Source organism: Chanodichthys erythropterus, chromosome 13 (genome assembly GCF_024489055.1).
Source record: "Chanodichthys erythropterus isolate Z2021 chromosome 13, ASM2448905v1, whole genome shotgun sequence".
Lineage (NCBI taxonomy): Eukaryota > Metazoa > Chordata > Actinopteri > Cypriniformes > Xenocyprididae > Chanodichthys > Chanodichthys erythropterus.
Window position 1 is genome coordinate 10,984,559 of NC_090233.1, and position 67,843 is coordinate 11,052,401.

Sequence of the window (67,843 nt, forward strand, 5' to 3'; positions counted from 1 at the left end):
AGCAGTTCATTGGTCTTTGAGAAATGTTTACATCCGAAGAAACCACGGTGAGCAGATAGTGGCGAGGGATGGACAGCTTGCAGAACATGGTGTCTTTTCTACCAGTCAACAATCAGGAAACAATTAACTTTTGGAATATTTATCAGATCTACTGGCATATATTTTCATAAATTTAAGCTGGAAATTCTAGATATTCAGTTATGAACTGAAACAATCACACACATCAAGTTCTAGATTTCCAACATACCTTGTTAATTGCAGCCCCTTTCTTTTGAGCATAAGAGCCCCAGAGAAGAAAAACAAGACCCTCCATGTTAGTGCTGAGCCAGTGTACCACAGCATCTGTGAAAATCTCCCAGCCCTTGTCTTTGTGAGAGTTGGCCTGGTGTGCACGCACAGTCAGCACAGCATTCAGCAACAGAACTCCTACAACAGACATTTATTAAGGGTTGTCATGAAACATTACATGCACAGGTTAGCTTGTATGACTATGCAATATAACAACAGTAGACAGAATAGACAGAATTAGCCTAAATTAAAGGGGTCCTATGATGCTTTTTTATTTTTCAAATTTCTTTTGTGTAAAGTTGCTGTTTGAAGGGTTACTTCACCCAAAATTTAAAATTAGTCTCACGTCTAGACTCACGTATGACCATTACCAGAAGCCAGTGATTATAGTTTATGAAGTTATCAATATGGATATTTTTCTAAAAAAAAATAAATAAAATAAAATGCATCGCTTCTATTTAGAAGGCCTTTATTAACCCCCTGAAGTCAATTATGGATTACTTTTATGGTGGATGGATGCACTTTTTTGGGCTTCAAAATCTAGGGTACCATTTACTCCCATTATAAAGCTTGGAAGAGCCAGGATATTTTTTAATATAACTCAGATTGTGTTTGGCTGAAAGAAGAAAGTCATATACACCCAAGTTGGGTTGAGGGTGAGTAAATCATGGGATAATGTTCATTTTTGAGTGAACTAACCCTTAAAAATAAAATAAAAATGCTCTACAAAGTTACAAAGCACAAAGTCCCTTCAGTGGGAGTTCTTCTGTTTCTTATCTCCCTGAAATGCCTCCATTGTAGTGGAGGCGGAAACGAACATGTCTCAATGATCCTCATTTAAATAATTCCTGCCCAAGGCATATGAAAATATAAAGAGGCGGGTCCTGGTTGATTTGCTTTAGCAGTATGTTGAAACTTGAGGCTATGGTAAGGGGCGTAACATTTCCCAAACACGTTTGAAGCAGATGACCAATCACAACACAGGTCCAGCAGACCAATCAGAGCACACTGTGGTTTTCAGAAGGAGGGGCTTCATAGAGACAAGAACTAAACAGGGCAGCGTTTCGCAAAAGCATCGTAAGGGATGTTGATCATAGACACAATGGGTGCCAATGGTTCTATGAACTACTTAAGCTTACGATGCTTTTGAGAAATGCAGCCCTGTTACTGACAGACTTGGAAGAGAGGTGCTGCAACAATGTAAAATGTGTAAAAAGTTTTTTTTTTTAATAACTTTCAAGCATGAAAACCGGTTCTAGTAGAGCCAAATCAAGACTTTGTAAAAGGGCACACTAGGTCAGATGGGAGGAAAGTATTTTTGAGGGACTGGCCAAAATTTTCTTATGATTTGTGCCTGATAAATTGTAGCACCCAATAATAATTATAACAGGTAAAGGTGCCATTTTGCTTCCTCACTTTAAAATTTAAAATAATGGATAGATCAGACATTTGTCCTGACTTACAAAATGACCACATAGAGACTAACTAACTGCTGGATAATAGATAAATTCATGTGAATTGCAAAACAACTGGTAACATGAATTACTGATTCAGAAGATTGAGTTCAAGTAGAAAGTAGTATGTTTTAGTGAAAAGTGACGTGTAGCCAAGTATGGTGTCCCATACTTGGTATTTGTACTCTGCATTTCATCCATCCAAGTGCACACACACAGCAGTGAGTATTAAACACGCACACACACACACAGCAGAGGGCAGCCATTTTGTGCCGCAGCGCCCGGGGGTGATTGCAGGTTAGGCCTTGCTTTCACTCTAATGAGAGTGGAAGAGAGCACTGTTCATACACACCATCCACCTGCATTTCCTGCCAGTACTGAGACTCAAACCCACAACCTTGGGGTTACAAATCCATTAGGCCACAACTGCCCCCTTTTACTTCGTATTATGTTAATATACAATAGTGCCAGACCTACAATTTGATTTGTTCATATCTTGCACTGGTTCAATGCTCCTTTCCTCCATTTCTTTTATATATTCTTTTGAATTTTTTAACTTATATTTTCAGAGTGAGAGAAGACAGGAAGGAAGGGGAGAAGAGAGAGGACAACAGGATCAGGAAAGGACCTTGAGCCAGTGGGGCCAGTTGCATGAACATAGCTTCTATTTTCATGTCTTAACTCTTTCCCTGCCGGCGTTTGCTAAAAAAAGTTTCCAGCCAGCACCAGCATCTTGATCACATTCACAGAACTTTCATGGTCCCCAGAATATCTTGTTGTATGAATATGTAAATAGTCAATATATCAAAAGAGAGAACAGAGCAAAACTTGTTCTGTGGGTAAACAACAAAAATAAAAAAATTGCAAACAGGTGAGAAAATCGTGTTTTTATCAAATACTTTGTCAGACCCAATTCAAAATGAGTAGATTGAGTCCATTCATATGCCTCTTTGTGGTTTCGACAATATTTCTCACTAACGCTAGGCAGTTTTGATTTATATGTTGTTGAATGTTCGATGATTACGTTAGCTTACGTGTGCGCAAGAATTTAGAAGCTTCTAGCCACTCCTTTTGGTTTACCCAGATCTTCTTGTTTGCTTGTTTTTGGATCCGGAGATACTATACTATTTCAGAAGTTATAACAGCGAAACACAGATATAAGTCATCAATGGTGGGAAATCTTAAAGAAAAAATTAATGACTAACTTGTAAGACAAGTCCAAGCAGTTTATGCAACCAGCCACAGAACTCGAACTGCGTCACCAGAAGCGTTAATGCATCATATTTTACAACATCACCTACAACAATATGGCTGACAGTCTGTTGGATTTTATGACTTTCCACAATTTTCCTTTCACCATGTAATCTTTGTTTTTCTTACTGATTATTGTGCAATGAAATGTGGTTATTGCAGACAAAAAGTGTAATTTCTAAACCAAAATCTGCACTGACAGCACTGGTCATAAGAGTCTTTCTTGACATATCTTGCAGTGCCATCATTACAGTGTATGCCATAAAAAGGAGAAAGCAGGGGAAGCACACCTTGATTTGCCCATCCAGTAAGATCTCCATGACCGGGTTGCTCAAAGCCGTCGATGTCTGAAGCCAGTTCTTTGAATATGTTCACCAAGCTGCGAACAGCAAAAGTGTCATAAAATCAATGCATCCAAAAACAAAGAATCATCTAGCCCTTATAATAATGTGTAACATTCTTGTGCTTATATGTTCAATGACATTCAAAATAATGGGTTTAAATTAAACATATAAGCTTCCAGAATATAATTTGTCAAACAGTGTCTTGTAAAATTGTCTTCTACAGTTAAGAACCTGAGTGTTATGTCTGATAGGAATGTGTCTTTTGACTACCTTTCTTAGGGGACGTTTACACAACACCATTTTCAACTAAAAACGGAAAACTTTTTGGCCGTTCATTTACACGACAACAGCTTTTTGGGGGTCTGAAATTGCAATCTTTTGAAAACGGATTTCAAAGTGCATTTTTGAAAACGATACCGTAATCATCTCCATGTAAACTACAAAATCACAAAATTGTGAAAACGGTGACGTCACGTGCACATATATTACGCGTTTAGTCTATAGGCACGTAGTGTATAGAAATAGAATACAGTCTTTTTAGTCTTTTTCACTGATTCGTGTGAATGGGGATCATTTTGATAATGGTTAAACTTTTCCATTTTTAGTACATCATTGTCGTATAAACATACCCTTTAACTTTAAGGTTCTTATCGAGGTCACCAGGCCTGCCTTGAACCAGCCGGATTTTCCAAACCTAAACCTGCATAACATTCGCGAGAGTTAATTTACAAAAATAGCTGTCACGGTCCCGCAGAGTCAGTGACTGTACATATTCAGACAGTCATCCATGTTTAATAAATCCCTCCTAAAATGTGCTAGCTTACGCTTGTCAACATTGCCTCCAGCTAAGCCCCGCCCACCAGGAAACGTTGCAATGTTTACAAACTTTTAAGGGGTCTTTAACGTAGGGCTGGGCGATATATCGAATGCTTTTGTCGCGCGCATTCCGTCAGTAAAGCCGGTTCCCTGATTGCCACTAAATCGTCATCACCTGCTTTCAAATGAAGCGGCATTTAATAGACAGAGCCGTAGTTCACTGATAAGCCACGCAATATCGTGTTCAATATCGATATGAATCGCCGTCGATAATGAACGCGATATTGCGTGGCTTATCAGTGAACTACGGCTCTGTCTATTAAAGGAACACTCCACTTTTTTTGAAAATAGGCTAATTTTCCAACTCCCCTAGAGTTAAACAGTTGAGTTTTACCATTTTCAAATCCATTCAGCTGATCTCCGGTTCTGGCGGTACCACTTTTAGCATAGCTTAGCATAGTTCATTCAATCTGATTAGACCGTTAGCATTGCGCTTAATGACAAAAGAGTTTTGATATTTTTCCTATTTACCACTTTACTCTTCTGTAGTTACATCGTTTACTAAGACCGACGGAAAATAAAAAGTTGTGATTTTTCTAGGCTGATATGGCTAGGAACTATACTCTCATTCTGGCATAATAATCAAGGAACTTTGCTGCCGTATCATGGCTGCAGCAGTGCAATGATATTACGCAGCGTCTCTCACATACGTCTCCATGGTTGCAAGGCACGTTCCCTGTGCAAGCAGGGGCTCACAGGCGCTGCGTAATATCATCGCACTGCTGCAGCCATGGAACGGCAGCAAAGTTCCTTGATTATTACGCCTGAATGAGAGTATAGTTCCTAGCCATATCAGCCTAGAAAAATCACAACTTTTTATTTTCCGTCGGTCTTAGTACATGATTTAACTACAGAAGAGTGAAGTTTTAAATAGGAAAAATATCAAAACTCTTTGGTCATTTTTAAGCGCGATGCTAACGGTCTAATCAGATTCAATGAACTATGCTAAGCTATGCTACAAGTGGTACCGCCAGAACCGGAGATCGGCAGAATGGATTCGAAAACGGTAAAACTCAACTGTTTAACTCTAGGGGAGTTGGAAAATTAGCCTATTTTCAAAAAAAAGTGGAGTGTTCCTTTAAATGCCGCTCCATTTGAAAGCAGGTGATGGCGATTTAACGGCAATCAGGGACCGGCTTTACTGACGAAATGCGCGTGACAAAAGCATTCGATACATCGCCCAGCCCTACTATAACGTGATATTTTATTCAGTTGTAGGGGTTGTTTTGTTTAATGAGAGCTTAGATAATCAGGCCAATATACAAAAGTTATACAAAAGTTTCATAAAACATTTCTACAAATTTATATCATTTATTTATATCATGTAAAACCAATTAGACACTGATTCATGGTTCACAGAAATTGCCCCCTAGCTGCGAACCACTGAAATTTCAAAATTGCTCCGAATCACTGGTTTAAAATAAATGGTTCAAAACAAATCAATTACCAATTGATACACATCACAACATCCGTAATCTGTAAAGCTGTTTTGAAATGATGTGAATTGTGAAAAGCGCTACAAAAATAAACCCTGACTTGACAACTGCAAGACAATACCTTGGTGGAGGTGGCACAGGTCTCTGAACGCTGAAGCAAAGCCCATGAGCCTGGTTTGGCCCATGATACGGGTCCTGGCCAAGTATCACAACCTTTACCTAGCATCAAAAGAAAAAAAAAGAAAAAATTATAAAAAGGTTCCAGACAGTTTTTTTTTTTATTATCATTTTTTTTTTTTTAAGTGCTGCATGATGCCATTTCAAGCAACCCAAACAGACCCTTTTCTCAGACTATAGACGCCTTTCCACCGTCCGGTCGAACGGTTCTAAGAACAGTAAGGAAATGTTCCAGTTATATTTCCACTTCAGCTTAATTCAGCACAGCACAATCACAAACCGCTCTTGGCCCAATATTCTCAGCACGGTTGGCTATGGTTGGCGTGTGCGTGAAGTGACGTCGCCACTCAGGATTGGTCACTTGTCTTTTGTCTGGCTAACCAGTTTCTCTGTAGTTAATAAAATTAAAAGCAATATCTGATCATCCTTTATAATGCAGCTGCTATTTACATCTCATCTCTTCTCTGATGACATGTTTACTGGTGGCGTGAGGGTTGGACAACCCGTCACTCACATGAGATCCACCAATAGCAAACCACCACTATCCAATCAATTCCCCATGGACAAAAAGTTTTCTTACTCGAGAAGCCGTTTCACTCAGATATACGTCACAATAGGGTAGAAAATACTAATCGCAACGTCCATTTCATACAGACTTTAAAGATGTTTTCCAAATGTCTATTTAACATCTGACTGGAAAGGTTTTAGTAAAGCATTGCTGATGCGCAAACTCAAAAATACATGTTCCAGTTAAAAATGTGCATATCAAAACGAGATCTTTGCGAAGTATACGTGTCATCTCATATACACCGATCAGCCATATCATTATGAGCACTGACAGGTGAAGTGAATAACACTGATTATCTCTTCATCACGGCACCTGTTAGTGGGTGGGACATATTAGGCAGCAAGTGAACATTTTGTCCTCAAAGTTGATGTGTTAGAAGCAGGAAAAATGGGCAAGGATAAGGATTTGAGGGAGTTTGACAAGGGCCAAATTGTGATGGCTAGACAACTGGATCAGAGCATCTCCAAAACTGCAGCTCTTGTGGGGTGTTCCCAGTCTGCAGTGGTCAGGATCTATCAAAAGTGCTACAAGGAAGGAACAGTGGTGAACCGGCGACAGGGTCATGAGCGGCCAAGGTGGGGAGCGAAGGCTGGCCCGTGTGGTCCGATCCAACAGACGAGCTACTGTAGCTCAAATTGCTCAAGAAGTTAATGCTGGTTCTGATAGAAAGGAGTCAGAATACACAGTTCATCACAGTTTGATGTTTATGGAGCTGCATAGCCTCAGATCAGTCAGGGTGCCCATGCTGACCCCTGTCCACCGCCGAAAGAGCCAACAGTGGACACGTGGACACAACTGGACCTAGGAGCAATGGAAGAAGGTGGCCTGGTCTGAAAACCGGGATGCACTATGGGAAGAAGGCAAGCCGGCAGAGGCAGCGTGATGCTTTGGAAAATGTTCTGCTGGGAAACCTTGAGTCCTGCCATCCATGTGGATGTTACTTTGACACGTACCACCTACCTAAGCATTGTTGCAGACCATGTACAACCTTTCATGGAAACTGTATTCCCTGGTGGCTATGTCCTCTTTCAGTAGGATAATGCTCCTGCCACAAAGCAAAAATGGTTCAGGAATGGTTTGAGGAGCACAATAACAAGTTTAAGGTGTTGACTTGGCCTCCAAATTCCCCAGATCTCAATCCAATCGAGCATATGTGGGATGTGCTAAACAAACAAATCCGAATCATGGAGGCTCCACCTCACAACTTACAGGACTTAAAGGATCTGCTGCTAACATCTTGGTGTCAGATACCACAGCACACCTTCAGGGGTCTAGAGGAGATGGGTCAGGGCTGTTTTGGCAGCAAAAAGGGGACCAACACAATATTAGCAAGGTGGTCATAATGTTATGCCTGATCGGTGTATGTGCTATCAGGGCATAACTGTGAAGCTAATAGACATTGAAAAACAATTTTGCCTTCATGGGGTCTTTAAAGCAAAATAAAGAAGATAAGATCTCTTTGCAAACGATATGCTTTTGAACATAGTTCAACCTGCCTTACATATGAACATGACATTCAACTCACATCTTTTATGTCACATGTTCGTGTCCAGGTGAAAACTTCATGTGAAGGTGGATAGATGGTGTGTTTTTTCCTCTCCTCAGCAACAAAAGACATCAACTGCGAAAGAGAAACAATGTTGTATTACTCTTCTTTTATCAAGAGTTAAAATGAAAATAATTTTTCATGTGTTAGTCAGTCACTTACTGACTTAAAGTAGTTCTTTCCGAACTCAGCGTTGAGCGCTTTCTTCCAGCTCTCTCCGATCCCGTCCGGAGCAGGATGGTGCGCAGCGAGCCGTTCCAGAGCCGCCTTTTTGTTTCTGGAGATCCGTTCAAGCTGCTCCGGACTCAGTGATGGAGAGAATGTATCGCTCTCCAACTTTTGCTTTTTCCCCTGAGGCGATATTTTAACGTATTTGGTTGAATTCCATGTTCGTTTGGCCAAAAGGGTCGGAATTTGTACATTTAAAAAACTAAGACAAGCTATATTTGAAAACATTGTCTATTTAGTATAGTATGTCATTGCATGTCTATTCCAGTTTTGATGCCAATAGAGAGCCTGAAATGGACTCAAATATATAGTAACCCATTAACGCTGCACGATATGAGCTGCAGTCACGACCAGAATTCGTGAAATTGATTTATAATCAACTAAAATATGCTAAACTGACATGTAAGTTACTTTGTTTACACTATCATTTTAGCTGTATGTTGTTTGAAGTGATCGGCGTTAGCTTTCGTTTATCAAGTGACGTAAAACCACTTCCGTAATTGTGCAAACTACATTTCGCGGGAAGGGGGAAAAAGTAAAATAATATGTCAGTTAGAGCTAAATCTTATTTTCTCGCGAATGACAATATGTTCAACATATAAATAAAGCAACACCACTTTCATTCATATTTCAGGCGAAATGTGTCGATATTATGACTTACACCAGAATAATAATAAAGTGTGTTTTACTCACATCATCTCCTGAAAGAATCTCGTCCAGATTTCTTTTTTTGGACGCTGGCGAAAAGAACGACTTGATACTCTTCTGTCCGATCATTTTCACAAATAAAACGGGTATTAATACGAAATAAACTTTAAAAGAGCAATCCTCGAGGTATGGGGCGCGTGAAGAGTTATAACTCCCGCCAGACGTCTGTGACGTATACACTGACGTGATGACGCAACATATTCCTCGTGTTTTGGGTGACAAAAAAAGATAAAAAAAAAAAAAGTTGTTACATTTAAAACTTCACATTAATGTTAGCCTTGTAATAGCACACTTTCTAAGTATTCAAAACTATCGAGGGAAAAAAAGCTCTTTCTGTTATTCACATCTTTTTTTTTTTTTTTTGAATGTGTTTGTCCCATAGACTGTAAGTTAGGGTTTGTCCAAACATTTTGTAAACATCAAATGTACCTATCTCTCCGGGAAAAAAAAAGAATATATATGTATAAACATGTTTTTTAAAATTACAACACAAACGCTTGGATTCAGTCTATTTGGATACAAAAAAAAAAAAAAAAATATATATATATATATATATATATATATATATATATATATATATATATATATATATATATATATATATATATATATATATATATATACATATATAAATTTTTTTTTTTTTTATACATACAACGGATACATGAAATGAGATGACATGAGATTTTGAAACAAAATACAAAAAAAGGATGTATAGACAAGTAAGCAAAAAATTATCTAAGACAATAAATAATTATATACACTGCCCTCCAAACGTTTGGAAACACCCCTAGCAAAGTGTGGTTTTGGACAATGTCGGCATAAATCCTTATCATTTTTTGGTTTAAATACATTACAGTAACTTGACATTATCATTGAAGACCAGCAATAATAATTTTCATTTTGATTACATAATAATGGCAATATATGTCAAAGTCAGACATGCCCCTTTGCCAGTGATGCTGGTTACTGGTTTAAACTTGGCCCAGGTTTGTAAAAGATTTTTGGGTCAGCACACCTTAATAGCTTCAACAATTGATTGCCGATTAAGTTTAGAATACAATGAACCAATCAGAACCCAGTTTAGATCAGATAGCTGATAATGCTGGATATTTTGATGAATCGAAACTTTAATTTTTTTTTCTATGTATAAACTGTTTATATAATAAAATATGTTTGTGTAGTTTGTGTTGTCCCTTATCAGTGCAAAATGATCACAAATGAAAAAGGATTCCTGCCAATATTGTCCAAAACCCCACTTTTCTAGAGCGTTTTTTTGGAGGGCAGTGAAAAAATTAAAAAAATAAATAAATAAATAAATAAATAATAATAAAAAAAACTTTCACTTTTAGGAAATACACAGGAGTTATTATAATGAAATCATATTTTTTTAGCAGTAGTGCTGTTTTAGCAGCTTTCTTGTTGAGCGATGAACAAAGAGAGTCATAAAATAGTTTTAGATCAGTAGAAAAGCGTAATGTTGGACTTACAGTCAGTAACTTTACATTTACGCAGATGAAATAGGCCACAGATAGTTAGCAATTTTAACACATTGTTCATCTCCTTTGACCCGGTTTCCCACATCAAAAAAAGAACATTAATTATTTCAAAAATAAAAAGTTTGCTATGAGCAGAGAAAATAAGCCAGGCTACTTCTTTCCAAAAATCATTTGCATAATCACATTCAGAAAATAATGTGGTATTGTTTCAAGATGTGCATTGTGAAGAAATGTCCAACTTAAATTTAGAAAGAAAAGAGTTACATTGATAGTAATTATGAAGAATTAAAGTTCTTTTATCTTGTTAGGTAACAAAAACTTATTAATACCAGGCCATACTTTAATAGAATGATAAGAATAATTTATTTTCCATTTAAAAAATGCTTTGGGGTAACAGCTGAACTTCTTAATAAGGATTCTTCTCATCCAAAAACCTCCAATTGACAATTTTGCAACTCATAACTACAATATGCCCTAACTAGAAAACTATTTTACCATAATAGCCTAGCCTAAATGTTTTTATTGTTGCTGCTGTCCTATAGATCACTTGATATAGTTTAATAGCTTGTTTATGGCTATAATGTTTTTTGTAGCCTACATGTAACTCTGTTTTGTTTATACCTTGTTAGCTATTGCTTTTTATTAAACAATATGGTACTACTACTATTGTTTTTAATAATAATCATGACTATAAATTCTTTACTGAAAAGGGATGTGGCAGAGGGGAAAAGATGCCAAATAGAAAAGGGCAGACAGACAAATAGCATTACACAGTGAAAAGAACCAAGACAGTAAAAAGATGCCAATATGACCACAGCGACCCCGTGTGGTCACTGGTGAAACAAACAAAGGCAAATCACTTACACTAGTGTTTTCGCGCCCAATGCTCTTCACAACTCCAAACAAGGTTTGTTTTCTCAACTGTGATCAGGATTGTAATAATTTTGTAGACGACTGAACACATGACTAACACAGAATTTTGTCATGTATTGCAATTGTGCCTAAAAGCTATAATGAGCATTCTTGTTCATACTCACTCCCAATTTTTTTTGCTATGCAGCACATAAATATTTTACTTTTATAGAAGGAAAGATTTCACCAACAACATTTCTCAAGCATATATTAAACAAAAAGTTAAAATGATATAATATGGATAGCATAGCCTATACAATTTCAAAAATGAAACGTTTGGCAGTTCTGATTATTGTGAAATGTTATTGGAGCATTAGTTAATTCGTTGAAAAATAGTTCTGAAAATTACGCTAATCCTAAAAAAAAAGGTCTAGAATGATTTGTTTGCAGATGTTAGATATTATCTGATGCGTGATTTATACATCCAATGATTTCCAGGCTGTTTTTCATTTTGAAGGGACTTCTTTGTCAAGAAAAAAATGATCAAATAGCAAGATGTTGTTTTCCTCACTGTTCTGCATTATCTGTCGACTTAACGGTGAATGATTGCTATGTGGCAGGCTGAATAAACAAATAAAAGTGGAAAAAAATAGTGAAGAGAGGGATGATCCCATCAAAAGCTAGTGTAAAGGTTAATATGAAGTGCCTATATACAACAAGAAAACACACTGAAATTAACTTTTTATGAAAAAAATTCTGCCAGATTTACGATGATGACCATTAAAACGTCATCACAGTCCGTGAAAAGGGTCTATTATCCATTGATACATTTCAAATTATTAGTGTTTTATACACATTTTCCCGACCCCAATTCGACTAGTGTTTATTTCTGATTCCGTCCATCGGCGCTAACAACAAGAATCATTGTGTATCATTGTGTATTGGTATTTCTATTAATTAAAACCTTCCAGAAAGCATGCCATGTATAATAGCCTACATTTATAGCTACAAAACCAGGAAAATACACATTTCCCCTCTGGTGTTTCTGGTTAAACGTCAGATTTGCAGTGTTTGTGTTTCATCTCTTTCAGCAGTTGATGTAGCCACTTGTCGCTATCAATAGGCCTTTAGTATCAAAGCGCCAGGAATGGCCTGTATGTGTATTCAAAGCACAATGTATTGGGCTAAATGGGTCAGTTAAACAAAAAAAGTCTGTCATTTTCACAATATAATAAATAGATATCATCTTTACCCAAAAGGTTGCACATAGTGTACATTGGGTTACATAAAAAAAACTTGTCTTTCGAATATTTCGACTATTGACCTGAAAGTGATGGAGCCTCATGCCAACAAAGTTCAAAAACGCACAGATTACTGAAGTAATCTCGGGTTTAGATTACTGTTCATTCGTCGTTCACCGCTCTTAATCCGTAATATCATCCTTAGATAATAATATGTCCCTGGATATTAGAAAAACGCATCCAGGGAATAGGTATAAAAATAATAATATAGGCTATATATAAAGGAACACTTATGTTTACCTGCAATTGAATTTTACCTATCAAAGTGGTTCCAGGCTGTACACAAATTGCTGTGATAAGTCCTTTGCACTTAATAACATGTTTGATGAAAGAAACCGAAAACGCTTGTATTTATTCCTTTTATTGTGAGATTTTCCATCTTCAGGAATTTCAGGTGGTCTCTTTAGTGGTTGTTTTTTATTTGATAGTATTATTTTATTTATTATTATTTAATAATATTTCGTTTTATATACGTTCATTGTATTGTATATAGGCCTATTCATTTTGTGTAGTGAAAAAAATGCATTGAACCAACATTTTCTGTGGAAAATGGACATCTTTGACCTGAGGCTTTCTCTTGAGAGACATGACACAGGCACAGGTGAAGTGTGTGGATATTTGCCTGATAAAGGACCTGTGATAGACAGCTGCAGGACGCCCATCAGACAGAATCGGAATCTCTGCTTTCCTGTCCACACGGCCGCTACAGGAGATGGGTATACGAAGTTGTCAGACATGCTCGAGGGATTACCCCGCCGGGTGGAGGGGGATCAAAGTTGAAAGCATTTTTATTCTTCTCTGATTCGGGCTGTCGCTGTGCCTGTGCGACACCTTGAAGGGCGACAGGAGCGTGTGGGTGTGAAAAGGAGCGAGTATAAAGTAGGAGGGTTTGAACGCGCTCTGAACCATTTCATCGTTGGACGCGGGCAGGACTGGAACCTCAGACCACTCAACTTTTCTTGTGCACACTGGACTATGGCATTGTTTTTTGACCAGTCCTTCGATTTAGTTCAAAAAATAACCGTGGACACGGAAAGAGATTTTATTTTCAACACAAACATGGTCCAGTTCACAGGTGAGCACGTCACTTTGGTTTAAACACGTTAAGTTGGTTGGAGTGTTATAGATTATGGAATAACCATTCTTATACTTTCTCATTCTAAAAAGAACGTTCTTTATAAGAACGTTCCAACTAAATAAATACACTAACACTCTTAAAAATAAAGGTTATTTATTGCCAAATAATGCTGGGTTAAAAACAATCCAAGTTGGGTTGAAAGTGGACAAACCCAGTTGTTGGGTTAAATGTTTGCCCAACATGCTGGTAGTTTTATTTAACTTAACTATTGTTTCAAATTTACAATAATGCTTGCTTAAAATGAACCCAAAATATGTTGGAAATTAACATTTATTAATAAATTGAATAAATAATAATTAAACATGTATTAAATTGCTTATTATAAATGCTCATCCTTTGATTATTATTGGTGCCTCTAGTAATTATGTGTCTGATTTTTAATTTCCAATCTATTTGGGGTTCATTTTAAGCCTGAAATATAGTAATTTTTAAACAATTTTTGAGTTAAACTACCCAAACATTTAACCCAACCACTGGGTTTGTCCATTTTTAACCCATCTTGGGTTGTTTTTAACCCAGCATTTTTAGAGTGTTCCATGAAGAATCTTTAACATCCATGGAACATTTCCATTAGATTATTAAAACGTTATTCACACGAATGGTTCTTTTAAGATAGGTTATTCTATGGCCTGATTTCTGACAACACTTTACTAAACAAGTGAATTTGATTTTTAGACGTTACCACCAAGCATACGCTGTCTTCTCCTGAACTCGAAAGAACTTTCCACGCTGAGGGGCAGAGGAAAAGGAAGAGGACGATTTTCAGCCGCGCGCAACTGTCAGAACTGGAGCGCGCTTTCATGATTACGCCGTATCCAGACATCACGCTGCGCGAGAGACTGGCTGCGCTCACGCTGCTCCCAGAAAGCAAAATTCAGGTAATAAAACTGTAGTCTAAATATTGTGTATTTTGATTTCAATCTGTCTTTATTTGACATTTTAATCTTTATTTGCAGGTGTGGTTCCAAAACAGACGGGCTCGCAGTATGAAAAGCAAGAAGCTGACCACACCAGTAAGGAGGAGTCCAGGCAGGGAACTGAGCTCTGGCTGTATACCTGTGGCGTCCTTTCCATCAACCAATCTTGATTTGAACCCAGAACAAATTTCTGGCGTCCAAGAACAAGCAACAGAGGCCAACAGAGGCCCGCGTCACCATCAGCAAAGCCTTAGACGAGCTCTGAGTCCCTGGTCCCAAAATCTTCCTCCACCACCCTCTATTTCCCCAGACCTGCCTGGAGTTCTGCAGTGGGGTAACAGACACCCTGAAACACCTGGAGCGTCATCTTTCTCCAACTGTCCATCAGACAGGTTGCCTCAATATCCGTTCCAAAACCAGTCGAACAGTCTCTGGCAGATTAACTGCTTTACAGCTCACCCTGAAGATTTCTCTGGACATCAGCTGAAATCTTACTGTACTGCCAATCAGGGCTTATATTCTTCCATGTCTGTGGACCATGCGATTCCCACACATCAAACCAGTTTGGATGGAGCACTACAAAGACAGGCTTTGACACACTATCCTCAGACCTCACTGGGAGATATTTCTGACCTCATATATAAAGCAGCTGTAGTCACCAATCTGGACGACTGCTAAACTGTATATTTCTATTCGTATTCGTATTATTTAATATTCTCTCTGGTGAACTGATGTCAGTTTTATGTCTCAAATGGTACTTATTTTTACAGTAGCTAATATGTGCGAATGGAACATATTTCCTCTGCAAATGTGAAGAGCTAGTTTAGGATTGTCCAGTCAGTTTGAATTAATACAAAATATTTTGATTTTGAACTCATTTAAATAATGTTTTTAATATGTTTTTTTGTTTGGTGCCCTCTGTATTCTCTTTATCAAGATGTTCACATTGTGTGTATTAATATTTATGTAAATAAATCACTTGTCTATTTATTTACGTTCACCTTTAACAAATTAATAGGTATCTTTGCCATAAAACAGTTCTTTATGTGTTGTGACAATACTAATTCTTCACAGGTAAGCATCTCCTTTGTTTGCAAAACTTGTAACAAATATTAGGATATTGTTGCATTATAATCTAACATGTATTAATACACAAATCAATTTCGACTAATCTTTTGTTCATGACATCTAAGGCATTGTGGGTTTTTATATAATCTTAAAAATAAGACAACCACATCCACCTCGACAGAACAAAAACAAAACCTGGGAATAAACAATAAACATAAAAAAGAAGGATAACATTTAAAAAAAAAAAAAAAAATTAAAAACCTCAGGGCTCATGTTTTATCAGCTTATGGGTCTTAGATTACATTTGGATTTGAAGATCCAAACAGTATATTACTATCGAAGTAATTATGGAGAAAATATCATGGACCTCCCAGGTTTCAGTTGACCTACTGGACACTGATCTCTATGTATCATAATCATCTCCACACAAAATAATCTTCAAATAAAATATAATAAATTCTCCTAATCCTAGTGTCAAATCTACAGTCATACTCTGTTTTGTGTGTCAGCTTGTGTGTGTGTTCCTGATGCAGCTACATCCTTTAATCCAAAGGAAGATATTGAAGGGATATGTGCTTATTGTTAGAAGAAAAACAGGAAATATAATAATAATCATAGACAGGTTGATCGGTACACAATGTTAGATGATCCTGAATAATTCTTTTTCATTTTCCTTGTCAGCCTCCAGATCATTTTTTTTTCAATACAGCACAAGATGGCAGTAGAGCCAACGTTTAAGCTGTAATGCAAGTAATAATAATAATAATAACTATTATTATTGCTTGCTAATTATTATTGAGTGTCAACCGTAGCTATATATATATATATATATATATATATATATATATATATATATATATATATATATATATATATATATATATATATATATAAAAATAAAGTCATAATTTTACACACCTGGTCTGGTGTCATTTGAAATCTTTATAATTTTATTGCTTCCTCTAGTGGAAGTCAGGTTATTTAACATGCCATTTGATACCACAAGTCACACTCCTTTTGGCCTCTAACTACGTAGATAAGTGCCTTTGTTTTTTATTTTATATTTTCATTTTTATTTAAAGGTTTAGTTCACTTTAAAATGAAAATTAGCCCAAACTTTACTCACCCTCAAGCCATCCTAGGTGTATATGACTTTCTTCTTTTTGATGAACACAATCGGAGTTATATTAATAAATTTCCTGACGCATTCCAGCTTTTTAATGGCAGTGAACAGCACCAACGAGTATGAGCTGAAGAAAGTGTATCCATCCATTATAAACATACTCCACACGGCTTCGGGGGGTTAATAAAGGCCTTCTGAAGTGAAGCAATGTGTTTGTGTAAGAAAAATATCCATATTTAACAAATTATAAAGTAAAATATCTAGCTTCCGCCAGACTGCCTTCTGTATTCAACTTACGAAAAAAGTATTCAACTTACACTTTTTTCGTAAGTATACAGAAGGTGGTCTGGCAGAAACTGGATATTCAATTCTCAATTAAAGGTACACATTTGTCACTTTTTTTTTTTTCAAAATTAACAAAATGTAAATAATGAAGCCTTCTTCCAAAACGTACCCTGATTCTCTATGTTAAGCCAATTATAAGTGTTTATTTTTGACCTGATGAGATGGTTTTCGTGAGAAATGGTGTCACTCACCAGTGCATGTCTTGTCATATCCATAAATAGAGAAAAGTTGCTTCGGCTACTTTGAAGTGTATGGAGTGGGAGTGGCAGAGGTTAGTTGTCACAAAAAGCGAGAAAGGTTTGCACAGAGCTGCTAAATCTTGAACCTCTGGGAATCACCTGTTAAAAAAAACAAAAAACAAACAAACAAACAAAAAAACAGAGGAGAGTCTGCTGGTAAAAAAAAGAGAATCTGACAGAGCTCGTAATAAAACAAGAATCAACATTGGCTTGGCTTTTCAGAGATGGCAAGAAAACCTCAGGGATTTGAAATGTAAAAGCAATGCGGAGAGGGTGTTTTTATATTACTCAACAGGTGAGTAAAGTAGTTATTGAACTGATAATTTGTCATATGTAGCTTTCTAACAGAGTTCATTGTAAAGCATCATCTATTGTGAAGGGTTATGGTTGTTGTAGCGGTGTGCTGGAATTTATTTTCAAGCGAATACCATGTCAATTAATTGCCTGGCAAGGCCAGACTGATATACCTTCTACAAGATATATCAGTCTGGTCAGTCCGCCCTCCGTCGCGATTCGAGTCAACTCCAAACCGTACCGTGCAATCAGATTTGTTTATTTCAGTGACGCAAACAGCGTCAATCTAGTGCGGCGAAAGTCCCTTCAATATCAACAAAGATTGCACACGGGAGACCCGAGAGTTTCTTCTATTCAGCCGTGAATTCAGTTTTAAATGACTAAAAAACACATTAATTATTTACTTTTCGCTGTTGACTGTCTTGTCACTTTGCTAACATCATATCTGTCATACCTTCTCTGATTGGTTTACTCCGCTTCCTGTTTGCTCGGATTTGCTCCGCCCTAGAAATCGAATTGATTCAATGGCCGATTAGACTCATCCGCTGGTGGTGAGGCTGGATTTTCCAGGCAAGTCGATTAATGGGTCAGTAACCTCTTCAGCTAGTCAGGTTGAGATCCTTTTCATCTAAACTGGTTATAGCCTAGTAGGCCTAGTGAATGTTTGTGAGCAGTAGGATAATCCCTTTCTCTCTATCCCTTTTTTTTTTTTTTTTAATGAGAATGAAAATTTTATGTTATGAGAAAGAACCATATTCATCCGCATTCCGCACAGTCACGCAGAAGCCGAAGCACAGCCAAAACAATATTCTTTCGCAAAATGCATGCAGTTTAGTTGTTTAACCACAAGGGGTTTATAAAATTAATAAAAGTTCTGATTCTGCAAGACCGCACGAGCCACATCCCCTTATCTACATGCCTTGTTGTCACAGCCACAATAACACGAGTAAATCCAGCGCCCTTCGGAGCAGCATCGCTGACCTGCCTTCAATGGTGACAGCCAGGTAACGATCGTGTTTGCCCTAAACTTCGACACTTTTACTGCTGTGAAATGAAACCACTATTAAAACGTCGCATAAAGCTAGTCTTCTTGACTTGGCAAGAAGACACCTACAACCTCTTTTTTTTCTCAGTAAACTGAACAGCCAATCTAAGTTCTCTCTCGCACCCAACGGCGCGACGCCGATTCTACATGCTGAATCGCAAGCTAGTCTAGTGTTGGCGTAAAAGTGCGTCGAGCAAGGTCTTAAATGCCACAAAAATGAATAAAAAGCCCTCAAAATTCAAGATACGAATTGTCTGTATGATCTGAGTTGATATGTGTTTAGTTAAGCTATATCTCGAAAAGAGTGCTATTTTTTTCCTGAAAGTATAACAGTTCAATAAACAGTAAGTTATACACGAATTGACGATTTTTAGAAATAACATTGTCAATTTCACCAACTAGTTCCAAACAAAGCAGAATATCTTGAATGTGTTTCATTCTTGAACATTCAGCTTTTTTGAATGAATCGGCTCAATGTAAACGATTCATTAATCTCATTTTTTGTTACTGTTACAGTTTGTACATATGTTTAAAAATTCACGTGGACTAAAAAAATTAAACACAACAAAGAAAGGCCATCCAAACATTCATCAAAGGTGTTCAGTAGCACATTCCAGAAATGTGTAAGTGTTCCAATTGTACTGCAATCTATATAGAAATTAAGTATACAATTAAGTATATAATAGAAATTAATACTACTGTACTTGAGCTAAAATTATATTTTGATGGTAAGCTGGACCTGACTTCCGACTGAGCCGGGTCTCTATGGATGCCTTAAAGGATTAGTTCACTTTCAAATTAAAATTTCCTGATAATTTACTCACCCCCATGTCATCCAAGATGTCCATGTCCTTCTTTTTTCAGTCGAAAAGAAATTAAGGTTTTTGATGAAAACATTCCAGGATTTTTCTCCATATAGTGGACTTCAATTGCCTCCAAACGGTTGAAGGTCAAAATGTCAGTTTCAGTGCAGCTTCAAAGTGTTCTACACAATCCCAGACAAGGAATAAGGTCTTATCTAGAGAAACTATCACTCATTTTCTAAAAAAATAAATAAATAACATGTTATACATTTTAACCATAAATGCTCATCTTGAACTAGCTCTCTTCTTTTCTATCAGAATCCCGGCAGTGTAGACACTGCTAAGTGTATTACTGCCCTCCTCAGGTCAAAGTTTGAACTAAATTGTCATATACAATATGCTAGTGCAAGTATATAACAATTAGTTCAAACTTTGACCTGATTTCGTCTGGGATTGCGTAGAATGCTTTGAAGCTGCAATGAAAATGTAATTTTGACCTTCAACTGTTTGGAGGCCATTGAAGTTCACTATATGGAGAACAATCCTGGAATGTTTTCATCAAAAATCTTAATTTCTTTTCAACTAAAGAAAGAAAGACATGAACATCTTGGATGGCATGGTGGTGAGTAAATTATCAGGAAATTTTAATTTGAAAGTGAACTAATCCTTTAATAAAGCCCAAAGTATATTTCACTTTTTACGTGTAAGCAAGGGTCAGTGAACAGTGCTTGAGGCGAATTTCGTTATCAAAAGAGTACACACGTACTGTACACACAGGTCAGACATGTGCTTTTTTTTTTTTTTTTTTTAAGTAATTAGTTTATCCACAAGGTGGCAATGGTGCCCTGGGGTCTGGGGAGTGTCAATTCACAAGGTAGTCAAAGAAAAACTGCATAAACAGAAAAGACCGGAACGCATGCAAGCTACAGCGACAATGGAGGCCTACATAGACGACACATTGTGCGAAGAGGATAGAAAGTACCCTCATTTGTACAACTAGCATTAAAGAATACAACAATGTTTATATGGCAAGTTGTAACTCGTGGCGAGAGATTACTCAAAATTTAGCATGCATTGAACGCCTGTGTTTGCGTACGAGTCAAATGAAGTATACTTTGCAAGGCTGTGTGTTCGACTGTGCGCGTACATTAACATACATGTTAATGAAAATGAAGTATACCCAGGGCTTAAGAATGTTGCCACATGGCAGTGTGTGATGGGAAGGGCAGATTCCTTAACGTTTTTGTGGGATATCCAGGTTCTGTCCATGATACCAGAGTCCTGAAGAACAACAGGATCTACAGAGAGGCTCTGTATCCTCCACAAGGATACTTCGTTGTGGGGGATGGTGGCTACCCCTGCATCAGTCATTATTTTCATCCATATACCAAGAGCCAGTCCAAGGGAGGGTACAGGTCCATATCAGCTGTTCATCACGGTGGTGGAGGGCTGATGATTTGGGCTTGTTTTGCAGCCACAGGACCTGGGCACCTTGCAGTCACTAAGTCGACCATGAACTCCTCTGTATTCCAAAGTATTCTAGAGTCAAATGAAGCCAACTGTCTGACAGCTAATACGTGGCTGAAATTGGGCCACGCAACAGGACAGTGATCCCAAGCACACCAGCAAACAGAATGGCTGAAAAAGAAAAGGTGTTGCAGTAGCCTAGTCAAAGACCAGACCACATCCTGACTGAAATGATGTGGCAGGACCTTCAGAGAGCTGTGCATAAACACATGCCACAAAGTGGGCCAAAATTCTTCCACAACATTGTAAGAGATGCATACAGGAAACAGAAAAAAGTTATTGCTACTAAAGGTGGTTCTACAAGCTATGTAGAAGTGTATCATAGTGTGTACTTAGTTTGGTTTTATTTTGTTAAATAAATAAGGACACCATGCAATATGTCATATGCTCTTGCTCATCTTTGGTTGTATTCACCTAATTTAAGACCTGCTAGATGAGTTTTTATTGTGACCTGATATGTAAAACCATAGAATTCAGAAGGGTGTACTTTCTTTTTCACATGACCGTATATGCAGCGTACACATAGACAAATATTGAAAATGGATATAGAAACATAAATTAAAAGTAGATAGTAGAAACAGTTTATTAGAAAAGTGCCAATAGGAAATTCCATCATTTAAGCATTAGGGAAAACTTGTATAATAAGATACATAAGTTACTTGTAACATTTGCCATTCAATTAAGTATTGCTAGTTGGCTAAAAATCTTTTTTGACCTATTATGAATGCAAAGAACATATTGGAATACAACTAATTTATATTTATTTTATTCCATCTTATGTAAACAAGAAACACAGAGTCCTCAGAACTAACTTTATAACATGCACAGACTTGGTATCACAACACACATTCAGCATTACCCCTTCTCTGACACCACAATTACCTACAACCAAAAAAAAAAAAAACGTGAGTTCCATCTAGTGGCAAATTAATGTAAGGACATCACATATTCCCCTTAAAGTGAAATGCATTATTTCTGTAGTCAATAACAGTGTATGAAATAGAAATAGCATCACATTTGTTATAAAACATTTTCACATGTAGGCCTATGTGAATAGTAGCCTACACTAAACTGAATAGTAAATAAATGCGAGAAAACACTCTCAATATGAACATATTGTTAAATGTAGCCTAATAACAAGATTTTGGTCATTCTGGATGAAATCGAATGCTTAGTTAATATTATGCATTACCAAAATTAATATATCATGTCTGAAACATCCCTCTCTCCTTGCCTGAAATTTGTGACACGTTTATGTTCTTTGGACTGACATGACAACATTTGATAGAAATGAAAATAAATGAAATAAGCCCAATTAAAAACGAATAAGTGAAATTCTAACTTTTAAAATGACAACACTTTTTCAACAAACATTTATCCGAAGCTTATGAGTAGCTACAACAGCGATGCAATTAATGACGCGAAGCGAGAGAAATACAAAGCAGACGATGTTTGAAACTTTGGGATAAGTTATAATGAAAACATATAATAAGATTTTTTGAAGAGTCGGGGTGCAGTTAAGTGGTCTCGGAATAGATGAGTTTTCAGCTTCTTCAATATTATCAGAATTCGGCTGTCCGGATAGAGCTGGGACGAAGGAGCAGAACGGAAACATTCAGGAAAGTGATTTTGTGCCTCTCTGTGATTGTACCACGAGGCGCCGCTCACACACCGATCGCTGGCTTCTGGAGGAGATGTAGACTCATAAAAGAGGTAGGAGGATGCGGAGCCTGTGGTTGTTTAACGAGGGGCGTAATTTTGTCACCAGTGACAGTTCTGGCACCTTTTCCTTACTGCGAGTCAGTGGTGTAATTATCTATTGTCCCATATTCCAAGTTCAAGGCTTCATAAAAATACTGCACAAAATAAATTGTTCAAAAATGTAACAAATTTTTTGTTCAAAAAAGTTCATGTCATTTTGTCCACTTTAAAGCTATAGTTCGCCCAAAAATGAAAATTCTGTCATTAATTACTCACCCTCATGTCGTTCCACACCCGTAAGACCTTCGTTCATCTTGGAACACAAATTAAGATATTTTTGATGAAATCCGAGAGGACTTTATTCAACAATATCTTATGTTCCATGTCATTCTCATATGCTGTTTACATTCAGGCTTCCAGGTTTTACTTCAGAACGCTGACTCATTATTGGCCAACTATCACACGCATGCGTAGTGCTGCTCACGTGAACAGCCTCTGCCAATACTGAGCCTGCATTCTGATGTGGAACCTGGAAGCGCTGAAAGTAAACAGCATAAGAGAATGACAGAAGAGAAGATATTGTTGAATAAAGTCATTATTTTTGTTTTGTTTTTGCGGACAAAAAGTATTCTTGTCGCTTCATAAAATTAAGGTTGAACCACTGCAGTCACATTGACTGTATTAATGATGTCTTTAGTACCTTTCTGGACTTTGAAAGTGGTGGTTAAATTGCTGCCTATGGACGAGTCATATCGGATTTCATCAAAAATATCTTAGTTTGTGTTCCAAGATGAACGAAGGTCTTATGGGTGTGGAACGACATGAGTGGGAGTAATTGATCAAAGAAATTTCATTTTTGGGTGAAACCTTATGGCAGCCGAGAAATGAAGCCTAGAAATGAGCTGGCTCAACTTAATGTACATTATCCAAAATGGAAGTTTTAAGGCCAAAAAAAAAAGTACAGTAAAAACTACTCAAAATTTTGCATTTCGTTAGAGCAAATAAGCTACCTCAAGGCCCAGTCTGATTTTGCCATCTTCAGATCATGACCTGTGCCGAGTTATTGACAAGGATATGGGGCATTTCAAGGATCTGTCTTCGTCTCATCAGTCTTGTATATTTGAACTCACAGAGGATGAACTGCAACTGCTTCCAAACATTTACTCTTTAATCTTAAAGTTCAATCAATACAGTAACATAGGCCTAACTAATTATTTACATTACATTTGAACTGTAGCCTATAGCAGGGGAGAAATGATCCGGTCGTTTTTTCTTATGTTTTTTTTTTTTTTTTTTTTTTTTTTAATTTTTCTTCTTCTGCATCAAATGGATTTTTTTTTTCATACTATAGAGAACTAGCCTAGATATTATGTAGGCCTAATTTGCATAGGCCTAAGTAGGCTACGTGATTTCAATTAACTTCACGGTTAAACATCACGGCCTATTTCGGAAAATCTTGGTATTCTTAAAATCGGGGAAATTAAAACGGTAAGTGGTTTTTCTCTGAAAAAAATTGGTAGCTCATAATTGGTTAATAGCTTAAATGATTGGGCTAGGTGTTGAGATAAAAAGTAAATCTAACCAAAAGAATCACTTTTGCATGCAGTACATCGCCTTATTAATCAAGAAAAACATGAAATAACTGGATTTTACAAGGTGCCTGTTTAATATTTTGGAAGGCTATTAAATAATGACGCTTAGTCTGTTTTGTTCCCATCAAGACATGACATTTGCAAACAAATTTCACCACTTTACAGGCTAGCTCAAGTGCACAAACACTATCTTCAGAACTTCGAATCTTTCTTTCAAAAAAGAAAATCGAATCGAGAATTAGTTTATTTCAGTGACGTCTGGACCACAGCCTGATGGTTGCAAGGATGGGACATGTGTAGACAAACATCAAAACATTAACACTATAATGATATTATTGCTATTCTTTCAAAAACAAAGAGACGCGTTGAAATGTTTTTGAATCTACAGTCACTGAGATTGGCTTGCGCTCCATTCTCTTTTTTCGCAAGAAAAAGGCGTGTGCTGCACGTATATGCTATAGCCTATTATTCATATGTCTTCTCAGAAAACTACACATTGATCACATTACGAAGACCTATACACATCATACACATTAAAAACCTATTTATTGTTCTTAAACCAAGTTCCGTAAAATAATATCCTACATTTAATAGACCGAACCAAGAGTTCCACATATTTGCTGTTCTTGCATATAGCCATAATATTATGCACAAATGCTCAGCTAATAAACACCTGCTGGCAGAACAGGTTATTTGAATGTAAAGATATGCTTTTTTTAATGATAATGTATTGAGTAAATGATGTAAATGATTGATTGTTTGATCACGTCTTTTAGCCCTCAAATGCTTTCTTGATTTGATAAAGTGTTTCAGTGTCGGCCAAGTAAATGAATGGAGTTCGAAAAATAGGCGCCTAGAACGCAAAATATTTAATGTGTTACAAAATTATTTTCGTTTCGTTTTTTCGTACGTTCTGCTCGCCCTACTGAGGGGTAGTTTTGGGTTAGTGTAGCCTATAGGGATGGAGAATCATATTCATACAAATCGTACATTTTCATACGAATCACATCGTAGCCTACACTCTAAAAAACGCTGGGTTAAAAACAACCCAAGTTGGGTTGAAAATGGACAAACCCAGCGATTAGGTTGTTTTAACTTTGTTGGGTTAAATGTTTGCCCAACCTGCTGGGTAGTTTTATTGAACTCAACTTTTGTTTAAAAATTACTGTATTGCTCACTTAAAATGAACCCCAAATATGTTGGAGATTATTTATTAATGTTTAATAAATTAACATTTGTTAATAAGTTTAATAAAGAATTATTAAATTATTAAATTGCTTATTAATAAATGTTCACATTTTGATTATTATTGTTGCTTCTAGTAATTATGTGTCTGATTTTTAATTTCCTGCCATATAGTAATTTTTAAACAATAGTTGAGTTAAATAAATCTGCCCAGCACGTTGGGCAAACATTTAACCCAACCGCTGGGTTTGTCCATTTTCAACCCAGCTTGGGTTGTTTTTAAGAGTGCAAGTATAAAATTGCATACTCGTAAAAGTATCATTGCGTAAAATATCTGGTGTCCGGTGAGGCCGTTTTTTTGAAAAAACAAAACAACCTTTTTTCATATGAAATACAAGTGGTGTGGCTAGTGATTTAGGGAACGGTGAGTAGGCTAATACGTTGCAGTGTGTGCATGGATTCCGCAACAGGTCACATAATAGGGTGAACAGCTGACTTCGAGGCGTGCTGGCAGATGGTTGGTATAAGCCGGGTGGTGGTGGTGTGTGTTTGGTGGGGGGCTCACATTCATTGTTTAGTTATTTGAGCCCCACGCACAGACAATAACCCCATCCAGTAGCAAGAAAAGATGGAAAAGCTTCTTCTTACAGAGAGGAAATGGTCTAAAAAAAGTTTAGAAAAATCTCATTGTTTTGCCCGTCTGCTGCTTTCTACCCGCAGATGTCAGTCGTTCAAACTCATTTGCGATTCGTTTTTCTTTGTAACAGATGCATTTACTTACATATTTTATAGTATGGGCTAGCCTAATAAATAATGAAACATAATCATAACCCCCCAACAAATAAAAATAAAAAAGTCCTATATGCCATAGACTATTTAATAGGTTAAACGTAATTCTTGTGAATCCAGTAAAACAATTTGATTTTTTCCCCACTACAATTTCATTTAATTGTCCAAGGATGTGTCCTGTTTGTAGTCATGGTAAGCGATGTCTTTTGAATAGGCTATTTCAACAAACCCTCATTAACTTTAAGAAGTCTGCAATCAGACCACTACGACAAAAAATGACTTTTTCATTTGGTAAGCGAAGTCCTTTAAATATAGTCAGCTAGAAAAAAGGGACCTTTCAGTTCTCCAGATAGCCTACGGATTTGCCCCTCCTCTTTTTCGAGCTCTGCAACCCATTCATACTATAGGTCCCAACAGACTCCCGCAGCATCATCACGTTCTTATGGTTTTAAACGGGCACCATCCCCATCCTCACCAGTACAGGGTAATCGGCAGAGCACATAACCTCTTCAGAGCACCTTGTGAATGTTTGAATCCATATCCTAAGAGGGTTTATTTGTAGCAGCACATCTGCAGACGTTATTTGGGAAGTGAATGTTGCTCCCGTGGAACAGGTGAGCAAGTGGACGACGCACATAGAGTTTGAATGGGTCTCGAAAAAGGATAAATCTACGCCAAGAAAGCAAGTTTTAACTTTCAAGGAAAAAAAAAAAAAACAAAAAAAAAAAAAAAAAAAAAAAAAACCTTTCAAGGACATCACCAGCAATTTCGGAGAATCTCGGTATTCTAAACATCGGGAAAATCGGTCCATCCTCTACTGAGTCATCAGGAGAATCTTCAGATTATTTTGACTGTTTGTTGTAGGCAAGTGCTTCTGCAGTTTTGCTCAAGAGTTTACCTTGTCATTCAAATTTGGTGGTAAATGTTTGGGAGTCCAGATCAAAATCCAAGAAACATCACCGGGTTGAAAGTGGAAACTTTTGAAGACGAAATGGATCCTGTTCGTTCTTGGGTTCGGAATGTCGGCGTTATTGATGCAAACATAGCGGCACAGAGGTAGGATATTCTGCATTGATGCGCACTAAGTTCTTTTATTTAGTTCAAGTCTTCACATACAAAAACAACACCTAAAGACTGAGAATATTTCTTTACTGACTGTTCTGTCATCAATGTGAATTTAGCCCAAATAACACGCACGGGCTACTACACAAATGTTAAACTATTACCATCCAAAAGTACAGAGCATAAATTTAGGATTAAAATTATTTCTATAACTATTAGCCTAAACAATTGCGTGAGTTGTCAAAAAGCGGTTGTTATTAGCATATTATTAGTAGTAGTAGTATAGTAGTAGATGTCAACTACTTTCTACCAGTTTGCTATAACATTTCAAAAATAGCTGCAGCAACAGGTCGGTCTCTTTTGTGGCGGTGGACGTAAAATGACACCGGAGATTAATAGCGTCATCTCAGCCTTCAGTGCTGTTGTAGCTTGAGGTGACAGAGTCACGAGCCGAATGAAAGAGGCAAACAAGACAACACAATGAAACCCGTATTGGCTCATGGTGATACTTTAAGACGCTTGAGCACGTCAATTGAACGGCGATTGTTCTTATTTCCTTTTCATTTCTTGCTCATAGCCTATAGCACAATGTTCTTTGAGAGTATGTTGAATCCAGTATTATTGAACGATTTGTCGAACGTAATTAAATAATTTTAGGAATTCAAAATCAAATCATTAAAAGTTGACTCTAAATAACTTTAGGCTAATAAGCATTAATATGAACGAAAACACACACATCTACTGTTTGATAAGTCGATTAGTTATCTCATTTATGACTCGATGTTAACAACTGCCCAGAGCTGCGTTTCCACCAAAACATGGTTAAGGCTGCGATGCTTTTGGAAAATGCAGACAGCTGTTTGTTGTCTATAGGCCTATAAATAATTTCGTAGTCAATTACCAAATTACCAAATTGTTGCAACGCTATCTCACGACCAATTCGTACTTATTCTACGAGGTGGCTATTTCGTATAAATTCATACGACCTCACTCGTGCGAATTCGTACGATTTGTCTAAACCCCACTGACGGTTAGGTTTAGGGGCGGGGTTTGGGGTAGGTCATTCTTATGAATTCATACGAATTTGTCAACTCGTAAAATACATACGATTTAGCAAAAAACGTATGAATTAGTACGAGTGAGGTCGTATGAATTCATACGATTTAGCCACCTCGTAAAATACGTACGAATTAATCAGAGAAGTCAGTGTGCAAAAGTTATATTATCAAATGGTACATTATTAGAACAATCAAATAACTGTTAAAAAGAAAAAAAAAACAGATTTGTTGGCTACATTGGGTGGTTCACCAATTGCACACTGCTTTTTAGATACTTGATGTATCTGATATTACTGCAAAACGTTTGTTCAGAAAAAAAATCAAAGACTTAAAATGTAAAAAATGTAAGAACGTGTAATTGAATATGGTGAGGGCAAATAATAAAAATTAATCAAGACATTTTCGAAATTAGGCTTTTATATAATTTTTTAAATTATGACAACAATGTGCTCAAACACTTTTTAGGCCTAAAACTGTTATTGTCTTCAGCAGTAATAGGTTATAAAGACTCAAGCAGACATTTTTATAGGTGGAATGAGTGGAAATGTAGCTTCAAATGTGGAAGTGTTTTTTGATTTTGATCTCATACGAGACATGCATTAAGAATTGTACTGAGCTTATGTTGAATTTAGCAGATGGTGTTATATAAGTAAATGGTCAGTTATATGAATTGTGAAAAAAAAAAAAAAAAATGAATAAATAAGTTGTTTTTTAACTCTCCGAAACCCTACATCCACAGTGGAGTGTCCTTATCCCGTGCTCACTTTGAAAAGCAGCCTCCCTCCAATCTCAGAAAGTCCAACTTCTTCCATTTTGTTCTGGCACTCTATGATCGCAATGGGCAGCCCGTGGAAGTGGAGAGGACAGCGTTTGTTGACTTTGTGGAGCAGGACAAGGTATATTCTAAAGCATGTTCCACATGATTGAGCATCACTGGATTATTGATGATGTTACCTATAGAGTTAAAGCTTGAGCTTTAAGAGAGAAAACAAAATCTTATAAAACATATAGGATGTATGGAATATTTGAAATCCAGCAAAATGAGAGAAGCCATTAATGTACTCCTGACACTTATTTTACAACATTAACTCCCTCCTCCCAACTCTTCCTTCATGCCTGTTATCTATGTCCATTTTTTTCCTTACCTTTAATCCATTCTTGGTAGGCTCTTTGTGCTTGTCCTGGCAAGACACAGCCTAATGCAGGTTCTCAAACTCTAAAAAAAAAAAGAGTACCTATAGATTACAGTTTTTTAAATTTGCTTTAGTACTATTTTCAAAGGTGCAAACTGATCACATTTGTAAGACCAGAAGCCATTTTTTCAAAACATCATCTCATGTTTTCATTGCAGTTGTATATATATTCTTTCCACATAATCATTGTTTCACAATGCAATATTGTAACATAATGAGAGCACAATAGTATTGTCTTCTTTCAATTTAGTACCTTTAACAGTTAATGCAGTGCAACAATGCAGGATATATGTTTCAAATCACTCTCGTTACTGAATGAAAGATATTACAGTAATGCAGTTGCCACATTAGAAAACGCGCTTACCTAACTTAATATAAAATCTGTAATGTTTGTAATAGCATCTCTTCATTAAAAGTTGCTTTGAAGATTTGACACGGCCATGAGTTTTGCAAGTTTGCTACCAATAGTAAATGTTTCCACTGTACCCAATGACTGAATTTACAGTTGAGGGGTGACTTACAGTAATTTAGCAGTCTCTACCATGGTAAGGCCTAGATTTACAGTATCACATGGCATGTACAACTCAAATACAGACATTACAGCTCAACAGTTAACTGATCAACCTGATGGTTAAACTGATTGAGAAGACAGTAATAGCATTATGAAAGGCAGTTAACTGAATAAAACTTTTTGAAATGATGAAACACTTATTATGTGATCTTGTGTATTGTACTAATATAATTGAAAACATGCTGAAATGTTTGAAAAAAGTGCATTATCTGCTGTGAGATTAGAGTTTTGAAAATGTACCACTGGCACCTGGCACCAAAGTAATTCAACAAATATATGTGTTAGTTGTGTAGATGATATTTATGCCACAAACTCCTGTATGCTTTCCTGCTTGTTTAAATGTTAATTTTGCGTAATCGAAATATTTTGTCCTTCCCGTGTATGTCCTTGCTGTTCTTCTAAGGAGCAGACGGGAGAAAAGACCAACAATGGAACTCACTACAAACTCCAGCTTCTCTATAGTAATGGTATGCTCATAATTTCTCTTCTCATATACACCTTTATGTCCATGTAGATATTATTCTGTCTGTTGGGACATACAGCATGGGACATATGTGACATCAGCAAGTTTTGTTTGTTGTTTTTGTTCACAGGCGTTCGCACAGAACAAGACCTTTATGCACGTCTCATTGATTCCGTCACTAAACAGGTAAAGCACCACCTTCTTTGTCTTCTAGCCATTAGAAACATGTTCTTAGTTTTGCTTTCTGTGTTGATGACCTCTTTTAAACTCTGTTTTCCATGGTTCAGCCCATATCATATGAAGGACAGAACAAGAATCCAGAAATGTGTCGTGTTCTGCTAACTCATGAGGTCATGTGCAGGTGAGTAAAAAACACAAACCAAAATAGCTCTGTTGTGCTATTTGAAAGGGCTGACTTCTAAAAAAATGTCTGAAAGAGTGCAGCATTTACTCTACAGTGATCCATACTCCAGCCATTTCTAAATCACAATTCTTACAAATATAGGGTGGTTTCATGAAGAACATCCATGGAACATTTTAATTGCGCAAAAGGCTCTTTATAGTGGACAACGGTTCTTTAGATTATTAAAAGTATTAAAAAAAAATGGTTCCTTTAAGGAATGTTACGTGAAAGGTTCTTTGGTGAATCCAAAATGGTTCTTCTGTGGCATCACTGTGAAAACCCACTGGAACCTTCATTTTTAAAAGTGTATCTAAAATACACTCCCAATAAGTATACTCAACTTTAAGAATGATTAGCTGTCATGGGATGAGGCCACACCCTCTCATGAATAAAAAGGGGAGGTACTTAAACATTAGAAATGTATAGATATACCTAACCCTGTAGTATTTAGTAACATTCATTCATGACTGGTTTCAGCCCCTGAAGAGGAAATTTCCCCAAATCATCTCAAACACTGTCCACTAAAATGCACAAATAATGCATGCTAACGTGTTCATAGCAGTAAAATCCCTAGCTAGAAGTTTACATAAAAGAAATACATCTTTAGGAAACATGCTGAATGTCCAACCTTCTTCTAACAACCAAAAACATTTCTAAAGTTAGTTTCACTCTAAGCCTGCATTGATGTTAATAGTGTTCACAGATGATACTAAGGCTACATCTATTTGGAAACATCTTTTTTTTCTACATCTTGGCCTTCTGTCCACACTGAGATGGTGTTTTTGTCCTGCGTAAACTGAAGGTTTAGAAGACGCTCTCACAAGTGGATAAATTTGAAAGTGGCGTTTCATGTTGTAGTGTGGTCTGTGAGGTACAGTATTTGAAAACGATGGCATGTTTAGTCATGTGACGCATACACTCTAAAAAATGCTGGGTTGTTTTAACCCAAATTTGGGTCAAATATGGACAAACCCAACCGTTGGGTTAAAAAAATGCATTTAAAAATTTAACCCAATGGTTGGGTTTTTCCATTTTTGACCCAAACTTGGGTTGAAACAACCCAGCATTTTTTAGAGTGTGTATTGTACCAGTAGATATATGGTTAAATGAAACATGCCTGCTGTTCTCTTTTACAGTTTTGCTAAAGATAAATGTTACTTTCTGATGAACACAATCTTCATATCACATTCCTGCAAAGCTAACAGAACATTTACTCTCAACTGCGGTCCTGCAGCAAAACATGAGGGCAGTTGTGTTTTAGACCATACTCTCTAAAAAAAGGTTGGGTTGTTTCAACCCAAATTTGGGTCAAATATGGACAAACCCAAACATTGGATTAAAAAAATGCATTTAAAAATTTAACCCAATGGTTGGGTTTGTCCATTTTTGACCCAAATTTGGGTTGAAACAACCCAGCATTGTTTGATTGCCGAATGAGACGCACCAGTAAGTGGTGAGATATTTTGCTAATAAAATTATTAATGCCAGAAGAACAGCATGAGAAATTTGGTGTCTCGGTATCATCTCAGTGAGCTTTTATTGGTAATGCTTTATTTTACAGTGTCCTTGTTACACATTACATGTACTTACTATATTAATAACAGTAAATTATGCATGATTACATGCAACTAACCCTAATCCAAATCCTAAGCCTTTAGTAAGTACATGTTGTTAATTAATCTTACTCAGTACAATAACAAGGACATCTTAAAAGAAAGTGTAACCCTTTTGTTCTGGTTTACGCATGTGCAGCAAGATGATTTTAGCATTTTCTGACATTTCAGTGTGGATGAGAAACTTTTGGAAAACTCTTGATGATGCTAATTTCCAAATGAAAACCAATTAGATGTAGCCTGAACAAAATGAACATGAGCATTCTCTGCTCAGTACAAGCAAACACAGGCTCATTGGGAAAACATGCCTCTACCTATATTTTTGTAAAACTCAAAACACATACACAAATACATACAAATCACTGCATTTATTCCTTTTCACACAAAAAATATGATTATAGGGCCAGATTGCGATTAATAATTTTCACACGCTTCCTTGTGCAATACTGTATTATGACCTCAAAACACTTTTACCTTAGTGCGTCATTTGTAAACTAATACATATTGACCTTTGCATCATGTAACAAGCTCCATAAACACTGCAAACCCGAACAAGTTGAGCTAACTGAAAAATCTGAGTTAATCAGTTACATCAAATTTTTTGAGTTATGATGTTCCCAATTTTAAGTAAGCAGAACTCTCAAGTTTTGAGTTTGTAGTACTCATGCATGTTAATTGCTCCTAACTTGAAATACTGAGTTAGCTAACTCGTACATTTTGATAGCAATTAACATAAAAGATTTGGTTTACTAACTTTCTTTTTATTTTGAGTTCTTGTAAATCAAATATGTGGCTTTTCTGACATAGTAAACTTGCTCTGTAGCTCACCTGGTACAGCATTGCAAATCTAAAGTAGGCCACTCATGTACGATAAAAAAGCTCAAAGACTTATAAAATATCATGGTTGATCTCACGTTTGCTTTAGTTAACACTGTTGGGAATGTTTAGGCTTTAGTGTAGTGTATGTCAAATGCGATAGAGCATTAACCTCTCAGGGCATTTTATTTCCAAACTGCTGTGATACGTACAACAACCAGCGTAATAAAATGCTGCAGGATTGGATAAAACTGAACATGCTTTAAGCGCCACTCACTTGACATTTCACTCTGAAAGTGTTGCGAAACGTGCAAGATGCAACGTAATATCATTCATTTTGCAGAAATGTCGCCACAGGCACGTTTTTCCAATTAGCCTGGGTTGGAACAAGCACAAGCACAATGTCCAAGAGAGTATATGGTAGCTGGGCTAAGAGAAAAAGGAACAGCAAGTGTCACAGCAGACAGAAAAGACAGGGGGTGTTCGGTGACCTCAGGCTTGAGGACAGCATTAGGGAGGGCAGAGGGGGAGTCAGAATTGGCTCTGCCCCCATTGTGTAGCCAGCAGATGCCCGAGTGGGCGCTCACAGCTGGTTAATAACAGAGCTGATGGGGAAGGGGGTGCAGAGGGCAGGCGACACAGCTGGGGAGTGACTCTGTCTGATGGGGGGGACTGTGGGGTGGGGGAAAGGAGAAAGCATATAGGCAGATGGCCAGGGGTGGGGGGCACTTTTGTTATGCTGGTGGCGTGGTGCATGAGGTGGGGGGATTGTGTGTGGGAGGGGGGGGCGTGCCCTGCACAGACAGGAGGTCCACCGACGGTGTGTGTGTGTGTGTTGTCTGCTCTGTGTTTGTGTGTGTATGCTTTAGAAGCAGGGATTGAGCTTGATCATTCACAATCAATGTGACAGATTGCCGGCCTGCCTTTTTCTGAGTCTTAATTGTGGTGGTCTTATGGAGCAAGTTTTAATAATTCATTATGTTCTCTTTTTCCATACAAAGTCGCTGCTGTGAGAAAAAAAGCTGCGGCAATCGCAATGAGACACCGTCCGACCCTGTCATCATTGACAGGTAAGTCCAGTTACAAAACTTTTCTAGTTGCCTACACACGAGCTTGAGTGACTTCTATGTTCACGTGATCCAGAGTATGTTTTTGTGCTAGCTAAAAGGGAAGGAAAACCTGAGAAATAATCATTTTGAGCAAACTCATGGGAGTTGTAAGGCTAGTATACTAAAACTAGGGCCAAACTGACCAATAAAGTCTGTTTGGGACAAGTTTGGTTTATGTGTAAAGAATATAAGTAATTTGGGATTTTTAGATTTGGAGTTTGAGAATAAACACATCTGTCCTTCTTTATTCTTTGCCTCATTGCAGAGAAAGGATCAGTACTTATTTTAGTAAAACTTTAGTTTAGGATCCAATTCTCACTAGTTCACTTTAAAATGAAAATTACACCAAGATTTACTCACCCTCAAGCCATCCTAGGTGTATATGACTCTTCTTTCTGATGAATCAGATTTATATTATTAAATATCCTGACACATCCAAGCTTTATAATGTCAGTGAAAGGGGACCAATGAGTTTGAAGCTCAAGAAAGTGCATCCATCCATCATAAACATACTCCACACGGCTCCAGGGGGTTAATAAAGGCCTTCTGAAGCAAAGCGATGCCTTTATGTAAAAAAAAAAAAAAAATCCATATTTAATAAGTTATGAAGTAAAATATCTAGCTTCCGCCAGACCGCCTTCCATATTCAAATTTTCAAAGCTTTTTTTCATAAGTTTAATATGGAAGGTTTATCAAAAGCATTTTAAACAGTGAGAGTCATTACACTTTCTTCGTAAGTTGAAGGCGGTCTGGCAGAAGTTAGATATTTTTCTTCATAACTTGTTAAATATGGATATTTTTCTTACACAATTACATTGCTTTGCTTCAGAAGGCCTTTATTAGGCCGTTTATAATAGATGGATGCACTTTCTTGAGCTTCAAACTCTTTGGTCCCCGTTCACTGGCATTATAAAGCTTGGATGTGTCCGTATATTTATTAATATAACTCTGATTGTGTTCATCAGAAAGAAGAAAGTCATACGCACCTAGGATGGCTTGACGGAGAGTAAATTTTAGGGTAATTTTTATTTTTTAAAAACTTTTTTACCTTCATAAATAGTTTTCTAAGTCCTTACGATGGTTAATTGACTTGTAGTGGTGTGTTTGAGGCGAGCACTAACCCCCTCTGGCACGTCTACGCTAGAAAACAGCACTTGTTCATGTTCACGCGAGAGTGACAAAATGCTTTACAGTAATTCAAAAACAATGTATATATTATGACTTTATAAGACCATTTCGAAAATTACCATTGAGATTTCTTGTACTGTATTTGCACAACTACTGCGCTGGTGAGCGTTGCAGTCGTTGTAGTCCAGAGGTGCGCTTGGAGTATTTACGACAGTGTGATTCACTGCAGGAACCTGTAGGGGGAGCTTCGCAAATCTTACTGAGTTCCGCTTTAAAGTGAACTAATCCTTTAACCAGTAGCTTATTAGCATGCATATTAGTAGGATATTAGCTGTTTATTAGTGCTTATTAAGCACATATTAATGCCTTATTCTGCATGACCTTACTCTACATCCCTCAATCTTACCCAATACCTAAACAACAACTACCTTCCTAACTGTTAATAAGCAGTATCAACACTATCTCACGACCAATTTGTACTTATTCTACGAGGTGGCTATTTCGTATAAATTCATACGACCTCACTCGTGCAAATTCGTACGATTTGTCTAAACCCCAGTGACGGTTAGGTTTAGGGGCGGGGTTTGGGGTAGGTCATTCGTATGAATTCATACGAATTTGTCAACTCATAAAATACATACGATTTAGAAAAAAACGTATGAATTAGTACGAGTGAGGTCGTATGAATTCATACGATTTAGCCACCTCGTAAAATACGTACGAATTGCCGTGAGATTGGGTTGGCAATATTTATTGATTATATTTAATAATTAGTTAATAGTGAGAATTGCATCCTAAACTAAAGTGTGACCCTTATTAACACTTAAATTCTAGTTATTTTGCTCTCTTATGCATACTAAATCACTTATGTACAACAGCTTGATCACCCCAAGCTATCTTTCAAAGATATGGGTAGTGTAGTTTCAGATATCCCTCTATACCTCTATCTCCCCCCACTTTTCAAGCTAACAGTGTGTATAAAGCGTCTCTGAGGATCTGCTCAGACTTTCTCAAGTCAAGAGTGGAAAAAAAATTGATGGTTGTCTCTTAGATTTTCCCAGAATTCCTTAGCACAACATCTGTTTTTATAGTTTTCTCTGTGATTCTTCTCTCCTCTGTCTCTCTCTCTCGCTTGCTCTGTCCTATCTGTTTCTTCTATCTCTTTAATACACCAAAACAAAGTCAGACTTACCTAGAGTTTTAATATCATGAAGGGTTTAGACAGCCACGTTTGGTATTGACAGATGTTTTTGCTGTAGATTGTATATTGCCTCATTACTGCATGATACTTCTCAGATTTGGCATCAGTAAACAAACTGGTTGGCTTTTTTGATTTTTTTATGTATTGTGTACCATTTATAAAATCATCAATGTGTAAAAAATGTCTGTTGTGGATGTAAGATGTGCTACGGATGTATCTCTCTTCTTGACTACTTGATATCCGATATCCACTGAACTTTTTTAAAAAGTTGACAAAGATGTTTAATATTTTATTAGAAGATATTCACATATTTTTGAAGATTTCCTAGTTTTTATAACCTTCACTTTCTTGTTTTCTATGCCATCTACAACCTTTCCCCCTAATATTGATATAATTAGTCAGCCTCATCAGGACACCTCCCCAGTGCCTGTGGGAATTGGGATCCCAAAGCACCTAAACCCCCCTCCTTTTTTAATCTGTGTCCGTTTTGTTTGGACCTGCTGCTCAGTCTGTCTGTCTCTCCACCCCCTTTCTTCCTCCACAACTAATCCAGTTATTAGCAGAAGGGGAGAGAATAGCTCTCAGCTGATGCTGAAGGAGGCTTTTGTCACATTATGATCCCCACATCTTCTTTTGGCTCTTCTTGCTGCCAGAGATTATGGCCTAGCTTTTACCTGTCCATATGTTATATTAAACATGATTTTTTTTTTTTTTTTTTGCACTTTGAAACCTTCATTAGTTTCTGTTATTTTGTTTATATGATTGTACGTCTTATCATGTGCTTGTGCATATTGATTGAAAGACCAACTGAGTCAATCCAACAATCCATGACAGATCAATACCACCCATGTGCTCTGGCCACATGCTTTAATCTTGTGGATGAAAGCTACTGTTTTAAAAATGTCTCATGCAAATTGGTAGTAGGGATAATATGTTAATGAACATTTTGGTTGGCATATGTTGACCACGAGCCATGTGTGTTTGTGTGTTTGTGTGTGTGTATATCACTGATCTATACTTGATTTACATATTTGTTCCTAGAAAGGGCTAACTCTGACAAAAGCAATCAGGGACATCTGGTGCTATTATCATCATTTATAAAAACATTATATAAATTAAGTGCTTTTTTTATTGTAAAAAAGATTTGAGTTAAGGTATGGGTTAATGTTATATTTATAATTGACTGTGTATGAAAATGTTTGAGGTCCATGAAACTTAAGTAAGAGCGTGTGTGTGTGTGTACTTGATCATATTTTGGGGATAAATTTGTTCTCAAAAGTGAGCTAAACAAAACTGGATGTCCTTATTTGTTAAAAAACAGTAAATAAATTATATATATATATATATATATATATATATATATATATATATATATATATATATATATATATATATATATATATATATATATATATATATATATATTATTGAAAAAATGCAAAACAAATTTTGTTACACTAAAAAATGCTTGGTTAAAAAAAGTTATTATTGTTTAAAGATTACTATATGGCTGGCTTAAAATGAACTCAAAATAGGCTGGAAATTAAAAATCAGACACATAATTACTAGATGCAACAATAATAATCAAAATGTGAACGAACATTTATTAATAAGCAATTTAATAAATGTTTATTGTTTAATTATTATTCATTAAACGTATTAATACATTTTCATTTATTAAACATATTAATAAATGTTCATTTCCAGCATACTCATTTGAGCTAGCAATACAGTAGTTTAGAAACAATAGTTGAGTTAAATAAAACTACCTAGCAGGTTGGGCAAACATTTAACCCAACTGCTGGGTTAAAACAACCCAATTGCTGGGTTTGTCCATTTTCAACCTGACTTGGGCTGTTTTTAACCCAACATTTTTAAGAGTGTAGGGTTAGGATTAGTGTGGGTTAGGGATACAGGTTTTTATAACTAACTGTATAAATAATATATGCAAGGTTCCCATTTAGATACCCAAGTAAAGGTGTGTTTGTGTATGAAAGTGTCAATTTATTTCCAGTTGTTTTTAGTGTTATGCAAAACATGCCTAAATTGGATTAGGAAAAGGTTTGGCAAAGTAGAAGCACTAATTGTGTATGGCTTCATGGGTAAAGAAAGGTTTCTGAAAGTCCTATATATATATATATATCTTTTAACCTTTGTAGTAAATGTACAGCTGTATGGACTAACAGCTTGAGACTCAGCAGGTCAGTACCACACAGGTTCAATAAATGGATGCAAATGACTGGTGGGGGTTGAAAAAGAACTGTTGAAAAGAAGGAGATGATTGAATAGGGATCAATCCCATGGTGGGGTTTGTGTGTTTTCAATCTATATAGGTTAAAACAAACAAAATAATCAATCTTATCAATAGAATAAGGCAACCAAAAGAACAAATGCTGATGGATTGGTATGCTTGTTAATTTGTATGTCTTTTATCATAGCTATCAAATCAGTTTCCAAATGTTGGCTTGGTGATTGCTGAAAACGTTGCTAATAAATGAGTAGAATTTTGAATTTGGTTGTGGTAATAAATACAGGTCCTCCTACTAATGTTTACTAATGTTACCTTTGAATAAATGAAATCCTGATTTCAGGATTCATAAATTAAAATATGCAACAACAATAACAACAAACTTTGGACCACTGGTTATTGTATTCTCAATTTGAGGACGTGCACTCAAAAACAAGCGTCAACAAACGTAGGGCTGTTGTTTTAAAGACTGGACTGACATAGCATTTTATTTGCATCCTTAGTTCTATCTGCAGTGAGTGCTCTGGAAAAAAAAAAAAAAAAAAATCACAGTGGTACCATCTGTCCCCTCTCACTTTGCTAATCAAACCCAGGGGAGTGCAAAACTATTGGATCAATAGAGAGAAAGACAATTAACTGATCCTGAAGGGAAAATGTTCAACAAAGAGTGAGAACTAGAAGACAAGTGAAGAGATCACAGAACAAAAAATAATAGCAGTTCTTTGAGCATAAAACAGTTTTGCATGTAAAAGTTGCAATTTTAAGAACAGAATGTGCAGAATTGTTTATGGTGGACAAGTTTCAACATGAGTTATGCTGCTAACAAAGCTATTTGGACCAATGTAGATATTTGAAATCAAATATATGGTGAGATAAAATTAACAGGCAACAGACAATTAGAGAGAATAAAATAAAGTACAATATTTCTGCCTTGCCTTGCAAAAGTATTCAAGACCCTTTTTTATGTTGCAAACTTATGTTAAAATGCTTTCAATTATTTGTTTTTGTGAGTACTTTTTAAATTTTTAAAACAACTATACACTAAGCCCAAGATCTGAAATAACAAAGAAAACAAGGTAACACTTTACAATAAGGTTCATTAGTTAAACATTAGTTAATGTATTAACTAACATGAACTAACCATGAGCAATACATTTGGGTTACACTTTATTTTAAGGTGTCTTTGTTACACTGTAATTATACATTTAAGTACTGAGTAATATTAAGTAACTACATGTACTTATTAGGATTAGGGTTTGGTTTGGTTTAGGGTTAGTTGCATGTAATATTGCATAATTTATAGTTATTACTACATGTAACATATGTAACAATGACACTAAAATAAAGTGTTACTGTATTTACTAATCTTCGTTAACATTAGTTGTTCATTGTTTGTTCATGTTAGTTCACAGTGCATTAACTAAAATGTTAACAAGATTTTAATAATGTATTAGTTAATGTTGAAATTAACATTAACAAAGATTAAAGGTGCCATCGAACGTTTTTTTTTTTTTTTTTTTTTTACAATATGTAATATAAGTCTAAATGTGAATGTGTCCTGAATGTGTCTGTGAAGTTTCAGCTCAAAATACCCCATAGATTTTTTTAAATTAATTTTTTCAACTGCCTATTTTGGGGCGTCATTAAATATGAGCTGATTTATGCGGTGCGGCCCCTTTAAATCTCGTGCTCTCCGCCCACGGAGCTCGCGCTTGCCTTAAACAGCATAAACAAAGTTTACACAGCTAATATAACCCTCAAATGGATCTTTACAAAGTGTTCGTCATGCATACTGAATGCATGCGTCGGATTATGTGAGTATTGTATACTGTTATATTGTTTACATTTGATTCTGAATGAGTTTGAGGCTGTGCTCTGTGGCTAACAGCTAATGCTACACTGTTGGAGAGATTTATAAAGAATGAAGTTGTTTGTGAATTATACAGACTGCAAGTGTTTAATAATGAAAATAGCGACGGCTCTTGTCTCCGTCAATACAGTAATAAACAATGGTAACTTTATCCACATTTAACAGTACATTAGCAACATGCTAACGAAACATTTAGAAAGACAATTTACAAATATCACTAAAAATATCATGATATCATGGATCATGTCAGTTATTATTGCTCCATCTGCCATTTTTCACTATTGTTCTTGCTTGCTTTCCTAGTCTGATGATTCAGCTGTGCACAGATCCAGACGTTAATACTGGCTGCCCTTGTGTAATGCCTTGATCATGGGCTGGCATATGCAAATATTGGGGTCATACATATTAATGATCCCGACTGTTACGTAACAGTCAGTGTTATGTTGAGATTTGCCTGTTCTTCGGAGGTCGTTTAAACAAATGAGATTTATATAAGAAGGAGGAAACAATGGAGTTTGAGACTCACTGTATGTCATTTCCATGTACTGAACTCTTGTTATTTAACTATGCCAAGATAAATTAAATTTTTCATTCGTGGGCACCTTTAATAAATGTTGCCGTTCATTATTAGTTCATGTTAACTAATGTAGTTAACTAATGTTAACTAATGAACCTTACTGTAAAGTGTTACCGAAAACACAGTAATTACAATCAACAAATCAAGCAACAGAAAAAATAATACCCATAACCAAAATAAAATACAGAAGGGGGGTACCAACTACATCTTCAAGGGTTAGTTCGCCCAAAAATGAAATTTCTGTCATTAATTGCTCATGTCGTTCCAAACTCGTAAGACCTTTGTATGTCTTCTAAACACAAATTAAGATATTTTTGATGAAATCCAAGAGCTTTCTGAAACTCCGATATGCTGTAATGCAATTACCGCTTTTAAGGCCCAGAAAGGTAGTAAAGACATCAGTAAAATAGTCAATGGGGGGTGTCAGAAAGCTTTTGGATTTCATCAAAAATATCTTAATTTTTGTTCAAAGGATGAACGAAGGTCTTACGGGTTTGGAGCAACATGAGGGTGAGTAATTAATGACATTATTTTCATTTTTGGGTGAACTAACCCTTTCAAATCTCAGTAGATCAGATAGAGCCTAACTAAGGTCTAACCAAAACGCTTTAAATAATTTTAAAAAATTTGGTTGCATCCCTGAATCAACCTCAAATTTGAGGTTTCTACACTTTGATTGGAGTCCATCTGCTTTATATTCAATTGATCAGGCATGATTTGGAAAGGAGGTTCCTGTCACCGCTGTGAGGAACAGTGCTGCCTATGGTGCTAAAATATGATGTCCATGACTAATCCATAGCAAATGTGTACACATGCAGACAGAAGTGTGGGGAGAGTGAGGGCAGGGAGGGGAATGGGAGGAAGGAGGAGTAGAGACTGACAGGGCTCACAGCAGGCCTGCTGGGAAGCTGTCAATGGCCCTATCAACTCTGACCTGAGTCCTGACAGATTCATCACACAATTATACAGAGACATAGGAGTCGACATTATCTGATCTCTCACAAATGCACATCTATGATATGAGATCAGTACTGTAAACTAATTCGGGGCATCTGTTCTGATCCTTAATTCTGCTGTATACACAAAAAAAGGAGGAACTTATGTGGAGAAAGGGATTATGTTGAGGCATACAGAATTTAACATGGAGGACGAGATCTTCTGGATCTCCTCCAGATTACTGGCAAGCAGACACACACACAAACAAACAGAGGGGCCAGGCTAGCACCAGGGGGCATCATTAACTCATTAGTGAAATTTAAAACAGTCAAGCACCAGTGCCTACACACACACACACACACACACACACACACAGACGTATCCCCAAACATGACAGCATATCAATTTAACCGTCAGGCGGATGGTTAATTTCAGCAAACTTTCAGCATTTCTAAAATGTCTCAATATGGCTTGGTTGCTAATTAAGCATTTTCTATGATATATGTGGGCCAAAAATATAGTGCCTTACAAAAGTATGCATTTTTTTCAGGCACTTATTTTTCTTTTTTTTTCTTGAAAGCTCCATGCTTCTCCTTTCTGTTCTCCTCTCAAAACTTACATCAAGCTGTTCGGTTTGAGACATTCAGTAACATGAGTGCTGGCATGCTCCATTCTACCCCCCTCCCAAACACACACACACACACACACACACACACACACACACACACACACACACACACACACACACACACACACACACACACACACACACACACACACACACACACACACACACACACACACACACACACACACACACACACACACACACACACACACACACACTCCCAATTTGGAAACAGATGTTGTTTGTCAGATCCCATCATTACTGGCTAATTAAGCAGACATCTTTTCCTTCTTTTCTCATATCTGCCACTCTTGTATTCATGCAGATTATCCTGCCTTTGTTTCCCCACAAAGATGAAGGCTTGTGCAAAAAAAAAAAAACAAAAAGAAAAAATTCTTTGCTTGTTTGTTTCTGCATTGGTTAAATAAATCTGCACTTACATAGACATACTCAGGGAAGCACTGAACATTAAATATAAACATAAACATCATCTTTAACATCATCAATATATATATATAGATGATGTTAAAGATGATGATGATATTAATTAATGTTCATTTTAACATTGACTAATAGATTATTAATATCAAAAGTTCATATTATTTAATTGACCTGAGATAACATGAACTAATATTGAACAGTTGCATTTATTAACTAAACTTAACAAAGATTAATAAATAGATTGCTCATTGTTAGTTAATATTAGTTAATGCATTAACTAACGTAAACCTAAATGTGAAGAGTATATAATAGAAATATATAATAGTTATGTTAAGACAGCCTGGTCTCATTGTTAATACGTAGTTATTAATACGTAACTTTAAAAGACACAAAACGTACATATTTGTACGTTTTGAATGGTGCTAAAACGTACAAATACTGACGTAATTATGGCACCAAAACGTAAACATACTGCTGAGAATGAAGGTGAAGATCGACAGATAAAGGGCTGAATTTGAATCTGTTCCTCGCAAACATATGGATTCTAAAGATATGGAGTACAGCAAACAAATAAAATGGGTGTGATTTGTTAATTTATGTTGTGCTTTGGTGTATCTGATGGTTGTATTGTCAGTCACTGCATAGGAAAAAAAAAATCGCACAGCAAAATATTACAAAACGATTATAGAAATGTTATTCATTTTAAGGTTTCAAAGTGTAGTCTCGTTTAACATTATGTAACGTTAATGACAATTGAACACAACATATTTGAATCATTAAAGCCACGATTTTAATATTAATACATGGTAATTCATATACATTCACACTTTACGTTAACGTTAGATGTTTTACGTTTTTTAAGCTGCTAATACGTAAGTATTTGTACGCTTTAGTGCTATACATAAGTCAATGTACGTTTTTGTGTGTATGAAAACGTTAGTACGTGTGGTAGAACCACACTTCACGTAAAAAAACACGTATTCTCATGAGGTCACGTTGGTTAAGATCAGTGAAAATGATTTCTGGGACTTTTTATGAATCGAATCCAATGGTCAGCATTTTTCTTGGTATCGTGTTTGAAAAAAAAAATTGTTTTTGTATTCACTGTCATTTTACGTATGGTCATAAAATATGGCGAAAAAGACAGAAAAAGTCATGTGAAACAGATGAATGTCAACCGTGTTCATAAAGTGCTTTACAGAAAGTATATATAAGAAAAGAAACTAATTGTAAAAAAAAGGGAAAAAGGATGACAAGTGAGGAGGAGATAAAGAAAAGAAAATGCTTATAAAGTGCTAAGAAAGTGAGTCAACTAAGTAGATGGTCTGTGAGAGAGTTACTACATAGATTAGGACCATAATGACAAAAAAAAAACTGTTATAATGTTACTCTGATGTATAAAAAGTCAGACTTCTTTGCTGCAATTGATGCACAAAACATGCTTGTTGGAATATTCTCAGGATATGCTGGGAAAACATGCATCAGCAGGATTTACACATCTTACATCCATGCCAGCAGGAGTGCATGCTATCATTAAACCAAAAGATATGGCAAATATAAAAATTCATGTTCATTTTTTCATCTTCAAACCAAACTTGGGTCTTCAAGTGGACAAGCTGAAAACGTTTTAGGCCCTGTTTCCACCTGGTATTAAAATGCGTTTTGGTGGATCGGATCACAAGTGGACGACACTAAATACAGGTGTAAACCTTGTCTAAAAGATTTTTAGCTTGTCCACTTTCGACCACTTTACAGAGGTAGTCGAAAACTCATTCGAGCGGATTGCTTTTCGCTCATGTGGTCAAACGCATTCAAACAGACCATCTACTCTCCGCCTACTGACCTAATGCGTAAACATTATGGGAAGCGTACTTGCCAGAAGGGATTTTGTCATTGTCAGCTGAAGACCCAAGTTTGGTTTGAGAATGAAAAATGTACCAAACACAATGTTCTCTCCCCATTCCTGATTTCTAACACTCACTCACAGCATTCGGCAGGTCTTGCGGTTGTCAGAGCAGAAACAGAAGCTCATGCTCTCTGTATGATTTTCCGTCATGTCTGTGTGCATTCATATGTAAATTGTGCAAGCTTATTTCACCCACTAGATTGAAAGACCTAAAAAAGCCCATACGTTTACCCACCCATAGACCCTCCCCTTGAAGAAATCAGGACAGAAAGTGGACAACAGAGACAGATTAAGGGAAATGCGTCTCCCTTGTCTATTTGTGATCCGATCGACCAAAACGCATCTTAATACCAGGTGTAAACAGGGCCTTAATTGACACGTAGTTGCAAAGTTAGTAGAAGCATTTGCTGACAGAATATTTAGAGCAGTTGGTAACTGTCTGAAAAAAAAAGAAGAAGAAAAAAAAAAGTTTTTGCCTCAGTAAAGGCAAGAGTCCAGACACAAGATGTTGGTTGGTTGCTTTTATTTTCCTTAGTTGTGGGAGCAAGTGTGAAAGGTCCTGGTGTGGTATGTGCTGATGGAGGTATTGATTTTTAGAGCCTGTATGTGTGCCCTGTTAGTGGGGTCAGAGGTTGGGAACGTGCCCTGTTAACCCCACGACCAGTCTGGCCCCAAAGTCTGCCAAGGGATTCTGGGAGCCCAGAGTATTTATGACCGGCTCTAGCTAACCTCTGCTACCCAGAACCCCTCAGAGGCTTCCCTCACAATCCTCACCTACAACACACCGTTCAACACTAGAGATTTTACTTTTTGTTGTTGTTGTTTAATTGCTGATGATGAACCTAATACGTAGAATATCAGTATGTCGATCTGATACTTCATCTCTAATGAACAGCTGGTTCAAATCTTAAATGATGTTGTCTTTGATTTGGGTTGAATGTAATGTTGTTATGATGAATCTCTGTACTCACACACATGTGGTATACAGTCGTTGATGTATTGCTGCCGAAACTTTTCAGCATGTCAGTGTTTCGATGCTGCACATCTGGTTTCCTAATTTTCCTTCCCCCACTCCCTCTATGTCATGACACTGTTTTGTTTTTCTAAGACGGAATGGGAGGGAGGTGAGATGGACAAGGGGAAATACTGATGAGTGATTGTTCTGAATCCAGCATATCAACAGTCTCTTTCTCATCCTTTGTCTCTGTCTGTGGTAATGGGTATTACTTGCTATTCAAATGATAAATATATCAAATATATTCTAAAGTGTAATAATACCAATTTACAGCCATCAAGATAAAAGCTTATTCTTTAAAGTTAATCCACATCTTATAGAGAAATCGCAGGATGATTCATGATTCAGTTTGGAAATTTAACCTTTGGAAATACCTATACTTATTCTGTAATATTACTTTATCTACACTTTAGAATTAGTAAAATAATAGTAACCTCCACCAATTAAGTATAAAATTACTGTACTTATATGTGACCAAAAATGTTAAACCAATCAAAACTATATAATATTTTAGCTTTGACTGGATGTTAACTCATTAACTTGGCTGCTTTTTCTTTATTCTCTGATCTAATGTAATAATTTAAAACCTTAAATATTCTTCTGATTAGTAATAATAAAAATATATATATATAAAAAAAAAATTAAAAGTTTGGAATCATTAAGATTATGTTATGTTTTTGAAAGAAGTCTCTTCTACTCACCAAGGCTACATTTATCAAAAATACAGTAATATTGTGAAATATTATTACCGTAACTGTTATCGGTTTGAATATATTTTAAAATAATTTGTTCTTGTGATGCAACGCTGAATTACTCCAGTCTTTAGTGTCACATGATTTTACCTAAAATATTCAAATATGCTGTTTTGGTGCTCGAGAAAATATTTTTGTGGAAAGCATGATACGTTATCATTAAAAGGTTTGGGGTACGAAATTAATACTTTTATTAAATTGATCAAAAGTAACCTTAACGACTTTATGTTACAAAAGATTTCTATTTCAAATAAATGCTGTTCTTTTGAACTTTATATTCATCAAAGTATCATTACAAAAGCAGTTTCCACAAAAATATGAAGCAGCACAAATCTTTTTAAGCATTGATAATAATCGGAAATGCTTCTTGAGCAGAAAATCATATTAGAATGATATCTGAAGGATCATGTGACACTGAAGACTGGAGTAATGATGCTGAAAATTCAGCTTTGATCACAGGAATAAATTACAGTTTACAATATATTCACATAGAAAATAGTTATTTTAAAATGTAAAAAATATATTTCACAATATTACTATTCAAATAAATGCAGCCTTGATGAGCACTTCAAAACATCAAAAATCTGTTCACTCAACAGGGCCAGGATTAACTCAACTGTAACTATATATTTGTCCAGTATACATGTTTTATATATATATATGGAACAATTTTATATAAAACTACTTAAGTATTATTTTTTAATCATCTCAGCTCCAAATATATGAATCATTGGCCCACTCTGAAGACCTTACCTTAAATCAAAATATCGCAGCAGTGCAAAACTTGCATTGTTATTAATAAACTTTTCCTTATGATACGGGGTGTTGTGCTGAAGTTGCAAGGTTTTCCAGGAGTCCTAATTAATTATGCAAGATGGGTCTAATTATGATGCAGTGAATGGATACATGGCAGAAGGTGCAAGGCAGCGAGGCTTAGAGATTTGCATGCTAAGTGGGTGGGGGAGTGACTAATGCATGTTAATGTGAGCTTGGCCGATGTGCTTTCATTTGCCTGCTTGCAGCTGTGCTCTATGATATCATGAAGGACTAACAAGTTTATTATAGTTAAAGTGAAAAGAATCGGCCATGGGTCGGCCATGAAACTACACCAGAGTGTGTTGTAAGATATTATAAGAAAGAGAGACAGGGTTGGCTCATACAGTGGTTCAGATGCAGAGTGTCCTTTGTTTATTAAAAAAAAAAAAAAAAAAAAAAAAAAAGTTAATAATAGTCATTTCAACTGTATCCACATGTTTTTTGGGGTCCATGCAACAAAACTGCTGGAGCCCTATTTTTTTGTTGTTGTTGTTGGCTGCCATTCCTAATATTTACAAATGTGTGGATGCAATATGGATACATATGGTTGCGTCCAAGTTCTTTATGTATCTACAAGATACCAGCCTTGTCAAATCAATATGGAATGAACATTTTACATGCGTTGAAGAGGCATAAAAGTTCTTAAGGGAAATTATACTTAAGGGAAAATAATAGATTTGCTTCATGATGACCAATATGTTCTTTGTACTTTAAAGGTCTTAATAAGTTTAAATATAGTAATGAAGTGCAATTAATAATTTACACCTTTGGACACATGTCCATCATCTCACAAATAACAAATTTGTTCCTTGGACCCATGATGTCTTTATTTTGGATTTAGTTTTTTTGGAGGAGAGGATTTTTTTACACGGAGAGGATTTTCTTTCCCCTGAAAATGCAAGTTAATGTAATCACATTGGACTAAGACTTCGCTCACACAGCGTATAACAATTTCCCAAAACATTTATTAATCATTTTTGTTATTCTTTTATATATATATATATATATATATATATATATATATATATATATATATATATATATATATATATATATATACTTGTGGTGATTTGACCAGCCTACAAAAAATAGCTTATAAATCACATTATTACCAAATATTAGACTAATCTTTTTTATCAACTTGTTTTCTTTCAATGAGCACAGGTTTTGTATTTCTTTTTAGATCTGATCAAAATTGCTGGGTTAAAAACAACCCAAGTTGGGTTGAAAATGGACAAACCCAGCTACTGGGTTGTTTTAACCCAGCAGTTGGGTTAAATGTTTTCCCAACGTGCTGGGCAGTTTTATTTAACTCAACTATTGTTTAAAAATGAATATATGGCTGGCTTAAAATGAACCCAAAATAGGTTGGAAATTAAAAATGAGACAGAATTACTAGAGACAACAATAATAATCAAGGTGAACATTTATTAATAAGCAATTTAATAATGTTTATTGTTTAATTATTATTCATTAAACTTATTAATAAATATTAATTTATTAAACATGTTAATTAATGTTAAGTTCCAACATATTTTGGGTTCATTTTAAGTGAGCAATACAGTAATTTTTAAACAATTGTTGAGTTAAATAAAACTACCCAGCAGGATGGGCAAACATTTAACCCAACTGCTGGGTTTGTTCATTTTTAACCCAACATTTTTTAGAGTGTAGGCATCATTGATCTGAGCTGGTGCACCGCCAGTTTTTGAATAAAAAATGTTCAAGCTTATTCACCTAAAACAAAACTGAGGTGCATCCGCCCACATCAACAAGGCCTACGATCAATAAGTTGCAAAAAGAAGTACAAAACCTGTAATTTTTTTGTATTTCTAACCCTAGAATATAACAATTATTCTTCTGTGAACTGTACAAAAACGAACAGTTGACAGAGTGTGGGATGGTCGAGTGAGAGACAGAGAATGAGTTTTGCTTAAGAAGTTCATGCTCACTTCACATTGGAGTACAAAATATGTATCATAGAAAATGGCACAACAATAACCATTTCTAAATGTCTCTTGCATTTAGCCGGGTACTTGGCAGTCAATAATTTAGCACACAAAACACAATAAGGTCAACAGAAACCATGTATGAATGTTTAATGTAGTCTAGTTTCTTGCATAGTTTATTATTGTTTCGGGTTTTTTGGACGATCAGGGCATGTCACTCCAGTTCATGCTGGCATCTGCATATTTTGGCTGCTTCTACTGGTCATACATACTTTGAACTGAAAGTATTTATGACTACTGTCAACAACAAAACATATGGGAAGTGTTTTCTCCTCCCTTTTAAAAGTGATACACCTATTTATTATTTATTTAGTTTTAAGAAAGCTACTAATAGAAGCAGGCCATTGTTGCTAAACAATTCACATCTCCCCCTCTTCATCTACAGTACTCCTCCTCTTCTAGCTTGAATTACAGCTTGGTTTCCTTTTGTTTCCCACAGATTTTTCTTGAAGTTTTTCCTAAAGTGCAATCAAAATTGTCTGAAAACAGCAGGGAACCCCAGAGACATGAGGAGATTTCAGGTATGGATCATTTATATGTGAATAAAATATTTACAAAATGCAGAAATGTTTTGCTTAAGGCAGAACAGGCACAGTGAATTTATAGTTTTCTCCGAGATTATTATTTTCTCTATAAAAAATAAATAATTTTTGCAAAAACAACAACAACAAAAACAAAAAAAAAAAAAACAAAAAAAGAAAAAATAAGAAGAATAAAAGCAATTGAGAAAAGTCTGCAAATCGAAGAACACATTCTCTGAAAATGGTATGCAATTTCCTTCTCAGGTACATTTATCATGTTTTAAGGATATTTCTACTGGCAAATTTACTGATTTAAGAATAGGTTTTGTTTGCAGTGTAGTGGTGGATAAACTAAGATTGTGAGTTCAATATCTCATGAGAAAAATCAGGAAAGTAGCAGAAGCAGGGATCATCAGGAAATCAGGCGAGGTGCTTCAGGAAGTTGTCAAGATTTGAGTGATGGTCTCCAGATGGGGCAGGTCAGGCTCTGTGACCCAGGAAGTGCTCACTGGGGACCCTCCTGCTTCACTTCCTCCCACTTGTCTTTCACTACTGGAGCTGCTATCGGACATTTCATCCCTCACTCTTCATTTCCCTGCTGTCCTTCCTTATTCATTTTTGTGCATTTGTTTTTTTTTTAATGCGAAATTTCTTCTTTTTTTAAATTTTATTTTGCAGCATCCCTCATGTCTATTCCTCTTATGTGTTGTTATGTTGTTTTCTCATCTTCAACTCGACAATCTTTTTTTGCATTGGGGCTGCACGATATGTCAAAATTAACTTCAGCCCAAGAGGATTTTGACCTTTAATAAAGTCTTTAGAATAAAAGGACCCACTTTATATTAAGTGGCCTTAACTACCGTGTACTTACATTTAAATTAATCATTTGATACAATGCACTTATTGTGTACATCCATGTTTTTACATTGTACTTATATTTTTAAAACACCTGCATGTAATTACATCTGTAATTAATTTCTGAAATTACATTTATTATTACACTGCTGACCCATCCCTTACACCTTAGCCTACCCTAAACCTTCCCATATCCGCCTCAATAGCAGCAAAAGTGTTTTGCAATTCAATATGAACCCAATAAGTACATTGTACTTATTTTTTGATGTAAGTACATAGTAGTTAAGGCCACGTAATATAAAGTGGGACCGAATAAAAATGATTTTATTTTCTACCGAAGCACTTCCCTCACAGAACAATTCTTTCTTTCCAAATATAGCTTTTCATGTCATATGGTGAACATTCCTGTATTTTTTTTAAAACCAGACTAGTATTTGGTTTGAAACCCAATTAACATTGGATTTTTGGCTCAGTTTGAATGGTTACGAGCACACAGGATTGACTCCATAATTTATAAGTGTTTATAAGTCTATAAGGTTTGAATGCTGTTAGATAAGCAGGAGAAAAGAGACAGAAAAAAACTAAAGTAAAAATGGAAAAAAAAGAATAAAAATGTAGATTATAGGGAGAAGAATACAGGAGAACATAGAAAAGGAAGAGAAGGAAAAGAACTAATAATTTCAACAATAATTGTTAGAGGACTGCAATATTCTGTAATTATCACTTTTTTTTCATACACTCTTTGGCTGTTATTTGTGTAGTGCTCTTCATGACAAATGATTCGACAAGTGCTAAAACTATGGATTTTAAATCAGCAGCAGTAGCAGTTTCTAAAGATAACATTGCAAGGATATTATTGATCATATATTGAGATAAATCTAATTTTTTTTTTTTACATAAATCTCCTCAATCAAACGGTTTTTGTTATCTATATGCCTTTCTTTGCATTCCAAACAGGTGGTTCTGTCCACCACGGTCAGCGTGGATGGTCCTGTACTGGCCATTTCTGATAATATGTTTGTGCACAACAACTCCAAACACGGACGTCGCTCTCGCAGAATGGATTCAAACGAGACGGTGGAGACTAGCATGGAATACGGTGAGATTTAGAAGAAAGGCCATTGAGAAAAAGCAAGGGGAGGAAGATTTTAAAGGGATAGATCACCCTCGTGTCGTTTCACACCAGTAAGACTTTCATTCATCAACACAAATGAAGATCTTTTTAATGAAATCTGAGAGCTTTTTGTCTCTCCATTGACAGACTGTGCAACTATCACTTTCAAACCCCAGAAAGACATCATTAAAGTAATGCATGTGACTCCAGTGGTTTAACCTCAATTTAATGAAGCAAAGCGAGTGTTTTGTTTGTGCAAAGAAACATAATTTACCACTTTATTTACAAAATATTAATCTCCAACGCTTGTTCACGCAACATCATCTGATTTTGCATCAAAAATTGTGTTTTTTTGCTCAAACAAAAACGTTTAACCACTGGAGTCACATGGATTACTTTAATGATGTCTTTACTACCTGTCTGGGGTTTGAAACTGGTAGTTGCATAGCTGTCAACGGAGAGACAGATTTCATTAAAAAGATCTTCATTTGTGTTCTGAAGATGAATGAAAGTGTTATAGGTGTGGAACAACACGAGGGTGAGTAAATAATGGCAGAATCTTCATTTTTGGGTGAACTAACCCTTTAACCATGAAGTCAAAAGGGAAGCTCTAAATTTTCTTATATAGGCCTGCTGTTGCAAGACAGAGTATCTATATTGTCACTTAGGATGTTTATTAGACTTTACGTAATAATTTATTGCGTCTTTAATGCCATTTTCATTCTCTCTCCACTACAGCTACTCCCTGTATCAAAGCCATCAGTCCTAGTGAAGGTTGGACTACAGGCGGGGCGATGGTCATTGTGATTGGGGAAAACTTCTTTGACGGTCTGCAAGTGGTGTTCGGGAGCATGCTAGTGTGGAGCGAGGTATATATATATATATGTATATCAAAGCAAACTTTGACGTCTAATGAGGAAAGCTTTTGTAATATTTTGATAATTGTCTCAAGGATTGAGTACCAAGAATCTGTAACCAACTTTTTTTTCTGTCATTATTCATCCAGTTAATCACTCCTCATGCAATCCGAGTTCAAACTCCTCCTCGACACATTCCAGGGGTTGTAGAAGTTACGCTGTCTTACAAATCTAAACAGTTCTGTAAAGGAGCTCCAGGGCGCTTCATTTATACAGGTGAATGCATACCCAGACATCCACACTCATGCAGAATCGCAAATTTAAAGACAAGTGTGTTATGTTAAACCGGTGGTTCCCGAACGTGTTCCTGGAGCCCCTATCACTGCACATTTTGAATGTCTCATTTGTCTGATGCACCCTTTTCAGGTATTTGAGTCTATACTAATGAGCTGATACAAGTGCTGCATCCCAATTAGCCTACTTATACAATGCCTAAAAAGTAGTTACTGTTTTTGTGAAGAAAAAGTACTTACTTTTGAGTGTGTAGCAGAATAGTAAGCAAGATTTGAGACATACTTTGTCATAATTACATCTTAACAGTCCGCTCTGTTGCTTGTTTACATGCATCCTGTCACCATTTAAACTGCCCTGTCAATCATCTTGTCACAGTTAAAATCCTCCACGTTCAATTTAGCGTAATTTCCTACCGAATCTGAGAGAAGTGTAGTCGCACGTTGTTATCTAAACCTCTCTACACTGTAAAACCCAATAAGTTGACTCAACTCAAACCATTTGAGGAAACTAATTGCTTTGAACCATTTAAGTTTGAAAACGAATACATATGAGTATTGTGAACTTGTATATAAAGAGTCATATTCACTCATAATTTAGTGTTGATTTAGTCAGTCATTTAGAGTATAGGTAACGTGAACATTCTAAGTTAATTCCATTCATTCAAACTAACTGGTTTGAGTTCATTTAATAAATCTAACCAAGACTACACAACTATGCAGCTACTCAAATGGTTGGAGGAAACCGATTACGGTAAATGATTTAAGTTGATTAAACTCAAATTAATAAACTTACATAAGACAAGGGAAAAACATTAGTTTAAAGCAATGATGAAAGAAAAGGATGCAAATATTAACAATATTTATTGAAAATCATATCACAAAAGGTTCTGTAATAACACAGACGTGTGCTGTTCAGTCCAAATGCATCACAGTAAAAATACAGACTTGCAATTTTTCCCATGAAATATGTAATCTATTCCTTATTTCTAATGTAGATAACCACAATCGTTTGCAATTCTTGGTGCCACTAGTGAAGAAGAAATTACATACTTCACCTTTAACAATTTTTGTACGAGACTGAGAATACACTTAGGACTAGAGTGGTTATGGATTCATGCATAAATACCTTACCTGATTCCTTTTATTATCTACATACTATGGGATTTATTCAGATATGTGGAGGGTGTTTTAATGTAAATAATGGATTCTCACTAAGTGATTATCTCTAGCGCTGAATGAGCCGACTATTGACTACGGCTTCCAGAGACTTCAAAAGCTGATCCCTCGACATCCTGGTGACCCCGACAAACTGGCAAAGGTGAGTACTGGTGTACACATATAACCATTAACACTTAAGTACACACAAACAGACCCACAGATGTCATATTTATCGTCTCTCTCTGGTACTGATTTTCTGTATTTTAGGAAATGTTACTTAAAAGAGCCGCAGATGTTGTTGAATCACTCTACGGAAATACCACCAGCAATCAGGTAACCACTGAAATGCAGTAAATATATACAGTAGCTATGAGAATACTTTCATTGGGGTCCAAATGCCTGAGATCACTAGTGAACATGCTTCTATTTCCTTTCCATTTACATTATCAGTGTAACGATTTAAAATTGAACTGAAAATTTTCAGAAATCTATCCATAGTATGTCAAGATCCATATTATCCAGCATGGTTAGAAAATGTTCCATAGCACATCGTGTGTACTTCAATGGAAGTAAGGAAATCTGGTTAATGAAACAAATCTGCTTATTTGATTAGTGAAGTTTGAATCCCAGATTTGCAATGTGGTATCAGGCTTTTGGAACATTAAAGGGTTAGTTCACCCAAAATGAAATTTCTGTCATTTATTACTCACCACCCGTAAGACCTTCGTTCATCTTCGGAACACAAATTAAGATATTTTTGATGAAATCCGAGGGTTTCTGAACCACACATAGGCAGCAACGGCATTGTACCTTTTGAGGTCCAGAAAGGTACTAAAGACATGGTTAAAATAGTCAACATGACTACAGTGGTTCAACCTTAATGTTATGACGAGAATGTTTTTGCGCGCAAAAACAAAACAAAAATAACGACTTTATTCAACAATTTGAACCCGCGGCATTCGGACGAAAACACGGAGGCCTGCCCTGCATCAACTGCATATGACAGCAGTTCAAATTGTGTGCTTTCAGTCCATACAATCAAACATTTCCATTCCAACTGTCTTTATTGATAAACATAAAATCACAAAACATTGTTTTGTATCACAATCCTGGTTCAGGCCTTTTGGGGTCAATGTTTGCAAAATGTAAATATAGTGAGTCTCCTTCAATGATGTGAATATGGAAGCTTGTTTCCGCCACTGAATACAAAATAAAAAAAAGGTAATTGTGTCTTTTTATTGCAATTGCAAGTTTATATCCCTCAATTCTGACTTTATTACTTGTAATTGCAAGTTTATATCGCACAGTTCTGAGAAAAAAAGTCAAAATTGCGAGAGCTAAACTCGCAATTGTGAGGAAAAAAGTCAGAATTGTGAGAGAAAGTCACAATTATCTTTTAATTTGTTTTATTCCATGGCAGAAACAAGCTTCCATATGCAAACTTCATCAAATATGAGACAAGTTCAAATTCTGCTGTAAAACTGTATAATAGTGTCATTATTCAGCTCAATTCAGGTCAATAACTGTGTAAGTCCATTCATATCAAATGTATGATATCAAATGCAGCTTCTGCTGAGCAATCCTTGTTTTTAAAGATCTTTATGCCAGCAACATAGACAAGGTTTTAATTAATAAATCTAATTTTTGTTTGATTAACCTGATGAAGACCCTTTTAGGGTCAGTAAATTGGAACTATTGGCAGTGTACCAGTGTTTTTGTTTGTTTGTTTGTCCTTTATTTATGTAGCACTTTATACAATACAGATTCAATGATGCTAACAGTTTATTTCAGCAGCAGCTCTAAAAGAAAATGGTGTCATTGTTCAGCTGAAGTCAGTTCAGTGTTGATTCAGTTCCACTGTAAAGATAATCAATTATTAAATTAGTTCATTTAATCTATAAATTAGTTCTGCAGAAAACAGTGATGTCATCGTCCAGCTCAGTTCAGTTCTCATCCACCAGTGTCAGTGCAGTCAAATCAATAATATTGTTGAATATTAAGTCTCAGACGTTGGACCACACTGTATGTGATGAGTGGCTGTAAGCTGAATTGATTTGTCTGTCTCCTGTTCATATTGAGAGAAATGTAATTGCTTAACACAAGTGATGTCACCCAATAGGTTTTTTCAGTGTTTTTTTGCACTGAATCACAACTTTTCTATTGTGCTGTTGCAGGACATGTTGCTGAAACGGGCTGCAGATATAGCCGAGGCTCTGTACAGCGTGCCACGACCTCACAGTCAGCTTCAGGCCATGCCAAGTTCTCCGGTCCATGGTAGTGTCATGGGCCTCAGCTCTTATCCCTCCCAGCTGGGTGTAAGCATCGGAGAACCTGGGCAAACCAGTAGCCAAGGTTAGGACCTGAGGACATTTACCATAGATTCAGTCTTGTTCAGTGTTATAGGTAAGCAATAAGGTACTCGAGGCTGTGCTGTACCGTGAATAAATCACGGCTGAAGGGATTGCAACAACACCCTTCAGCCGTGACTTGTTCACGATACACTAGCCTCGAGAACCTTATTGCTTTTATAAAACGGTTACCACACAATACAAATATTAAAACCAAAAAATATGTATCAATGCAACTTGCATGAAGTAAACTCTTACTAAAAGCCTTCCTTCCGCCGGAAAAAAATAGTCCCTGACCGTGAACAGCAACATAAGTTACATTATTACGCCATTAGATGGCGGCAAAGACGGTCTTTATGAGTGTGTCAGTCAGTAGCGAAGACTTTTACATTGAAAAGACTGAATTGTTGTGAACACGGAACAAGAAGCAAATGACAAATGCTTTGACTAGTGCTGTCAGTCATGGGAAAACCCCTTAACTGTTAAAAGGACAAGATATTGCATTTTTTATTATGAACAGGACTGACCTGAAGGAAAATGCTAAATCTGAATTCGATCTCGATCTCTTTCTCACAACACTCTTCTACATAATACAGTAAGCTTCAATGAACAATATCAATTGAAAACATACATTTTTTGACGTTGCTAAAGTGGTTGCTAAGGGTGTTGTGATACACAGAACCATTGGGTGAAGTGCTCATAGCCATGTTTTATCATGACTTAAACATAGCTATTGACCAATCAGAATCAAGGAAAGGAACAAATTTAAACACATTAAAACTAATTTTATAAATGTCAATAAGCATATGTTTTACTCTAAATCAGTGAAAAAAATAAAAGTCATAAATCTAAACAAGTTGTGTTCCAAATTTGACATTGATATCTCAAAAACAAAACAAAACAAAATTTCAGTAAGATTTTGTTTGGGCGCAGTACTAAACGTTCCCACAAAAACCTTTCAAAAACCTGTTACTTGTAATGCGTTACCCCCAACACTGCACACAGACACTCTAAAAAATGCTGGATTAAAAACAACCCAAGTTGGGTTGAAAATGGACAAACCCAGCAGTTGGGTTAAATGTTTGCCCAACCTGCTGGGTAGTTTTACTTAACTCAACTATTGTTTTAAAAATTACAGTATTGCAACAAAGTATGTTGGAAATGAACATTTATTAATATGTTTAATACATTTTATTTAATTTTAGATTAATTTTAAGTCAGCCGTATAGTCATTTTCAAACAATAGTTGGGTTAAATAAAACTACCCAGCAGGTTGGGCAAACATTTAACCCAACAGTTGGGTTAAAAAAGCCCAATCGCTGGGTTTGTCCATTTTCAACCCAACTTGGGTTGTTTTTAACCCAACATTTTTTAGAGTGTAGGAATAAACAAATTACCCGGTTTTTTCTTTTCATTTATTTTCGTAATAATTTGCCCCAAACATCATATTTTGTGCTGGTATTGTTTGTTGATTAATTGAGTAAAGTATTGTGATTTCTCTCGGCTTTCTTCAAGGATACACTCGCAGTTTGTCACCACGTGGCTATCCATCAGCATCGACCCCGCAGCAGTCAGGTTATGGATCCAACGGGGGCATGAGTTACGGGGCAGTGCCCATGAGCAGCCTGGGGGTTTCAGGGTCACCTGGCTTTAACAGTGCCTCCCCAAACAGCTCTCCTTATGCTAGTGAGTTTCAGTTTTGTTGTCCCTTTCCACCTTTTTTATGAATGGGATTTATCATTTTTAATAATCCTCCTGCTGGAAACACAGTGAATTTAGACATTCAGAAACACCTTTTTTTTTCAGTCATGCCATCTAGCCCCACTGTACCAGGCTCCAGCTCCTCATCCTCCCTCTTGCCCTTCTCATCTTTCCCGTCCTCTACAAAACAAAAAAGTGCCTTTGCTCCAGTCTTGAGACCACAGGGTTCACCGTCACCTGTTTGCCAAACTTCAGGAGGCACCAGCTTTAGAGGTACAGCTACTGTTTGAAACCAAATTCACACTTTGTCAAAGGTGTTAAGGTACACTCTTAAAAATAAAGGTTCTACTCTGTACCCTGCTACTTAATTCAATCCCCCCATAAAGGAGCTAAAATGTTCCTAGTTTCTGTGGTGCAAACATGCCAAAAAAGTATATAGGAACTGTGGCGAAATAGGCATAGCGTATGAATTATTTATTGAATCATCTACTTGATATAGCTGCATGTTACTGTCATAATGGAACAACTTTTTTTTTTCTTCATTTCCAGCGATGACAGGCCTCGTGGTTCCTCCAATGTAGAGAATGAGTCTTGTCCAATCCTAAGCTTTACAGCCAGTGGCAAGAACTGGACTGACACCAATGTTCAAGCCACACTGAATAAAAAGGATACAGTTGTCTAATCTTCTGATGAAGAAAACCTTCAAGAGATTAAAGACAACAAGGACATATTCAAAACACTTTTGGGAACCTTCTTAAGAGATATCCACTCTATGCACACCGTTCGCATCTGATCGTGAGGAGGTTGCCAAAGGGATGGTGTTACTTAAAGGTTCTTCCAATAACAAAACGCCAAAAGAGCTATAATTTGAGAACATGAGACTGCTACACATTTTTAGCCATGTGCTCTCAATAGACTTTCACCGCAGTAGATGCCAGTAAAAGGAATGTCAGTTGTGTCAAAACCTTTTTATTTTTTACAATATACTGTTAGATACTCATCCCTAAACTGAAATTGTGCTTTTAAAAGTATATATATCAGGATTTTTCATTTAGAGCAACAGAAAATGTTTATTTAGGTTTAGTTTTATGAACTGATTACCTCATATATTGACTTATTTAATGACAAAAACTATATAAGTTATATTTTTAGGTTAATGACTAATATAAGGAACCATAATTGTATTTGCTATTATTTGGTATTGTTATCTAAATGTGTTTGTTTTTCTGTAAACATTTTTTATATGTTGTCATTTTGCTATTGATATTAAAATAGTGACTGTAGATTTTTACATGTAAGAGTTTTGTTGTTAAATACATAGACGATATTTTAATTCTTTACCGACTTTATTAAGAACATGTTTGTAAGAAAGTATGTACTTTTGCAGAGTTTTACAGATTCTGTTCACGAAAACAGTGCGAAAGGAGTCTTCGTATATGAAATTACTCCAATCAGACAGTTTACAGCAAAAGATCAGACCTTGCTATTTATGAACATGTTTTCACATTATTATCCCTCCAAAATATTTCTGACGCACTCATTCCCATCTATTTATTCCTTTCTGTAATCATTAAAGAGTTTATTTTTTTATTTTTTATGTTATTCCAAACAAACCAAAGGCAGGGCTGTAATTATGGACAATAACTTTTTAGTATAAACATATTAAACCATCTGTGTTATCAGGTGAAGATCACAAGTCATTTTTTTTAATCAGATGATGTTGCTGCATATCAATTTCATTGATACAGTACTGTTTTTCTCTTTTGCCCCCATTCTTCCCAGAACATCTGTTTAATTAGCACAATAAACAAATTGAAATGCGTGCAGGTATATGGCTTAACATATTCTACCCGAATGTTTAGCACACAGACAAACAGTTTTCATGAAAACTGTCACCAGACAGTGAATATGATCAAATTATTTAAGATGAAGAATGTATGTTGGTGATTGTTTCATTCTCATCAATAGCAGGTACAACTGACCATTTGGATAAAAACAGCCATTCTGGCCTTTCCTCACAGGAAATCTCAGTGCTCACGACTTCAACATGGCCAACAACCCTCATAAATACATATGTAAAATACATGTATGCATTTAATAAGTTCTGCTGTGATACTTACTGAGCTGCTGAATTTTTTTGGACAAGGAGGGTTAAATAGGGGTAAAGATTTGGGTCATGGATTGGGAGGATAAAACTCTTTTTTTAGCTCAAGGCCGTTTGCTACACTTTTGACAAATCCTTTATTGAGGTACATTATAACTCTTCCAGATTCACGCCTCCTCTCTGAGTCCCCTGGGCATCAATGGCAGATGGAATACACAGAAAAGAGTCCCTTGTGTGTTTCTCAAAACAAAACAGAATGTCTCTCTCACACACAAATGCATTCAATAAATTTTGGCCACATGTCCACTTTCACATAAATTTGTAGCTATATTGTTCGTTTTTGATGACAGAAGATATTTTACATCTACTAACATACAAACTACTGTCTCAAAAAAAAAAAAAAAAAAAAAAAAATATATATATATATATATATATATATATATATATATATATATATATATATATATATATATATATATATATATATATATATAACGAAACTGTCTCTGTTTCTAATCTCGTTTTACTGAGAAAAAAAAGTCACCATCATGATCAAATATAGGGGATTTTGGGAATTCTAAAAGTAGGCCTATATGGGATTTTAAAACTAATGTGGTTTCTTCAGAGAGTATCTCAGTTTTCTCATTCTCCCACCTTTTGTCTATAGGCTATCAACCTTATTTTTCACGTAGGCTAAGAGCGGCCATTTGTAAACAGAACTCGCTTCCGGTATCGCTTCCATGCTATTTTTAGCTGTACAAAACAGCTCGTTATGCTGCTTGATATTGCAAACTGATATTTCTTACCATATTATTTTAATGTATTGTATTAATTATGTAATGTATTGTATTAATTATAAATGCACTGCGCAAATAGTTTTACCACACTTTACCATAGCCTATATACTGTGTTATTCTTCTCCTTATTTCCCTATAGCGGCTAACGAATCAGAAGTCTCGCGCATTTCACAGAATTAGGCTATATTATTTATATAATTATTAACATAATTTACTTCCGCGTTGAAAAATAAGGTGGAAGTACGAAGTGAAAACATAAATAATTACAAAACATGAGAAAACTAGGCATTTTATTCTTATATTAGGCTAAATCAAATCAAGCTAAAGTTTAACAAATGCACAATAATTGTTGTCAACAAAATGTTCTTTCTGTAAGCTCTAGAGAAAGAAAATGAAGACATAAACACACACAAAAGCTAGAAATTATGAAACTAAAAAACAATATATCTAACTATACAAAAACTAAAAATAAAAATAGTCTAACTATAGGACAAACTAAATAGTGCGCAATGTCATATATCTCCAATATGAGATTATTTAAAGAAATTGCACAGGGCGAGCTGAATTTGGGTGAATTGTATAGCCTAACTGAAGACTTAATTATGCTGAGACAGTTGCTGGTTGAATGACAAATTAAACTCATACCATCTGACAGATGGATACCACACACAATACCCAGCAATGGGGCGAAAGTCCACTAGCTAATTGTCTTGGAGTCTGTTGGGTCATCAATCACCCTGAGCTGTAAAGGAGCATTCAGTCTATGGCACTGATGTAAAAGCATGCTTGATGTCAAGTAATATCATTAGATATATGTTTAATTCACCATTCACAGATGAGCACTGCCTATATGGGTGACAAAATGGGGAGATGGCCATTTGAAAGTGATTGTTGGTCTCATTTGGGTGGTTATAGGTTCAATAGCCACATCTGAGATGATAAGAAGATTATAGCTGCCTAAAAGGAATAGCAAAAAGAGAATGAGGTGACTTTCTTAGCTAGAAATTTGTAGTAGTAGGCCTATAGGTAAAAATTAATTTTGCTGTTATTTTAGGCTCTCTTTAAATGGATAATTGTATTAGTATGTCTTCTGGACATCAAAGACTAAAGTAATCTGTCATTTATTTTTCCCATATATACTTTGTATATTACTGAAAATACATGAATACAGTGATTCTTAGAGGATTCCATTAATAAAATGTTTTCGCAAAAACAAAATCAAACAAAAACCTGATGTGTGATTAAATATGCAAGGCCATATATGATGATTATTCATTAATTAATAGGGGTTGCGGATGTTCTCTCTCATGCATTAATTACATCCACATTAGCATATCAATTAGATGAATCAGAGATCATGTAATTAAAGCCCAAGTAGGAGCACCTGCTGCCTCTGTTTATGTTTGTGTGTGCATATGTTTGTGTATGTGATAGCATGCCTTCGGCTGAGCGTACACTTGTCAATCAATTGCCTCTTTATTCTGTTTGCCTCTGATGGAATGTTTCACATTTAGATATTTTAGATTCTAGTTAAAACTCCCCTTCTTCTATACTTGTCTTTTTTTTTTTCTTAGAGACATTTTAATATGTCATTTTAATATGTTTAATAAAAAATAAATCAAATTAGTAATTATTTTGAGATTTTCACGGTATGCAACATATCTTCACAAAAGAACACATCTTGATTAGAGTAGAGTTTTCCACACAAATATCTAATAAAATCTAAAATACACGCTGAATCAGTCCGCTTGCTCAAACTACTCATGGCTTTTGATATGGGTCCATCTGCTGGCCACATGATGTTCGAACAACACTGATAGGGTAATTGTTTGCATTTACAGCGACATAATACATGTTACATTAGAAAATACACAACTCAATTAATAAACTATATTTTACACTCCACAAATCTAAAACACTAAACAACGAAACCCCCATTAACAGACACAAAACCTTTTGATTTTCAACATGATAAAGTCAGAGTTTTTCCATAGACACAAAATTAGATCAATTACAGCATTTTATTTGCTTTAGTAGTAGTATTTCCACAAGTATGTTGTAATGTTTTTCAAAACTCAAATATCCAAACTGCATACATTCGTCACTACTGTCATTCATTCAGAGATCACCAGATCACACTAAGGGTGCGTTCACACTTGTCATGTTTGGTTCGATTAAAACGAACCCTGGTGCGATTGCTCGGATAGTGCGGTTCATTTGAAGCGGACCGAGACCGCTGAAAAGATGGGTCTCGGTCCGCTTCCAAACGAACTCTGGTGCGGTTCGAATGATATATGAACGCAACACGGACCAAAGACATGTAACCGAACCAAAAACGGGAAGACGAGACCCTAAAAAGGACAGAATCCTCACGCATGTCGGTTTTTCTTGTCATAGTCGCGAGTTTGCCCATCACAGGCATCAGACGCGCGTCTCCATGCAGCAGATCATTTGTGTGTGTGACGGATGGATTCCCGCCGCTGTTTTTACTAATTTTTTTACTAGCTCTTCACGAGTTCCCAGCTGGCCAAAATACCATCACATCACATGCAGGCTACGCACCGCTACGCACACACAACGAGCGCATTTACCTCAGCAAACAGCATTGTTTTGGATGTTCGGTAAGTTCCGTCTCAAAATAGGCAATACGTCATAAAATCCGACCAATCACGTTGTGAATGTATCCCTATGCCTTAAGGTTCGGTATCTTTTGGTTCGGTGATAAAATTGCCAATGTGAACGCTAACCGGACCAGGACTAAATGTTTTTTTTTTCTTCTTTGGTCCAGACCAAATGAACCAAACGAACCGAACTACAAGTGTGAACGCACCCTAAATCTCATTTCAATTTAGAACTTGTGACAAATAGTTAGTTAGTTAGAAAACTTTATTAATCCCTGAAGTCTCTCATTCACCGCTATAAAAGTTAACCAACTATGATGACTTCTGCTTCTGAGAAACCCAGAAATGTGGGTCTATTGCACATTACAAACAACACAAATAGACCAATAAACATTAAAAACAACAACAGTCAATATTTGCAAAGAATTACACAACTTCAAAACCTATCTGCAGTAGGAATAAAAGACGTTCTAAATGGCTCTGTAGAGCATGGAGGCATCACTAATCTACTAAATGAACTTTTAAAGGATTAGTTCACTTTCAAATTAAAATTTCCTGATAATTTACTCACCCCCATGTCATCCAAGATGTTCATGCCCTTCTTTCTTCAGTCGAAAAGAAATTAAGGTTTCTGAGGAAAACATTCCAGGATTTTTCTCCTTATAGTGGACATCAATGGAGCCCAAATGGTTGAAGGTCCAAAAGTCAGTTTCAGTGCAGCTTCAAAGCGTTCTACGCGGTCCCAGACGAGGAATAAGAGTCTTATCTAGAGAAACCATCGCTCATTTTCTAAAAAAAAAGTTTAAAATTATATACGTTTTAACCATAAATGCTCATCTTGAACTTGCTCTCTTCTTCTTCTTCTTCTCTATTAGAATTCCGGCAGTGTAGACACTGCTAAGTGTATTACTGCCCTCCTCAGGTCAAAGTTTGCACTAGTTGTATGTTGTATATGACAATTTAGTTCAAACTTTGACCTGTGGAGGGCAGTGATACACTTAGCAGCTTTTTTAGAAAATGAGTGATAGTTTCTCTAGATAAGACTTATTCCTCGTCTGGGACCATGTAGAGCTCTTTGAAGCTGCACTGAAACTGTTATTTTGACCTTCAACCATTTGGAGGCCATTGAAGTCCACTATAAGGAGAATAATCCTGGAATGTTTTCACCAAAAACCTTCATTTCTTTTCAACTGAAGAAAGAAAGACATGAACATCTTAGATGACATGAGGGTGAGTAAATTATCAGGAACATTTAATTTGAAAGTGAACTAATCCATTGTAAGACAGAAGCATTTTTTATTCTGCCACTGTTCTCTTTTCCACAGTGACCTCAGGCCAATAACCGAACCAGCCTTTCTAATCAATTTATTAATCCTAGTTTTATCATTGACCGTGATACTACATCCCCAACAGAGCACTGCAAAACACTGCCATGATTCCCTGATAAAAAAAAAAAAAAAAAAAAAAGAAGCTTGGATGGAATGGAACTCAACTTCCTCAGGAAGAATAATCTTGATTGTGCCTTCTTAAAAACAGCCTCTTCTTTCAGGTTAATTTACTGTCTGAATATGCACAAAGATATTTATAAGACTGAACAATCTCTATTTTCTGAACTTTAATTGTGACTGCCAGTATCACTTCTTTATTTCCTCTAAAATCAATGATCAACTCTTTTCATCACACCATGTAGCAAATAACTCAACCTTTCTTCAATAGTCCACATCATTACCCTGATTGATTAAACCCACAAGGGCAATATCATCTGAAAACGTTTGTAAACAACAAGATGTCTGAGTGTGCCTATAGTCAGATGATTACAATGAAAATGGAAAAATAAAATTGTGCCTTGTGGGGCTCTTTTGGTCAAAATAACATTTTATCACCCAGCCTAACAAACTGGGGTCGATTTAGAAGATAATCCAATAGTCCAATAGTTGTACTATGTAGGTTAAAAGACGACAATTTATCAGCCAGAACATGTGGGTTGTATTGTAGTAAAAAAAACATAATCCTAACAGAACTGGCAGTTGTTTCCAAATGACTAAATATTGTGCAACATAAAAAGTATGGGATCATCAACTCCCACACCTTTTCTATATGCAAGAAAAAACTGAATGAAGAAGTGAAGTTAGTGGATACCATCAGGGCCTGCTGCTTTGTTGGTCTTAGTTCACCCAAAAATGAAAATTATGTCATTAATGACTCACCCTCATGTCGTTCCAAACCCGTAATGGTGCGTTCACACCGGACGCGAATGAAGCGGTAAGCGCGAGTGATTTACATGTTAAGTCAATGCAAAGACGCGAATTGACATCCTGCGGCACGATTCGCGCGAATCGCGCAAGTTGTAAAATCTGAACTTTGGCGAATTTCCGCGCCGCGTTAACCAATCAGGAGCTTGCTCTAGTAGTGACGTGACGTAGCGAGCTGAGGCAGAAATTTGAAACAACAATGGAGGACAAAATCATCGTCGCTGTACATCTATACATTTATAGAAACAGAAATAAAAAGGATCGTGTTTGAAAGAAAGTGAGTGAGGAGGTCGGACAATCTGATAAGTTGTAAAAAACGGTCTTTACTCAATTTGAGCTATATATACATATCTATACATACTACAAGCCAACTAAAGACGACCAATTGAGCTTATTCGCTGTAATTTACAATTATTTCCCCACTGACAAGTTGTGTTTATTCAGAGGAAGTGTGCAGAAAGCAGTTGGAGAGTCTGGGACACATAAAGGAGCGGGAGAGCCCCTCTCATGACGCGAATTCGCGTCTGTTGTGAAGGGATTTTCACGCGCGAATGAAGCGAATGTAACGCGCGAATGAAGCGAGTAAACTCAAAATGTTCAAGCGTCCAACTACGCGCGAATAGCGCGATTTATTCACGCAAGTCGCGTCTGGTGTGAACACAGCATAAGACATCTTCGGAACACAGTTTAAGATATTTTAGATGAGAGCTTCCTGTCCCTCCATTGAAAATATAAGTACAGTATACTGTTCATGTCCAGAAAGGTAATAAAAACATCATCAAAGTAGTCCATGTGACATCAGTGGGTTAGTTAGAATTTGTTGAAGCATCGAAAATACATTTTGGTCCAAAAATAACAAAAACTACAACTTTATTGTCTTCTCTTCCGGAATCCTTTCCATTGAATTGATTCCATTGAATTGATTCCACTGAATTGATTCCACTGAAACTTTTCATCTGTCGGCGTTGGTAATGCACTTTTACATCGCCGTGGTTGTTTTTGGTGATTAGGACATCCGCGACATGCACACTTACGCACCATTTTTAAAAATATAGCAATACCAAAATACAAACAATGTAGAATAGCTTGAATACAGTGTGCATCTCCTTCAGA

General features: G+C 36.2%; 3 protein-coding genes across 7 annotated transcripts in view; 2 read left to right on the plus strand and 1 right to left on the minus strand.

The window, feature by feature from the left end:
• unga (uracil DNA glycosylase a) overlaps window positions 1-9,028 on the minus strand; it is a 9,360-nt gene extending 332 nt beyond the window's left edge. The window contains exons 1-7 of one of the 3 annotated variants that reach the window (XM_067406839.1): window positions 8,867-9,028; window positions 8,103-8,332; window positions 7,920-8,015; window positions 5,771-5,868; window positions 3,284-3,372; window positions 248-426; window positions 1-98 (exon numbers count right to left, since the gene is read on the minus strand). The exon at window positions 1-98 is cut by the window's left edge and continues 332 nt beyond it. In XM_067406839.1, the coding sequence (XP_067262940.1) occupies window positions 1-98; window positions 248-426; window positions 3,284-3,372; window positions 5,771-5,868; window positions 7,920-8,015; window positions 8,103-8,332; window positions 8,867-8,945 (869 nt within the window). In that variant the 5' untranslated portion in view covers window positions 8,946-9,028. Of the gene's footprint in view, window positions 99-247; window positions 427-3,283; window positions 3,373-5,770; window positions 5,869-7,919; window positions 8,016-8,102; window positions 8,629-8,861 lie in introns of those variants that run through there. The other 2 variants (XM_067406838.1, XM_067406837.1) reach the window with 2 other exon arrangements.
• Window positions 9,029-13,503: 4,475 nt separating this feature from the next.
• On the plus strand, window positions 13,504-15,261 carry sebox (SEBOX homeobox). The gene is made up of 3 exons (XM_067408343.1): window positions 13,504-13,603; window positions 14,342-14,544; window positions 14,623-15,261. Exons 1-3 carry the CDS (start codon window positions 13,504-13,506, stop codon window positions 15,259-15,261), a joined length of 942 nt encoding a protein of 313 aa, XP_067264444.1.
• An 11,955-nt stretch (window positions 15,262-27,216) lies between these two features.
• On the plus strand, window positions 27,217-59,537 carry ebf2 (EBF transcription factor 2). Of its 3 annotated transcripts, XM_067406338.1 has the most exons (17): window positions 27,286-27,350; window positions 29,154-29,310; window positions 30,582-30,645; window positions 30,772-30,827; window positions 30,929-31,002; window positions 34,475-34,543; window positions 50,549-50,630; window positions 52,443-52,562; window position 53,137; window positions 53,338-53,468; window positions 53,606-53,732; window positions 54,979-55,067; window positions 55,175-55,240; window positions 57,082-57,259; window positions 58,771-58,941; window positions 59,062-59,229; window positions 59,506-59,537. In XM_067406338.1, exons 1-17 carry the CDS (start codon window positions 27,286-27,288, stop codon window positions 59,535-59,537), a joined length of 1,650 nt encoding a protein of 549 aa, XP_067262439.1. The 3 variants fall into 3 exon arrangements, with proteins under 3 accessions (XP_067262437.1, XP_067262438.1, XP_067262439.1); XM_067406336.1 differs by lacking the exon at window position 53,137 and having other exon boundaries at window positions 27,217-27,350; window positions 52,443-52,584; XM_067406337.1 differs by lacking the exon at window position 53,137 and having other exon boundaries at window positions 27,217-27,350; window positions 30,588-30,645; window positions 52,443-52,584.
• Window positions 59,538-67,843: the final 8,306 nt, after the last annotated feature.

Bases quoted from the DNA above. Each gene is read 5' to 3' on its own strand.
- sebox (XM_067408343.1), top strand. From the start codon at position 13,504: ATGGCATTGTTTTTTGACCAGTCCTTCGATTTAGTTCAAAAAATAACC. The intron at 13,604-14,341 runs GTGAGCACGTCA...TTTGATTTTTAG, and splicing joins AAACATGGTCCAGTTCACAG to ACGTTACCACCAAGCATACG. The intron at 14,545-14,622 runs GTAATAAAACTG...CTTTATTTGCAG, and splicing joins TCCCAGAAAGCAAAATTCAG to GTGTGGTTCCAAAACAGACG.
- ebf2 (XM_067406336.1), top strand. From the start codon at position 27,217: ATGTTTGGGAGTCCAGATCAAAATCCAAGAAACATCACCGGGTTGAAA. The intron at 58,942-59,061 runs GTGAGTTTCAGT...TTTTTTTTTCAG, and splicing joins AAACAGCTCTCCTTATGCTA to TCATGCCATCTAGCCCCACT. The intron at 59,230-59,505 runs GTACAGCTACTG...CTTCATTTCCAG, and splicing joins AGGAGGCACCAGCTTTAGAG to CGATGACAGGCCTCGTGGTT.